General features: G+C 40.1%; 3 protein-coding genes across 5 annotated transcripts in view; all 3 read right to left on the bottom strand.

The window, feature by feature from the left end:
- The window catches only part of ASB11 (ankyrin repeat and SOCS box containing 11), a 15,872-nt gene extending 6,100 nt beyond the window's left edge, over window positions 1-9,772 (bottom strand). The window contains exons 1-4 of one of the 3 annotated variants that reach the window (XM_010221226.2): window positions 9,523-9,772; window positions 5,842-5,921; window positions 2,504-2,611; window positions 118-268 (exon numbers count right to left, since the gene is read on the bottom strand). In XM_010221226.2, coding sequence (XP_010219528.2) covers window positions 118-268; window positions 2,504-2,611; window positions 5,842-5,921; window positions 9,523-9,772 — 589 coding nt within the window. The remainder of the gene's footprint in view (window positions 1-117; window positions 269-2,503; window positions 2,612-5,841; window positions 5,922-9,522) is intronic. The other 2 variants (XM_088520212.1, XM_010221227.2) reach the window with 2 other exon arrangements.
- A 6,900-nt stretch (window positions 9,773-16,672) lies between these two features.
- PIGA (phosphatidylinositol glycan anchor biosynthesis class A) lies at window positions 16,673-23,070 on the bottom strand. The gene is made up of 5 exons (XM_088520211.1): window positions 22,449-23,070; window positions 21,826-21,958; window positions 20,121-20,253; window positions 18,575-18,781; window positions 16,673-16,956 (listed from the first exon to the last, which is right to left on the bottom strand). Exons 1-5 carry the CDS (start codon window positions 23,056-23,058, stop codon window positions 16,693-16,695), a joined length of 1,347 nt encoding a protein of 448 aa, XP_088376337.1. The 5' UTR covers window positions 23,059-23,070; the 3' UTR covers window positions 16,673-16,692.
- An 11,836-nt stretch (window positions 23,071-34,906) lies between these two features.
- On the bottom strand, window positions 34,907-62,681 carry VEGFD (vascular endothelial growth factor D). Its single transcript, XM_010221810.2, has 7 exons — window positions 62,432-62,681; window positions 46,566-46,776; window positions 42,837-43,027; window positions 40,204-40,352; window positions 38,844-38,941; window positions 36,450-36,645; window positions 34,907-35,572 (listed from the first exon to the last, which is right to left on the bottom strand). The coding sequence occupies exons 1-7, from the start codon at window positions 62,519-62,521 to the stop codon at window positions 35,446-35,448; spliced, it is 1,062 nt and encodes a 353-aa protein (XP_010220112.1). The 5' UTR covers window positions 62,522-62,681; the 3' UTR covers window positions 34,907-35,445.
- Between the last annotated feature and the right edge of the window lie 9,408 nt (window positions 62,682-72,089).

Below are 72,089 nucleotides of genomic sequence, written 5' to 3'. Positions count from 1 at the left end.
TCCCCACTGTACAAGTGAAAAAAAAAGGCAAAAAACAAACAAGCAAACTGCCATAACATATTAAAAGCCAAAAAATATACACCCAAAGTAGTCATCTTTAGCCTCACTCAACGTTACCTCTCTTTACTGCTTCGTGAATGGGTGAAGCAAGGTGATTCCCCAGCTGTGGGTTGGCCCCGAACTCGAGCAGCATGTTGACACAGGCCACACTGCCACTGCAGCAGGCGTTGAACAGAGGGGTGAGCCCGTCCACGGTGACCGCGTTGACCTGGAACAGCAACACATCCTTACAAAAATATAAAAACAGGATGTAAACAGCCTGCATCTCAAGTTTAGCAGAAATGCCCTGAAAGGGACATTTGTCTTGCTTAATTTCAGAACTGATTTTATTCACAGCTTTAATATTTTGTTGAAGAACAACATATATAACATTCTGCTCCAAAGTCTGCCCATTTTTCAGCTATTTCTATAAGGCGGTGACAGTAACTACTATAAGTGCTCCTCCTGGAGTTGTTCGGAAAATGTAAACTCTTTTTTTCCATGGAGAACTTTGGCATGTACATGATTGTTTACTATGGGCAAAAACAAAGCCACAATTTATTCCTGTTTTCAGACAAAAATGGCTCTGCTTTTAAATTAAAACATATACTTCATGTTTAATACTTTTACCTGAAAACATATTTCCAATAACGACAACAACATCATGACAGAAGCAGCCTTAATCACAAGCAGAAATGGAGCTGGCAAGGGCTTGTCTTCATATGCATGTGCGTGTCAGGGAGCAAGAATGTCCTTTCTTGACCTCTGATACAAAGATCTAACAAAATCCACCGTTCCCTGTTCCTTTCTGGGATAGCACAATGTCCAGGCTGGGCTCTACACACCACTAGCTACTAAGTTTGACGATGTAGCAAGCCCTCAGAGGCAATTTATGTAGCAAATCCCTATTTCTTTAATTCTAAAGCAGACTTAAAAAAAAAAAAAAAAAGAGTAGTGACAGATCATGAAACCATGGGGCAACCTGTGAGATTTCTAAATCAAGGAGAGCAGGAAAGAGACCAGAAAGGGCCAGAGGAGCCTTGGGCCGCTGGGGAAATCCACTGCTGCTGGAGCTTGCTGCCATCCATGCACAGTCCCGCATAGGGCTGGGAGCACCAGGACAGAAATACATTAGCTGGCAAGTTTTAATTAGCAAGGTATTTTGCCTTTGATGTGCAGAAAGGCAGCGGTGTTTAAAATCTAATTAATTTATTCTAGCTAATTCAGCAAGAGACCAAAAGCAGTTGGTATCTTTCTAAATATAATTTGCCTTTATTTACTTCAACTGTATCTGATGCTGTGCTAGTTAACTCTTTAAGTGCTTCTTCCATAATTATAAGTCAGTCCTTGCCATTTGCAGCGCAGGGCAATGCAGCTGGCTCCAACGGGTTGTACAAAACACTTTTACCAGGACGAGCAAATGTCCCTACACATGAAGTAGCAGCTCCATATTTCAGTAGTCATCCTGGGTCGGTTTGGCCCTGCCTCCTGGGTGCTTGCTCTACTCGCTCAGCTTCACAGAAAAACAGTTCGGGGAACAGATCTAGCTGGAAAATAAACACGGCAGGGTCAGGAGCTAGAAAAACTAGCATTGTACAGAGAGCTACCAGTGGCCACAGTGTGTGGGAGGTCTGTCTGCTTGGGTGTGGGGGGTATCTGTATCTCAGAGAGGCTTCGTGATGCAATCCAGCAGCCACTGGTGCCACCCGCGCAGGCACAAGGGGCAAATGTGGCTGGGGGCACTGGGGATCTATCAATCAGCATCGTTTCACAGCAGAGCCAACAATTCAGTCAGAGGGTAAGCAAGGGGGTAAGTGAAGAAGAAAAATGACCTCTTTGCTTTTCTCTCTCCACTGGGTATTGTCTTAACCAGTAAAAAGAGGGAAAAAATGGTAAGACAGCTGCTCTTCAGTAAATGGTTTGGTAAAAAAAAAAAAAAAAGAAAAAAGAAAAAAAGAAAAAAAGAAAAGAAAATGAAATAAAGAAGAAATAAACATTCATAGCAATAAAGCAGGGCAGCAAAATGCCCTGCTTTCCCGTATTTCTAAGGAATTTAAATTTGACATACAGCATAGGAAGCTAATAAATGTATTTTCTTCTGCAAAGTGTATCTTGATTGTCTGTTCAGGTGTTGTTCAGCTTCTTGCCATGCAAATTGTACTTCAATATCCTGCAATTCAGCTGAATGAAATATATTCTCATATGTTTCATCCTATTCTTGTATCTCCAATTTAACCACATATTTTACCTTAGGTCCAACGGGGGGAAATGCTGCTATTTTATTAAAAGATAAAATGTTTCATTGCTTTAAGCACATCCATTTTCGCTCATGTGAGACTCCCAAACTATTCCATGGAAAAACAAGGGCAATTCCAAGGGTAATTCTATTTTTTTTCCCAATAAATAAGTAAATAAATAAATAAAGGGTGGCCCAGAACTGCTTGCGTCGGGTCCCAGGACTCACCTGAGCGCCGTTCTCCAGCAGCACCTTCGCACAGGCCACATGGCCACCCAGGCAAGCCTCGTGGAGAGCTGACACACGATCCGTGGTCACGAGGTTCACGTTGAATCCCTGGAATCCAGAGCAAAGCCGTGAAGGAGAAGCCCTCCCCAGACCAAGCGATTCCCCCTGCACCTGCCCAGATGTGCAGGACAGTCACATCCTGCCTGGATCTGGCCACACCGCTGAGTAAGCATCAAGGGAACCTGCACTGATTGGACTGTTGCTTTTCAGTGCTTCAGCATTTGTCTCCAAATATTTTCACTGGAGATGGAATGAGAGAAGGAGCGAAGAACTGTATCTGTTATTTCTATTTCTTCATAATGCACAGTTAATCACAGGAAAACATTACATATCACTAGCGTGTAAGGGTGACTAACTCAGTTTTGTTACTTAATGCGAAAAAGAGGCTGTAATTTTGTCCAAATTACATACTACGTGCATACTGAGCACTGTGGTCAGGAGTGGTACTGGTTTCCTGCGTGGTGGGGTTCACCTTACCTACCAGTACCTGGATATCTCCAGTGCAGATACCAGCTACCGAGCTGGACTCCTAAGGTCCTTCAATGGAGAGAAATAGACACTTACAGGATATGACTCATCTCATGCTAAGGAATGTATCTCAGGTAGGGCAGATGAATTCTCTCCTAAAAATACTTGCCCTGACTAAATGGGACACCTACTGTCTTCACTCAGATGTAATAAGTACCTGTTAGATCTGTAGAGCAGATGAGAGAAATCCCACCCACAAAGATGTTTCTTTTTCATGACCACCTACAAAACGTTTTACACTGCAAGAAAAGAACTGTCACTTACAAACGTCTTATCGTAGGCATTTACCCAAATAACTGTTCCTATTTGCAAACTTATTTGCAAAGGAGAAAGAAGTCATCATACATGCTGTGTCCAGAAGACAGCTAAATCTTCTGGTAAATAAGATTTTTACATCTTCTGGGAGAATGAGTTTGGGACTGGCTCTATTTTTCATCTAAAGACGTAAATTTTATCCTACAGTTCCCTTCTATTTCATATGTTATAAACTAAGCAGCTCACAAGATGGCAGCAATGCACTTCTTGGTACGCAGTAGCAAATACTATCCATGAGCAATGTAGCACTGTAAAATCCTGATGCAAAGAGCATTAAATTACTCTAATCATTTTAAGCTAGAAATTTTAAGTTATAAAAATCAGATTTTTCAGTAATGTTCAGTCATTCCCAGCAACTATCCTGCACTTTATTTCAATGTCAGGGGAATAGATAAAATCTCAATAAAAGATGAGAGAATATTCCAGTTTGTAATTTTATGCATGTTTTACACTTACGGATCAGTGTATTTCTTCAAGAAAAATGTCTTCTAGAGAATTCTGCTTAGAATGAGGAGGCTATACTTAACCATTATTCAGATATGCATTTAACATATGACAAATGAAAGTACTGATATTTTGGAGAAAACCTCAATTTTTCATCCATTAGTTGGTGGAGATGGATTTATTATAACCAGTTGCCAAAATCTGCTCATTTTAAGCCTTGTTTTCAACGATTATAAATTCTTGCCAACCTACCAGAAGAATCAAACTCTTCTTCTGGTGCTGGAGCAGGCACTGTTGAATTCTTGAGCTCTTTTTTTAAGAGCTCAGTCTCCTACTTGCACAAAGAGTCCTCCCACTTCAAGGCATCCCTTTTGCAGCAGAAACCTTGCTGGCTTTCTTTGAAAGCTGTGGTCCTAAGGCAGGGACGTCTGAAAGTCCCATATACACCCTAAAGTATAGCTCCATATTTAATTTTAGGCTAATAGCATAAATATCTTAGAAACAGTGAGCAAAGATTACACTGCTCCATGAACAGCTTCATGCCTACATTTATCAAACTGTCAGAGATTGTCTTCAATTCACTCTCTACAGATATTTGCTGCCTTGATCTACTTTCCTTAGCAGAGACCCCCATCCCTCACTCCTAAAATTAATGTCTTTGAGAGAATGAGAAAGACTAGATTAACTAAATAGTGTGTAACTCCAACACTGATTGTTTTTGCTTCTCCTTATTCGCAGCTACCCTCCAAGTCAGACTGTACATTTCTGGAAAAATATGTAGCACCATGTGCACAAATGCACCATGTGCAACCACTACAGGGAGGTGCCAGGCTCAGGCAAAGGTGACATGGTCCTTTCCCGTTTTAATGCCTCCCTGCTCCTGGGGGTATCGAGGCAGCTCTGCCATGTACCAGCACTCATTGAGTGTTCAAGGAAACCCAGAAGTGATGGCTCTAGGGGAACGTCCCGCCACGCTCGCTCCCAAGCTGCCCCTTGCTGATCAGGCGGTGTAAAGTCATGGGTGTAACTGGAGATGGGGGGGTGAGGAAGCCAGTAAAGCCCTGAGCAAATGACCCCTCTTCATCAGTATCTCTACCCGTCACTTCCTTTTCCATAAAAATTGTTTGATGTCAGCGGGTGAGGGAAAGGACAACGAGGAAATGGGAGGGGGGAAAGTGGTTGTAAACAGCAACCTATTTTAGCAGTGACCATGGCTCGACAAGCGGCTGCACTGGAAGACTTTACAATGGCAGCTCCACTTTTCCAGGATGCTGTCCATTTAAGAAGCCAGCTTTGCTTGTGCAAGCCAACCATCACTTGTAAATATATATAAAAAGTCCATCTGCCAAGTGACAGAACTTGCACTCAGGGAATTAATTTTATGTCATTTATTCTCCTTTTTAAGGGAGAGAGGAGGGTGTATTCGCTTGTGCCACAGTAGAGCATTGAGTTTAAGGAAAGGAGACGAGAAGAATGGTTGGTGAAGCCAGAACTTGTCCCTTTGCAGATACACACTTCCACATCCAACTTCTAGAAAACCCCCAATCTATCCTTTCCTCCTCCCTATTTTCTGAATGCTTAGCTTCATTTGGAGTAGAGAGTTTCAGGCTCTTTAGGAAGGCCATGCTTAACATTTGATAAAGCAACACATACTTTTACAGTTTTATACTGATTTTCAGTAATAGCTGATATACACATTGGCTTTTTTTTTTTTTCCTCAAGCCCAGTTTGCACTCCTTGAAAGGAGCACTTTCAAGGATAACTACTTCATACACAGAAACCTGTAAGCTACAGCCTCTGTCCTGGGCTTGTCCCCAGCACCTTACCTGAGCAAACAGGTAACATTCCCAAAGATATGCAGGTGAATATATTATATATTTACCTGTCTCTCTTAAGCCCATGTGCAGCCTATTATCGACTCACCTCCTCACAGGTCCAATCTGACTGAAACTAGCTGCTACGCAGTCTTTTCTTTCCCCGGGGGCTTTTACCTGTGCAATCAGGGTTTTCAAAGACAGGAGGCGTCCTTGGAAGGCGGCATCGTGCAGCGGCGACCTGTCTGCCCAGCTGCCTAGAAGAGCACATTAACACAAGTCAACGTGGGTGCACGATGCAGGCGAGACCCCGCGGAACACATCGGGCTGGCCCTGCAACCAAATTCACCATCAGTGAGGAAACTATCTGATAAATTGATTTCCACAGAGCAGCCAGAGGTTCAGCACTTCTGAGAAAAAGGGGCGCTAGTCAAGGGGGCTAAGCAAAATCTCGTGGGCAGAACTCTCAAGGCAGCTAAAACCGCGCTCCAGCAAAGGCCATGAGTTTAACGCCGCTGAGCAGGCACTTCAGACCCCTGCAAACCTCAGTTCCAAATATCTTGGCCTCCATCGTTTCCAGGGAGCTTTTGTCACAAACCATTTTCCAGCTTCCCTTGCATTTAATTAAGAGGCTCACAGCCGGTAGACGCTGGGATGACTTTTCCATCAAGTGAATTCCAGCATGTCCTCGGCAGCTTTATTTCCTGAACTGACAATTTCATAAATAATATATTCCAAGCCAGACTAGCAGGTTACAGGTTTCATCCTCCGACTCACTAGAAGATTTTAGGGAAAAAAAATCATGAAAGAAACAAATTCTGCCCAAGGTTTCACTGCTTTTTCCTTAATCGCTTGAGGTCTAGACCTATGCAGACTCTTTAGGGCAGGGTAGATTCACCCTTTTCCCTCCTTAATCTATTCATACGGAAAGTTTTTCTTTAACATGGTTACTGCCTACTTTTACAGTCAATGAGCCAACTTTAAGTCACTGCAACTCCACTGGAGAGCAAATTTACTTGTTGTATATTAACAGTTAAAACCTTACTGCTGCACAGCACATAGTAAATATTTCTCCAAGGGCTGGCTGTATTTTCTGTGCAATAGGGCAGAAGCAATCCCAGTTTTGTATTCATGTCATGTTATATAGGAACCCCATGAGCAGCGCATTTGAGCTCTGTGTCCTCTTCAGTATTTTTCGGCTGCACAACACACCAGAGCGAATGCAAAGCGTGATTCATCCCCATCCCACACGTTTGCACGCATGGAGAAATGGGTGAGAGGTGCCGAAACATCTCAGGTGACTTCAAGCCGAGGACATGGGAGGCCTGGAGGCCTCACTTAGGTCTTCACTTAGCAGAGCTTCGGAAGCCCCATCACGGAGCTCACCGCATCTGGGGACCGCAGTGCAGGAAGGGCAGAGCAAGGAGCCGTCGCGTTCAGATTTAAGTGATTCTTAAGGAGTTGTAGGGGACAGACGCAGCCCATGGCCCGGGGTTCAAGCAGGGAGGTGGGTCCCCGGGGTAGGTGTCACTGGGGGGTTAAGGCAGGCAGTGTCCCTGCCCGCACTGCTTGTACCGGCTGGTCTGGAGCATGTCCGCGAGGGATTTTTACCCTCCTCCTACCCCTTCCCTCCTAAATATGCCCCTACTTGACATATTTCCTAGATGCAAACACCGGGACACACAGAGAAATAAAATAAAAGCTGGAACGAGCTTGCTACCGCTTCCCTGCTGCCCCTCAGCATGCCTCCCGCCAGAGGATTACAGAAGGAAAACCAGAGTTACTAACTCCCAAAGCACTGAGGTGAGGCTGGAGGCAGGGGATCCCTGCAGACAACCCCAGCAGTGCCTTCCCAGGGCTGCGTTTTCCCGGGCACAACGCCCTGCAAAAGTTGTGGGAGCTTCTCGGAGTCATTCGGCACCCCAGCTCGACAGCCTGCGACTTCTCACTGCGCTACCTGCCTCTCACTAGCCGCAAACTGGGATTTGCTTGCACGCAGGGGGTTGCAGCTTTAAATATAGCTTTTGCTTTTATTTATAGTTATTCGAGGAGCCATTTCTTGGCCTCCTAAGGCCAAGCTGGCAGGGAAAGACTCAGTAAGTGACGCAGCCAGTGACCTGGCTCCTCTGGGATGAAGTAGAACTCACCAGACAAAAGGAACCAGGGAAGGATCGAGAGGGCTTCTTTTATGAGCCAAAAACTACAAGACAGGGTGTGGAAGGAAAAATTAAAAAAGAGAGAATCTTTTGCCTGAAAATATCCAAAAACCTCTACATCCCTCCTGTTGCTGGCAACCGAAATAGCCAAACTCAGTTCAAAAAGATGAATGGTTGATGACTTTTAAAGCTGCTTAATAAAGTGTCTTATTTGCACTCTTATGCATAATATATATAGTATGCACAAACTCATTTCACATGCATTTACGGTGCATGTGTATTCACACGCATGCCTCACCATGAAAATACATGCTGGTGTCATGCTAGCCACAGCAACCTACCTCCCTGAAACATATGGCAAATGTAGATCCCATATGGGGTGCATCTTCTTTTCACAGCTACATGTGACATGCCTGAAATGACTGTCTCTTTTCTAAATTTCTACACAGAAATTAAGCAGTCTGGCTGCTGCTGCACTGAGTCACTGCAAAGAGAAAAGGCTGTGAAACTGCCTCTGAAATCCAGTGCAGTGCATGGGCAGCAGCATCACATGACCTTGTGTTTTGAAAGATTAGCCTTGATAGCTGCTTGCAAATGGCAACCGGCAGATAAAAATACATTGTAGTCTGCTAAACCTGCAGCCACTTAGATAAGAATCTGCACGTTTGTCAGGTGTCTGACTACAGCTTCCAAAGGCACTTAGGGAAAAAAAACAAATCCACTAGAAGATCATTGGGATTATATCCCGTAGAGCAGCATACACATTTACAACCCAGAGACAGGCACTGCTGTATATAAGTGAGATCTTTTTCACTTTCCACTCACACGGGCATTTCTGTTGGGCAGATTTTAACTGTTTTGTTTCTAGTGGCCATCTCACGTCAAGAATAGCCCCACGCACTTTCAGGAGCCTGTTCATGGCGGCACAACTCATCACGAAGCAGGAGTCCAACAAATGAGTCACGTTTGCACAGCAGCGATGTTGCAAGATTGATGCAAATCTTCCAGTAGGAAAATATGTTCTCATTAGTACTAGGTATAAAACACGATGTCATTTTTAATTAGCGGAATTACTGGACGTGCTAATGCCTGTTTATTCATTATTATGACAGTGAAGCGTCACAGGTAAAACTACTCAGAAAGAAAATGCAGTGGCATCTCTTGTGACCTATTAAATACAGTATAATACTGTGCCTTTTACTTTCCAGAATAATTTTAGCTGTTTTCATTTTTATGGTCTGGTTAACAAAACAAGGATTCCTGGCTTGGATTCATAAAGTCATTAATCACTTCCTCTAGTATCTCCTTTCAGAAAATCCACATACTAAAACTTTTCCCTAGCTACCCTCTGGTAGTAAACCTAGCTATTTAGAAAAAGCCTCTGTAACCCACACCATCAACACCACAGGATGCCTCGCTTCCTAGAACAATCTTTCTTCTTTACTGCCCACTTGAGCAAACGCTGTCCTCATTCTAGCTGAGTAATTGTTGGAGTCTCATATTTTGCACACCTAAAACAAGCCAACACATACTGACACCGCAAAGACCTCAGAAACGGAAGGCGCCTCAGGATAAGACATCTACCCTATGCCTTTAGCAACAGACTCCTCGGTTTATGGCAACTCAGCAATTACATGCCTCAAATTACCAAAATGAAGCAACTACACATCTGGATGTTAGAGTGACCAAATTTTTACTTTACCTGGGACTATTCCATAGATCTCTTCTGCTATCCTGGCAGCCTCTTTTCTGTTGCCTTTAACAATATAGAAATGGGTCAGCAGAGCCAAGGAAATCTTAATTAAAAGCTTGAAGCAAAATAAAGCAAAAATTGCAAAATAAATGTTAGTGAAACCATGGAGTATAGAACTGCCCTCCATTTTGGTTTGCTCTTTGAATAGTTTCTCAGGTCTGCTAAGTTGCACTGAGATACTACTGATATCATATGACATCTATTTTAAACCCTTCAGAACTTGCTGTTCCTCAGTTTCCAAAAATATATTCGGCTTTTATTTGGGATGGGCTATTTGATATTAAATAACAATACCAAGTATTAAGCTGGTTTTAACATCTTGTGCCATGTAGGAAACAAACAAAAATACTCTCCAAATACTCATCAAGATGAGTGTTTGAGTACCTTTTCAGATGAAAGCTCCCCATATCACCTTAAAAGCACCCACAATGTATTTCTTCTCAGATGTGGCAGTTCATTTCACACAGGCAGCATTGGTAAAGTGGCAGAAATTGTTCAAGGGCACTGAAAGAAGAGTATTTCATTGTCTTTCCAGCCCGAGTAACAGTTTTGCTTGTATCCAGATACACAACAAAGGCGAGCGTATGAAGGGTAAGTAGTTTCATAAAAGAAGTAAATAAAAACAGGGCTAAGAGGTCAAACTTATTCTGTGAGGGGTAAAAAAAAATCTTTAAAAGGTGTGCAACAAGAAACAAATGCTAACCTACTGGCATTTTTTGTCTCTTAGAGAGAAACAGTGATGTCCCTGAAAATTCCTTGCAAACAGCGTCTTATTGTTTTGAAGAAATGGAAATATGTTTGCATTGTCCATCATTAATTTGCAGGTGCAATATTTGAAACTGAAGAACATGCATCCTTTCTTTAACTTTCTTTCCTTTTTCCTTCTGAAAGCGTATGGCTTCCATAGGAAGCAGAGTATCTTTTCTTCATATAATTGATACAACATTTTTTCATTTAAACTTTCCTTTACCCTTGCTTTCCTGTTAGTAGAGGCAAGAGGGAGATTCCTTTATTTGACTGAATCCTCTCCCTGCACAGGTGCACTTGCCCTTCAACATACGTTAAACGATGGAGAACAACTTTCCTCCCATTCCCTCCTAAAGATACCAAACGTTAGGTGGACGTGCAGAATGAAGTTTTACAGCAAGTTGTTTCTGTGGATATGTTAATATTTTCCCCCCCCCCCCCTTTTTTTTTTTTTTATTTTTGGTAAAGCTGACTTTGTATTGTGTATCTTCAGTCTCTACCCTCTCAGGTGCACCAAAAACCTACAGAAAGTAAAAATTACTCCAAGGTATAATTTTTCAGATTAACCCATTTCTCTAAAATTTTGATTTAATCGAGATATCAAATCAATAACTTAATACCTTGGTATAAATATTATGCAAACCTTTCCTTCCACAATGATACAACCTACCTGCAGAAATTGTAGCATGTATGATTCTAAGGAAAAAAAAATGTGTATTTTTTGCCACTTTAGTACTGTTTGCCTCGGGACAAGACAGATGAAGATACTGCTTACACTAGGAGACAAGTTCAACTAGGGAATTAGAGAAAAAAAGAGTTAAGTTTGCTGAACTGGGAAACAAAAAGGAAAAATTAGCAGACAAAGGCACACCAAAAAAGGGATGATCAATTATCCCTAGGAAAAGACAAAATAATGAAACCTGTCCTGATGAAGCAAGAGAAATAGCAAAGGTTGTAAAACACAGAATATAGGTTAGAAAGAAAAACAAAGAATTTGAAGAAGTTAAGATCATTACAAAGAAAAGAGCAGGCTAAATGATGGAGAAATCCTTCTCATATAGGAATCAACACAGCTGGTGATAGGAAGTAAGCAAGCAAGAGAGAAGAGCACTCAGGAAAGAAAAATACTCAAAAAACTGAGGATCGGGAAACTTCCAGTGAAATTCTCTTAGTGACCAAAGTAGGATGAAACTCCAAGGGTGCACAATGTAATAATAAAAAACTCTGCAGCTGGTCTAAAACAAACACAATGAAGTCCAACCACTTAAAAGCTATCACAGAAAAATAACTATTCCAGAAGGACAAAATCCTTGTTGTGGCTTCAGACCAGGATAACTACCAATTTTTAGGTGCATGATAGAGTAATTTTAAAAAGGCTTATGTAATCTCTTATCTTGTTTTAGTGGATAAGAAAATTGGGGAAAAGGCTACAAAGAATTAAAAAGATTGTCTGTGGGAAGATGGCTGATGGTGGAAGTACTAATACTGATGAAGGAGGTAGCCAGATGAGCGACAGCAAGATTGTGTGTGAAAACATGGAACAAGTGACATTTCTAAAACTAAAAGAAGCCGAGCCAAGTAACACAGGCATGAGAACAGGCAAAGCAGGATGGAAGAGCAAGAGTGAAGGCAGTAATCCCTTCTCTCCTCCCTCACTCTACAGCCAAATGAAACTTCTTCAAATTCTTCAACATGAATAAAAACAATGAAAATATGTCTTTTAAACATCAGTAGGAAATAGCTCTGCTCACTGGATAATAAACAACAAAAGTTTTAAAAAAATGTTTTATCCAGACGGAAAACTCATCCCCTCGTGTAGGAACTAGGTGCTGTTTTATACGGAATGGATTACGGAACTGATTTATAGGCTACAGAGATGGAGAGCACATATTAACACAAGGTAGTTAAAAAAAAAAAAAGAAAGAAAGAAAAAAAAAGATGTGTTACTGAGAATTTCTGCAGGATACCTAAACCACTTCATGGATTGCTTTTGCTGGATTGTAGATTGGCTACTTTTTTTTTTTTTTTTGGTCAAATCAAAAGTATCACGAAGAAATGTTAATCCTCCAATAAAGCTGTCAAGAGATGGTGAACGAATTTAACTAGGTCCACCAAACAAAGAGGAAGTTAATCCTTAAATAGCCTTAATTTACAAACATTTAAGGAATTACCACAGGGAAAAAGGCAGACTAGCTCAGAGGGTGACACATTTTCATTAAGGATCACCTCAATTTTAATCAAGCATGACATACAAATCAGATATGACCTGAAGAATTTGATAAGGAAATAAAGATTAACAGAAATTTATTCTCAAATAGATTTGAAGAGGTATTAGTCAATTTTTATGTTTGATGGTCCCTAAAATACAGAAGTCTATTTCCTATGCATTTAGCTAAGACAGTTACAGTATCAAATATATTAAATCCAAGTAAGGTAACTGGAAAATTAAGAGATTCTGGACACAGAAACTCCTCATAATCTCTGAGGGAAGAGACCAGAACAGAGATGACTGCTACAGAACCTATTTTTTTTTTTCAAATCGTATCAGTTTGATCTAATGAATGATACTACTTTCCACACAAGTCTTACTTAGTTTGCATCCTTAGACCAGCGAAGTTACAACACTCCTGCCTTTAAAAAGCCATGTGTGTAAGTGATTCATGCGTTGCTCTCAGTTGCGCAGATGCAGATTTCATCTTGTCTGACACATAACCCACCTCACCCGTAACTCTGTGTAAGGTCTAGTTATACAAACTCCTTCTGCTGTCCAGGCATGAAGACAGGATATTCCAGCATGCCATTTGCCACTACCTTGTGTTCAACACCTCTGCCAGCATGGGATGACTCATACTCTTGATGTGTTTTATCAGTCACTCCTGATTAAACCATGAACTTACATAATTAACTTCTACAATGTGACTAGCTTATACTTGGTTAAGGTTCGGTGAATTCCACACAAGTATCATCTTGCCTTAGGCCAGACTTGTTGAAGCAAGTCAAAATACAATCCGTTAAATTTAACAGAAAAAAATAGAGCATAATTTTAGTACAATGTCAAGGCATGGTTGTATGTCCGAATACTTTAGTTTTGTTCCCTACGCATCCATGTATAGGGCCCGCCCCGCCCCGCTGCTCGGCAGGGTTGCTCAGGCTGCTCCTGCGCTGCAGGCCCCAGGCCTGGACCCTGCAGAACTGCTCTCCGGCCCCTCAGGCCCTGTCTGGACCCTGCAGAGCTGCTCTCCGGCCCCTCAGGCCCTGCCTTATCCCGGCGTGAGGGCCGAGGGATAAGCACGAGCAGCCCCTCCACCAGCCTCTCCTCGCACGTCCGCAGGGAGCTGCCGTCAGCCCCAAACTGACCAGATCACTGCCCGAGTGACTGGGAAAGTTGTACGATTCCAGGCACTGGCAAGTGCCCAAAAGAAGAAGGAAGGGGTGGAGAAGGAGGTTAAACAAACAAACGAACACACACACACACCTTACTCTCTTTAGAGTAAGTCTATCTTTTACTGGATCATCACAAAGATGCGACATTATAATTACTTGTTTATAAGCCTAAGCATATATGAAAAGGACCAGAGAAATTAGTATCAAAAGCGGAAAGTAAGTTTATTTTAAAAAGACAGAAAAACTTCAGCACAAAAATAAGTACGTTACAGAGTAGTCACCTTGTTACAGACGTATCCACATCCCCTCATAAACCATGTGGAAGATGAATCTTTTATTTACACTTTACATGACACTTGCTCTGGCTTAACATCAAATTTGCCATCACCAACATGCTATCTCCACATCAATTCACAGTGTATATATATAATGTACTGGAACCATCAACTTGTCCCTTGTGCCTGCAGAACAGACTTTCCCTGCAGATCCCTTTGCGAATCCCATCACTGAAATAAAGTTGGTAAAAAACACTTCCAGATGTGGTCTATGTGTCCCTTCTATGGGTCCCCCAGATGTGGTCCCTTCTACGAAGGGGAGCAATGTGGCTTCTAAATAGAAGGTTTTGGTAATCCCCACTCCTCCTCCATACATGAGGCTTTGCTCCATGCAAGACATCACTCCATATCATTCTGTCTGCCATAAATTTTCTTAGTATTTCACAATGATCAAGAGTTGTGCACAAGCACAACTGTAATATTTTATTCAATTCCTGAATATATATTCCTAAAATATATTAATCCTGCCCACTTGTTTAATTACCATTTTTTATTTAAACTTTTTCATTTCACCCATTGCTCCTCTTTGCTTTTGACAGCTCATGAATGACTCAGTTGCATCATCCTTTACTTCACTGCATTAGGGAGGCAAGTGAATCAGTCCTGCTATGGGCAATATGCATTGCATGCTTGAGAAACGGTATAGCTGTAGCCAAATCAGTGACATTTTTTTTTTCTCCTGACATCTTGTGCAAAAATTATTTTAGGTCAGTCATATTTATTTTAAGAGGACCAAAGAACAGAGATGGGAAGCAGCAATATTTCAGTATATTTCTGTATTTTTTAATATGTGGGAACATACAGTTAATGAAATATCGATGCTTTAATCACAGGGTAAGTAAACTTTTAGATAATATGTAAATTAGACAAGACTATAACAAGGTTATGGTATATGTTATTATGTTATACCTAAAAACACAATGATCTGCACAAGAAAAAGAAACTAAATATTTTTATAGAGTCTCATTTTCCTGTCTGCACTTAAATTTGTGTTTGTAGAGTGAAATGAAAAAAGAATTTAAACACAATAAAAAAAATATAAAAAGTACATATAAAATACATCCCTGGAATGATTATCAGTGTTTTTAAAAAGTTGTATCTTTACAAAAAGAAAAAAAAAAAAAGGGGGGGTGAGGGATTGCTGGGACGTGGGGAAGGCTTTTAGAAGTAAAATATTACCTTACTTCCATCTAGTTATCTAATCTCTGTGGCACCATTTTAGCTGATCTCTACTTTTAATGTAGAGTTTAAACAATTCAAGTTGTAAGACAATACATACTGTATGTTAAGTATCAAAGACTAAAAAACTCCAATAAAAGAAAATAGACTTTGTATATGGCATATATTTCACTTTACCTTTCATTGTTTCATGAAAATATGTTTGATTAAATTATAAAACAGCAGAAATTAGGCAACTTACATTTCATCAGAAACAAGATGATACTGACAGAGGTTGTTTTAAATACTACCCTTCAAGGGCCTGGAAACAATATTCCTATTGCACAGTTTCATACTAACACAGCGTCCAAAATCACACTATGCGCACGGTCATAAAACCATAAAGATTTTCAGGCTTCAATTACGCTTGAAAGAAGTTAATTCAGTGCATCAGGGAGAATAGTGAGAGCAGTTTGATACCAAGGGGAGAGAAGTCCTCTTTGCCGCCTCTCACCCACTCACACATTCTGTTGTCACAGAATATCTGCACCTCACCTGTGGCTTCTTGCAACCGTTAGCAGCCCCATGTTTCGCATGACAAGTATACCTATTTACTATTTTCATTTAAGGGATACTTTCCCCAGGAAGATTCAACTTACAGAACCGGCCTGACAGTGCCTTTGATGAGGTCTGGGAGAGATCACACACACCCAATAAAACCCCTCCCAGGGACCGCCTGAAATGCCATTTACATCACAAGTGGAAGGAAGAACACGATGGTGCTTGTCTAGCCCTTTAGAGACCCTCCATCGCCCACGTGTGTCACTCCACACCTTGGCAGAGTCTCCTGGAGGGAGCTTAAAGGCCTGAGCTCATTCTGAAGGCTGTATCATTACTATGCTCATCTCTGAACAACATCATTCCTTCACCTATGTATTTAAGAAATAAAAGAGAGAGAGCCATATGCTTCACGTCACTTTCATATGCATACACGAATGGGACAAATTTAGCACTTCTTAAAATACCAGAAATCCATAATGAATTTGTGCCATAGCAACAAGTTGATCTAATTCAGTCACAGGACATAAGAACTGCAAAATAATAAAATAATAGAGCTGTGCAGGCAGAAGACTGTCACGCTAATAATTTTTGTGTTTTGATTTTCCAAATATCACAAAAGTTTATGTTCACTCTTTACACAATATTCCAGTTGTGGAGAAAAAAAATAGCACTTCTGTATCAGTGACTTTTGACACCAAGCTGTGAAAATCCATGTTCTCTCCCAGCTTTAAGTGCAAAATAGAGGTGCATAAATTTCCATGAGGTCAAAACTAAATTAAACTTAATCCTAAATTGAGGTAGCACTTTTAACCAAGTTGCTTTCCAAGAACTTCAGAAAGAAACCAAGGAATTTCTGAAATAATGTCTCTATTAGCAAACTTTAAACATTTAGTGAACGATGCTTTTTTTCCTCCCTCTTTCCACTTGGAGCATTTTAGGAATTCAAGACTTCTTCTTTAACTTTTTCTTTTTTACCAGGAAAATACTGTTTAGTCCATGCACCTTTAGGACCTGTGGCATCTATTGCAACATCAATGGAAGAATCTGGAGTCATCCACTTCAGAAACAGCAAGAAAAGGAAGTTCAAAACAGCAAAAAAAGCAAAAATATAACCAGTCACCGGGCCACAATGAGATATCAGTCTATTGAGTCGCTCACTCATCGATAAAACCACTTCATCTGCAACCTTCTCATACACCTAAAACAAACAAACAAACAAAACAGTACTTTGTTGTCAGTATGGGTGCAAAATGCATTACCTACTCCTAACTATTAGATTGGACAATACTGCCCTTTTTAGATTTCAAATGCTGTTTTATGAATACTGTTCTAGATGCTTCATGAATTTACACAATTGTTGAGGAGAAAAAGGAAAATGGCAGAACTCAAGTGTTTTATTAAATAGGAAGGCAGTAAATTTAGCTTTCATCTAGTGCTGCAAAGAGTTTTTCTTCAGAATTATTTCAATCCACTTCTAATCTCATATTCACGCCAGCCAGAAGAAAACAGTCCCAACAGACAATTACTCCATTTTCAGCCCAAAGAAAGAACTCACGGTTGACTGGGAAATCTGATCTCTGCATCTAAACAACCAAATGAATCAGAACAAGACACTGACCTTTTATTTAAAGAAACACTAGTAATTTTTACTATAGCAAAATTAAATTAATATGCCAATCGAACACATCCTACAAGTGACTTCATGATATATGTACTAACTACAACCACTAAAAAAGTAGTCCTGTAATTCACAGAATAGAAACAAATACATAATTCAAGAACTCTTAAAGGAAACAACTCTTTGTATACTTAGAACATTACAGACTTCATCCTACAGAAATATTGATAAGCTAACCAACACCTTCCTTCACATTTAATAAGTTCTATGCATTCCTCTCCTAATTACACCAACGTTTTCTTAACAGAGTTGGTTTTCACTTTCTTAAACAAAAGTGAAAGAGTAAAGAGAGTCCTCAGTGGCAACAAAAACAAACCCACTGCAGCTGAAACGTTCACTGCAGCTACAAAAACAAATACGAATTGTAGCGAGGGCACTTAAAAAAAAAAAAAAAAAAAAAAAAAAAAAAAAAAAACAGATACTGGTTGTACATGATACCTCTTCATGCAGGCTTATAACAGGGATATATATTTGAGCAACACCTCAGAGTAGGTTAAGTTGCATGCGATTCAGCTACTTGCTTGCCTAAAACATAGCAGCTTAAGCCAGAAGTGGTATCAGCTCCTATGGAGATGTAACAGCATTACAGTTAATATCCATCATTCGCTGCAGAGTTTTCACACCAAAGTGCAATTCAAATTCTGAGATGTGAGTTCAGAAATTTGGTAAATTATTTTCACTACAATCACAGCTAATGTATATTCAGTTACATTTACAGGTATTGAGAATATAGCTATCTCTTATTTTTCTAAAACAGTTATTGTGTTACGCACAAAACTGTGTCAAGAACTCCTTTTCCTTTTCCTACATCTTATAAAGCATGTTTTCCAGTTATGCCAGGAGAGTTATTTACCGTGAAGATTCAATTTAAAAAAAAAAAGAGAGAGAGAGAATAGAAATGCAACTAATGTAACTAAGGGCACTATCTGTTCTTCAGTATGTTTACCAACAGTTATGGCATAAAAGGAATACAAATAGGAAAAAAAAAGTCTAGCTGGGGCAGGTATATTTGGGAACAAAGGTAGGTGTACTTGACCGAAGGCTCACCAAGAAATTACAGAAAATTGTACACCGTAATGTTTCAAAGAAGTCACTTTTCAGAACTGCATGTTAAGAAGCAAAAGTGAGTTGCACTTACTTTCTCAGTTCTCTCTGCTACATTCCTCCATGTGTAAAATGTCTTTACTTTATTATGAATAGCTTCTGGAGATGGCAATGTTCCTGATCTGAGCTGGGCAATAGCTTTTTCCAATCCATCACACAGAGATTTCACTGAGGGTTCACACAAAAGAATAAGATCTTCTGGAAGCACCTCAGGAATCCCACCAACTCGTGTACTCACCACCTTTGAAAGAAACAACAACAAAATAGCACAGGCTGCATAAAAATAGCAAACATGCAACATAAAGTGCAGAGATATTGTTATTAAACTGTTTTGATGAAGTACTTGAGAGGAGACAGGAGAGAAAAAAAAAAAAAAAAGCATCAGTCACTCAATGCCATGAAAGCAGAGATTGATACTATATTCCAGGAATTAATGAGAACTGAAGGTCTAGATCCAGGATTCATGAGATCTGAAGGTCTTTTCTTAGAGAAAAGGCAGCATAACAGGTTACCTGCAACTACATTCATAATCATTCTTTGGTAGCACTGTAAAATGGAAGACTATCCAGTGAATAGTTTATGAGACTGTTACCCTTCTTAAGTGTGTCTGTCACAGCATGCATCTAAATCTGTTTAATTTGATTTTCAACTTTTGCTCCCTAGTGCTTCACAGAAACTACAATGTCTGCTTGGAAAAGACAGTTTTACCTCATTCACCGGGTTTCTAACCTGTTTCTAGGCTACTGAACATTTGCAATATGTACATATAAAACACGCATATATTTCTCTAAAAGTTCGGTAACTCTTAAGTTGAATTATTATTTTTAAAAGGGAAGGAAGATGCTGGTAAGATTTATGTTATAATCCGTAAACGGTAGGCAACAGTAAGAGCATTGCAGAACTTTCCCAACTCTAGAGAGGAAAATGGATGGCTGGGGAGCAACCAGATAATAACTAATATCAAAGAATATTATATAAAAAAGTCTCTTGCATTTCTGTATTTCTTGTACACCAGATACTCCCAGCAATCTCATTTCTTTAAAGCCTCCCCCCTCCTTTTTGTTGTTGTTTTTATGTTTAAATCTGAGCTATTGATTAGCCAACAAGGTTATTGTTGCAAATGCTTCAGTGTTACCTCTCTCTTTCCCTCTTTTCTATCTGGAATCCCTATATGGTAAGGCAAATATACCAGCCATGCTCATGAACCATTTTTCTCCAAATTCTCATTAAATAGTCTCAAAGTAAGACTTTAGGCAAAACAACTACACCAAAACTCTGTAAAGCAGTACATACAGAAGAGCATCTTGGTGAGGCACTCTGGTTAGTTCAGAGGATATGAGAGTTAGTAGATCTACATGTTATTCACAGTTCTGCACAAGTTTCTTCTGGGAGCTTGAGCAGTTTTGGTTAACCCTTCTGACTCGGTTTCCAGGTGATCTGCAAATGGGGAGAGCACTTGCTCACCTTTGTAAAGACAGGGCCTCAGACGAAATGCAATGTCACAACAACATATTACTAAGTCATGAACTTTGTTTAAAATGCGCTCACACATGCTCTGTAGAGTCAGCATCTTCTCTTACCTGCAAGCCACAGCTTGCTGCTTCCACAATTGCCATACAGAAGGCTTCAGTGAGAGAAGTGTTGAGAAAAATGTGCCCCTGAACAAGGACATTTCTAACATCCTGGTGTTCCAAGGCTCCCAGAAGACGGACCCTGTAGGTAAGAAAGGGTGCAGGATAACCACTATATTTTCAGTCTAAACATGCTATGTAATATATACTGAATAAGTTATGAATATATACTGAAAAAGTTATGTTTTCCATGTTACAGAAGTACACAGAGAAGTAACACGCTTTTATTCTGGTAACTTTACTTTCTTACTTAAAGTTTTTACTTTACTTTCTCCGCTTTTTATTTTCATACGTAAAAAGCTTGCCAAAAAAAAAGTTGGGAGGAAGGTTGTTTTGTTTTGATGGCGGCTGCCTTCCAAACACTGCTACTATGCCATGACAACATTGCTTTATGCAGTTAATAACTAAGATTTGTCATCACTTCTTTGACTGGATGCAGTACATGAATTTGCAAGGCGAGGTCTGCTCAGTTTCAAAGCCCAAAGAGGTGGGGGGCAGGGAGAGTTTAGGATATCAGTGTTTAGGACCTATATTATTATGAAGGTAACACTAGGAAACCAGAAGATAGAGAAGAGTAATACTAACAGATAATTTTATCTTCCATGCCATGGGGAAGCAGAGGAAGCAATCCTTAGAGTGAAGCACAGAACAAGCAACAGAAGATAGAGGCCTCACAGTAAGGAATTGGGAACCTGGACACAAGAGAAAACTGGAGAGCAAAAATCTCTGCATTTGTGAGGATGGTCACAAAGTTTCTTAACAGAAGGCTGCCCAGAACCTCTACTCTGCAATAAAGCAGGAAAATGGGCAATAGGCAATTTTGGATGACATTTACCTAGTCATTATGCATTACATATTTACTTCAAAAGAACAGAAGTTGTTTCTGTTTGTCCATAAATTTCCTAAGTTGCACACTGGGAACATAGTATTCTAGAATATACATGAATAACTATATACAGTTAAGGCTATCCTAATTCTGATGAAGGTTACGTTTCCAACTTTTGGTAGGAGGGAGTAAGGAAAAGTGGTTTTGTTTTTAGAAGAAAAAAGAAAAAAAAGCATAAGGGAAAATTAAGAAACTTATATTTGCTATAAAAATGGTGTTGAACAAGAACAAATCAAAAGTCTCACAAAAATATAAAACATATGTCATAGGAACAGTTTGGTAACACAGTAGCATCTACATGTGCGTATACACACACACACAAAGTCATATGAGATAGGCACTACCCTAAAGAGCTTGATTTAAAAGGACAAGAACGAAACAAAGCAGAAACGACATCCTCATGAGCAATTAGCCAACTAATCCTTAATACCATACATCATTATATGGCAATATAACAAAAGTAACCCGAACACCACAATTGCAGAGAGGAACATGAATAAATTTAGATTTTCCCTGAATCATCTGAAGGTTACCACAGGGTCTATTCGTATAACAGTGACTGTCGTATCTGCTTTGCCCTTAATGACTCTCCTCCTTCTCCAGGGTAAGTTTTTGGGATTTCTTTTTTTTTTTTTTTTTTTTTTTTTTTTTTTTTGGGGGGGGGGGGGGGTGTGGAGAAGAAGAGGGGAAAGAGAAACAAGAGAGAGTTGCTGTTTTCTTCCCTGTCCCAGAGTACACTGAAGGACTGCAAACACACACAGAACAAACCTGTCATGTAGCTGGTATCTTTCCCGGACTTCTTCAAGAACAATTCGCTTTGGTCCTTCTCCTCCAACCAAGAAATGCAAATCTGGGTATTTCTGACAGAGCTCAGGAATTATACCACTTAGCAAATCTATACCTAAGAGTACAAAATTTAAAGCAAACTGTTAATGTATTTCATTTTAGAACTTATCACGATGTAGCCTACTGCTATAACTCTACTGGAGGGGGAGGAAGAAGGTAAAGTCATGGTGTCAGAAGGACTGTTATGTTGCTAGACATAGAAGTTGGATAAAAGACATCATGTGACTTATTACAAGACAAATATGAAAAAGAAAAAAAAAACTTGCTGCTTGATTAAAAACAGTAGTAGAAACGTTCTTAACACAATGTGTAGCTTGGGGTCTAAACCCTGTTCCTGAAATAATGCAAACTTTCCATTTTACAAGTGTCAAAAGATACAAGACCTCAAACCCCCAAGCGAGCAGACCGAAACGTACATTTCTTCTTCTTGAACGCACAGGCAGCAGCTCACAAAGTGGCCAAAGTCCCCTTTCCCATTTAATCCACGCTGCGGATACGGCTATCAAACAAAACCCGAAGCGCGCTCACGCCGCGGCCCCCGTTACCTTTTCTGTAAACGAGCCTGCTGACCACGACCACGGTCACGGTGCTCTCATCCCTTCTCGACGGGTCCGGCGTGAAGTCGGTGGGGTCGACGGCGTTGGGGATGACGGAGACGATGCGCGGGTCGAGCGCCGCGCGCAGCACCGTGTTCTCCTTGCTCGTGTAGGAGACGCAGATGATGTGGTTGGTGTCGCAGAGCGACACGGTGAGCAGCTTGTTGGTGAGCACCGAGCTGACGTCGGCGAAGCCGAAGAGCGAGTGGTCCGTGAAGACGGTGCGCAGCCCCATGGTCTTGGCGTGGAAGAGCGCGTCGTGCGCCATGGCCGAGAAGGAGCTGTGCGCGTGCACCACGCTGACGCGCTCGCGCACGAAGATGTGCCGCAGCAGCGGCAGGCTGTGGAAGAGCGTCGTCGCCGTCGACTCGTTGTACATGACGCGCAGCGGCAGGTAGTAGACCTTGAGGCCGCGCGTCAGGTAGCGCACGCCGCGGCGGGCGCCGTACGCGTGCGTCACCACCACGACCTTGTGGCCCCGCGCCACGAGGCACTGCGACAGCTGGTACACGTGGCTCTCCACGCCGCCCATGTTGGGGTAGAAGAAGTCCGACACCATGCACACTGTGTGCCACCGCCGGCCCGCCATGCCGCCCCGCGACGCCATGCAGCCTACACTCACGCACACAAGGCGTCGCCACACAGGCCCGGCCGCCCGCCGGGCGCCGCCATGTTTCGGGGCGGCCCCTTTAAGACGGCGAGCGCCCCCCGGGCCGCCGGGGAGCCGGGCGGCAGCGCGCGGCCGCGCGTGCGCGCACGTACCCGCCCGCTTCCGGGCACGGCCGCCGGTCACCGCGGCAGCCGCGCGGCTCGCCCCGCCCCTTCCCCGGCCGCGCGGCGCGCGGGAAAAGGCGCGGCCAATCGGAGCGGCCGCAGCGACGTGTGCGTGTGACGTCAGGGAGCGCGCCCCGCCCCACGCCCTTGGCAGCCGTTGGCTGGGCGGGGCGGGCGGCCGTTGGGGGTGGCGGCTCTCGCCTCGCGCTCCTCCTGCTCGGCATTTTCCTAATAAATCCCGCGGGCCGAGCCTCAGCGTTTGCCTTGTTTTAGCTTGTTTGGTGGTTTCGTTTAAGCAGCTGCTGTGCCCCGGGCAGTGTGGGATGGTGTCTCCGTTCTCCTGAAACAGCATGGATGCAAGTGCAGTGAAAAATCTGTGTTGGTAGCTTGCTGTTAAAAAATCTTGTACATGCCCAGCCCTTTTAATCTAAGGCCTATGAAAAAGTGAGCTGCACACTGCAAAGTAACAGATTTGTTTTGACACTTCTAAGAAGTCCTTTTTTTTTCTTTATTAACCCCCTTACTGGTGGGGATGTTTTTCAGGCTTACGCTTTGGCTTCAGCAGTAACAGCAGGAACTCCACAGTTTCTCAGTCTTTGCAGCAAGTGCTTAAAACTTTCCCTTTGCAGATGGAAATTTGAAGTATCCTGGTTCATAAGAGCTGCCAAGCAATTTGAGCTTTGAGAAACAAAAGCTCATAACGTAAGATTTGCTATAAAACCTCAGTCGGCCTCGCTTGGCTGTGTATTCCAGGTCTCCTCAAAAAGGTTTGGACTCAGCCCTCACCAACTCTAGCTCCACTGCTACTCGCTGGCAAGAAAGGATGTTTCCGCAGCAATCTAGAGCTGCTTATGCCTATCCTATGTGCTCCCAAATATATGTTTTGTAGCTGCTTCCCTAGCAGCTAGATTTCTTCTGGGTAAGATTTCTGGTATGAATTCTGCCCTATTTGGTCTTACGCAGTAAACTCCTATGTGGTTATCTGTGGCATTAGTAACAATGCTTATTGACATAGACCAAAGCACTGGTTGGATTAAGCCTTGGGCAGGTCAGGCCTGGAGGTGGTGTATGGAGAAAGGCAGAGGAAGAAATCAAGCACTTCGTTTTGAGGAAAGGGGTTGGTGCGCTAAGAAAACCACCCCTTCGATTTTCGGCCGTGTTTGGAGGCAGTAACCGGTATTGCTCCATCCGACTCTGTCATCAAGTGCTGCTTGTAGGTGGAGCTCCTGGCAAGGACCTGAATTTCAGGAGGAGAAGCTGGGCGTGAGGCCGGAAGGGCTGAGGTGTCCTGCTGTGGAGCGGAGGGTCAGGGGACCAATGGGTCGTTTGGGTCCTACTTCACTGCAGAAGCGGGAGTCTGGATGTAAAGCAGCTGCCTTGGATTAAATGTAGGAGAGAACCAACTAGTGTCAACACAACGAGGATCTTTGGTCCTCTCAGCTCCACCACGTGGTCTCTGGTAACTCACATTAGTAGGTTGCTTCAGGGTCAGGCTGCCCTGAAGAGTTACACTGTATGCAGTAGTAACTGCATTTTTGACTGTCAGAAAAAAAAAAAGTTTTAGAAAGTAATTCCTTTTCCTTTTAGACTGGCTACTATTGCTAACAAACTTCTTTGTAGCTGAGCTTTGCAAAAACCACAGAAGATGCTGACTGCCACAGAGCACTGCAGCTCTTCTCTTCAGCAAGAGAAGTGGAATCTGACGTGGTCCCTAACCCCTGACCACGGTGCAAATTCAAGACGCCAACGCTGGTTCACAAAACCTTTCACAGGACAGAACTGGATCGTCCCAGAAATCTTTCTTCTGCCACATGATTTTGAGGCCCTCTCGACGTTTGTCTACACGTTGGACAGGATACAGAGCTTTCTCAGCAGTTGGCCATAAACCCTGGAATGTCTTTCTAAAGGTCAAGAGAAAATATGGCTAAAGTTTTCTGCCTTTGACCCCTACGTGCTAACTGTGATGTCCTGACATCGCTGTTCCGCATGAAACATGGCTAGTTGTGTTTTATGTCATATCACCAGCTCCACACAATCCCACATATACCAGCAGCCTCCTTCTACTGTCATCTCCAGTGATCCTGAAAAATTTATGTCTCCCAAGAAGCTTAGGAAAAAGCCTTAAAGAAAGGGAAGGGATATATGCAGATTTGGCAAATATATTTGATAAATTTTCCATTCACAATTGTTTCACAAGGACAGGATAACTCACATTTTCCAGCTTATGTTATTATGTTGTTTATTCATAAAGCCTCATGTCTGTCTTGCCCTGATAAAAGGTGAAACCGTTGGTGTAGGGACCAAGTGCTGAAGAGAGAATCAAATTTGTTTCCTTTCTAAACATCAAGCTTGATCCGTTCATTCCCTCATTTAAAGTACATACAAGGTCAAAGTAAGACTGTGGAATATGTAAAGCAGAGAGTGAAGATGTTAAACCAGTGACAGCAGAAAAATTATTGCTCCTAAGCCTGGCTGTAGAATGCTCCCTAAAGCACTGTCATAAATTGAGTTAATGGAGAGGGAAGACAGAGGAGACTTAAAGAGACTCCTGTGGCTTTGTGCCGCAAGCAGATGTCATCTTGCCTCAAGGAGAGCAGTTCAGTATTCTTGAAAGCAAAGGAAAACTTTATGCCAGGTGCTGTATTACGTTCCTCTCAGCCTCCCCTCAAAAATACCAGCTTGGTGGAGTAGTTTTTCTTGGTGGAGTAGCTTTTCTAGGTGGATAAGCTGAGGTATTACAACAACTGCAGAATTCATGAAATGTGCACCACCCATTTTAAAAGAAATGCTAGGTGAAGTCTGTGTATTTAACAAAATTTAGATATCCAATTCTGTGAGTCTCAAAAAGGAAAATCACAAATGTGGATTTCGATTTAACACATTTTTTTTTATAACTGATATATCTAAAGCACATGGTTTTATTGCTTCAAAACATGAGTAGCTCATAAAAAGGTGATCAGCTATTCACAAAGCAATTCACAAACAAGCAGCCAAGCAGTATCATTCCGGAGCCTAATATCATGGTGAGATAGCAGTGGTGCTGCTGGAAAAAAATAGTTCCTTACAGCCTAGATCCCGTATTGATGAAATCCTGCAAAAGCTGGATGGGATATTAATACGCTTTTTTAAAATAAAGCTTTCAAGGTGAACAGGTTAATAAACTGCAGTGCAGTTCATGAAGGAAATTACTATTAAATGCAAACGGTAAAAACTGTCTTGTCTTTCAGCCAGATTTCTTTCTTAGGTTCCAGGAAATGTTTCTCCATTTTGCCAGCACATCTCCCTTCCAAGCAAGATGTCCAAGGCAGGTGAATTTACTGAGGGATGTGAGAAGTTGCTCAGCAGTTCCGTCTGTCTGTTTGGTCTCACATCAGTATCTACATTGTGCCCTTCATGCACGTCCCAAGGTTGCGATCCCTCAGACGTCCTTTGCGTACCTTTGTATACTACAGCGCCACGGTGCCAGGTTTCCTTCTCTCATCTCAGGACAGTGAAGAAGAGGAAGAGCCTGTGCCCGTGTCAGACATCATCTGTGTCTCACCGTAATGTGGGCTGGGCAGCAACCAGGATGTGTCCCCAGGAGCGGCTTCCATGCCCCTGAGCTTTCTGCACAGAGTGCACTCCGGTCCTTCCCAGTGCTTGGCAGTTGCTTACAGGGTAGTGGAAGTTGTTGTAGATGGCCCTCTCTTACATGACCCAGACATCAGTCTTTCACTTCTTTTCAGGGAACATTTCAGTGCCTAAACAGACGATCTCATGATCCTTCTCTGTCCCCAGCAGAAGTTGGAGTCAAGAGCAGGTCCTGGTTGCTGTCTTTTTTCCCTTCATTTTCATCTGAGTCAATGATGCCTCCATGTATGGGGTATAAAAATCTTGGACACACAATGCTACAATGCTCTGTGATGACAGGGCTTCTTCTAACATTTCGAACTTGCCAGAAATATCTAACGTTGCTCTGTCAGGCCTCACAGATATCTGCCCTATGGTCAGTGCACAGCCAGCATCAGCTCTATAACATGTGACCCAATTAATCTGAGAAATACAATCACATGCCCGTGTCTGATCTGGATCAGAAATGATCCAGTAATGCACGGATCTGATAACCATGATGATGAACCTATAGCCTGATGCCCCCACTGGACTTTGCTTTGATTTTTTTTAACTCAAATTTACTAAACTTTAATGAGAATTGAACTGCAGATCTCAATTCCCATTTATTTAATGCTCTCATTTATGTAGCCTTGGAGCCACAATTAAGTGCTTTAGGATTTGTGCATCATTTCTATTAAAAGAGAAAGCCATTCTTACAGGTCCTCTATTTATCTTCTATTTATACAGGCTTTCTATTTGTAAAGACAAACATTGACAAACTCTTCAAAAAAATTATTCTTATAGAGTCAATACAAACTGAAAAGCCAAAAGTCCCCGATATATCTATTATTAAAATGTGAATAGAATGAGTTTAACTGAAAGTTAAGGCAGTATAAAAAAAAACCAGTAAAAACAGAAAGTGTAGCGACGACAGCAGATGGAGCTATTGGAAACTTAAAAAGTATTGGGTCTGGTGGGGATGCAAAATATTCTCTGTACAAGGCTGAAAAATCTGCAGCTGGTAAAAAAGAGTCAGCATGACAAAATGGTATGTTTAATTTCTTATAGCTAATTGTCCTACCACAGATATGCTCCAGAACATTATCAGCACTATTCTCAGTGCCCATGATACCCTTTATTGCAGAACTTGGCTGCTTTTGGTGTGGTTTGAATTAAAAGAAAACTGCAAGTCTTATACAAACTAAGTATGAATTATCCAGTATTTAGAGAGTTTATATTTGGCCTTGAATAAATTGAACAAAGCAAGATTATACATTATACTTAAAAATCAGTATGAATAAAACAAGGTTTTCTTTAAATTGATAGCTTTATTGTAGCTGTTCCTGTCTAAAGATGGAAACAAGGGAAGGGCTGTGGAGGAAGCAGTCTTTTTTCTTTTACTGTTAGAATTGGCAAAGCTCAAGGAGTTTTCAGCTTCATAAGTCTTTCTGGTCATTTGAAATGGAAGCCACAGATTTCGAGCTTTGAGCAGATTGAAAATAATTGCTCTGAGTATAATTAAATTAAAATGGAGTAAAGCAAGGTGATAAGGCGATTACCCTCTAGGGGACAGTTAGAGAGGGAGAGGCAATTATTAGCTATGAAATTTTCAGGAGTGAGCTGTGGGTGGTTTTAAAATGGTATGTACAGGAAAATGCCAGATTAGAGAGAGGCCAGCTGACTTTATAGGGTTTTTCATGATATGCTTTTGTAATTTGAAGAATATATTGTGATTATCACAAAAACACTATTGGTAAGAAAAATAAAGTTTTCCCAAAAAGACAGAAGAATAGAAACCCACCAAGGAGAAGGAGGAATAAGAGTTTGCTTAGATAGCAAGATTAGGAGAAGGGAGGAAAATGTCTTGGATAGATACTTGGGCATATAGTCACCTAAGAGAAACTGATGGGTTGGTCTGGTTTTCTTGCATCACAGTTTCATTTGGATGTGTGAAATTAAACCACATGCCTGAAGTTCAATTTTCCTCAATTAAACATACCACTTTGTAAAATAAGGTGAATTAGCACCTGTTTTGTTACCTTCCTGTCACTTAATTTGGAATCATACTCGGTAGATGCATATTTTTCATATAACAATTGTTTTTAAAATATATAAAATACATTGCATATGTCTATATATAGAATATTTATATTAGAATTAGAAGCATTGCTTAGAAAATAAGCATTAGAGCTAGAATTAGAATTAGAAAACTAGAATTATAAAATTAGAATTACAGCATTAGAATTAGAGCATTGCTTGTCCAGCTATAAATGTAGCTTTTGATGCTTCAGTAACCAAACACCTTATCCGAGCTTGTGGATCCCCAGTGATGTTCTTAACCTGGGAGGGTCTTTCATGTTGAACAATATTGTGAAGTAGGATAAAAGTGAAGACAAAGAAGGGTGTCAGTGGCATAGAAGTCAGAACATAGACCAGGCCTGGACAGTATCCTTTTACGCAGTCATTTTGTTCATGGGCTAAGGAGTAGTTTCCTTTTAATTTAAAACATGTTTCCCCCCCACTGGAGTTAAAAGCTTTTGTTAAAGTTTTGAACAACTGTTGATGTAGGAGCCTGACAGAAATAAAATGAATGGCAGTATGTCATTTGTACACCCTGACTTGTTTGTATTTTTTTTATTTGTTTGTTTCTTTTTTGTTGTTGTTTGTTTCTTTTTTTAATATAGCCTATAATCAATAAGAACATAGATTCACTTTTCTTGGTAACTACCTTGTACTTCCACAGAGGTTCATTCACTCCAGGTGTCCACATTTAGAAACTGTAGCCTTTTTCTTATTTAAAATTGCAAAGCATTCATCCACTATTTAGCAAATGCATGTGAAACAGGGAGCTTGAGGGACTTCCCTAGTTTTATTTTGGATTTTCTAGGTTTCCTTTTCCTAGATTTTGAGGTTTTTCTATTCCTCAATTTCCTTTTCCTTTGTTCACACTACTGTAAAGCAAAGTAACTTGATTTAAATTCCATAACTTCTGGCTTTCTTTAATACAATAAGGCAAAAATCAGATCCACGGGTTTTTATTTTTCTGGTCCAAAAATGATGAATAGACCAGGGTGATAATCTGATGTCTAAGTGTCATTTCTTTTCAGATCTGATTAAGAAAACAAGTTGTCTTTTGATGCAAATAGTAGCTTGGAAACATCCAACTAGCTTCAGAATTTCCTGAGTCCAGACCACAAGTTCCCCAACACGTTCATGTGTGGGTACTGGGGGAGGAGGTCTCGCTGTTGTAGAATTTGAGATACTGGCATGGACAGTTTAGAGGTGGCAAAATACAGCCAGTGTATGTATCTTTTCCCCAAAAGTATGGCCTACTGACTAATCTCCAGCTGTGCACACTGTGCAGAGGGGGAATGGGACCCGCGGGTTTGGGAAGAACAGATGCAGGAGAGGAAGGGACCTTAAGAGTTAGCTGGACTTGATGCCCAAAGGATATATAGAGATTTGTAGGTTTGCAATATAGACGCTTGTGTTTATGACATGACTTATATATGCTCTGTCAGCCTCCCTGTGAGTAATGTTTCCTATAAGCAAACAGTATGTGGCATATGAATTGGTTCTGGAGTAATGGTGTCTATGCTTACAAGATGTGCTTGAGTTTTTTCACTGCCACATGAGATTTTGTTAGATCACATATACCTCTATCTTTCCAGAAAACACAGTTTTAAGAAGTGGGTAATGATTTCTTGAATCTTTGAAATGCACTGTTTTTATGTGTGTGTGTTTTTGTTTTGTGTATTGCTACAGTTCTCATTCAATCCGCTGCCTTCTCCCCTTTAAAAAGCAATTGGAAACTTGAAAGCTAACTATTAGTTAAAAATGATGTTTTTGGAGGCTTCAGACTTGCTTTATTCACAATTAACATTATTTAAACATTCTGATTCTTTTTATGCACAAGAATGTTTAAGAAGTATAATCCAAATGTAGCATTAAAGACTCCTCTCATTATATAAAAACTAAGACACATAAAAACAGGAAATTTTAGCATTATTATTCTGGCTATGAAATCTGTAAATCACATCCATATGTTTAAAAAGCAAGTCATGCTGAACGCAGTAATAAAAGGCGTTTCAAACTTCAAACAGAATGTTCCTCTGTTCAATAACCTTCCTTCTGAGAAGGTCATTTACTCATAGGTTAAGAGCTAATGACACCAGTCAAAAACAGATCTGCCATAAATTTTGCATACCTCATTTAAATCTTTTGAATTGTTTTATTGAATCTGTGTTATTAAATTCTTATCTATTGATATGAAAGATAACTTGAATCAATTCTGTTTTAAAGTTTATTGAATATTTGAAAATGGATCAACTCCAGAATTTCTCAAATAAAATAACAACTGTGAGCTTTTATAAATCCTCATCAAATTGTAGCTATTTGCTTGTGTTTCCTTCTCCACACAGAGCTCCTGACAGTATTTTTCTTTTAGTCATGATTTTCCATGTAAAGGATTTATGGCCTGTGCCATGATATTAGCAACATCCAGATCTCCTTTGGGCTGTGATAATCAAGACCATCACATAGTACTGGCATCCAGAGCGTTATGTCTAAACTCTTGAGTTTATTGCTTTGGGGAATGTTATAAATACCCAGGAGATATTCTAGCTTTTTCTCATACAAGAGAACAGGATGGAAAAGGGCAGCTCCCAGCAATGCAGACTGGCACAGGGCCTTGGGAGCAGATGATCTGCTAGGATAGGAATTTATTGTAGAAGAAATGAGCTTATGAGCTGTAAGCTCCCTGTTCTGCATGCACAGCCGTGAGCTAGAGCAGCCCCTGAAGCGTATGGGTCAGGGCTTCCGAAGGCAGGGGTGCCTTTCCCTGCCCTTCCACAGGAACCAAGGCGAGGATGAAGGATGGGCAGTGCCCATACTCCCAGTGTTTAGCTTGCAGGGTTAAGCATTGATATTTTCATGCCCCTGCACCAGTGCTTGTGAATCTGGCCTGTTCGGCTCACTTAGACATCTCTGCTTTGCTGTGGAGGATACTGCTCGCATTAGGTGATGTGCGGGAGGAGGCCTGGGCACGCTGAATTGACAGGGAGGGCTGCAGGCCTGCAGTGAAGCCTCCATGTGTGGAGTGGCCTTGAGTACAGGGCCCTGCAGAGAGGTGTCCCCGTCCCTGGCAGCCCTGGCACAGTGCGTGTGCGGGCCTCGCCGTGGCAAGCTGGCCTCACCAGCCACTGTGGAGACTCAACAGGCCAGAGATGGCTCGCTGACAGATTAGTGAGTTAACAGAGTGAGGAAAAGCGTGTGAAGCCTAATAAGTCTAATGCTGCACGCAGTGGGAAGGAGTTAACGTGACGACTAGTGCATCATTGGTGTGCGCTTACACACACACACACACATCTGTTATCCTGCACAGGCTTGAGCGTGGGTGTTAACTTTGTGTACTGAAGCTGACTATCCGACCTCACCAAAGAATCATTTTCATAGGTCTTTTACAAATTAGGCCCATGGATCCATAAAGAGCGTGAAAATTAAAATAAACTAGGCAAATATTAAAGTGTACAGGCTGCTTAGGCCACTTTTGTAAATGAATGCTATCATAAGCACTTCATCTTTCCATTTTCAAGAAAAAGCCCAAGACCTGTTCTAACTTCACAAGCTTTCTGCTTGTGCAAAATGGAAAATTGCGCTGTAAAATGGAAATTCCTCACAGATAAAAGAGCCATCAGGATTAAATATGAAAATAACACTGAATTTTACTTTGACCTTCAGATGTATTTTTGATGACCACAGATTTTCTTGTTTGAGTTGAGCATATTTATACCAAAAATATTTACTTATGCCTGTCACAAGGTGATCCACAAGAGTAAAGGGTAAAATTTGGCGTTAGAGGTTAAATTCACCTAGAGGCTTAAGGTGAAGCCTGTGGACGTAGCAACATTTCACTTGTCCCCATTGGGATCTTCAGTTCTAAATTAGACCTCAGGCTTTAGAGCTCCATTTTACAGTGGGTTGAGAAGCCACAAGAACTTCAGAGCAGGGTCACGGGGAAAGATAGTGGTGGCCAGGGATGGCACATTTCTAGTCTCCATATACTAATGGATGTTGTACTCTGGGCAGTTAGATAGCTCATCTTCAATTCCTCTCTGCCTCATTGACAGAAGCTTTTGAATTCAATTTTCTGCTTCCCAGTGACTACCATACCTAAGAGCCTTCTGGAGCTGGAGCAGCTCTGTTTTGTGAAAAATATTTAATACGCCCCCGGCAGGGCAGAAAACGGACAAAGACTCTATAGCTCAGCATTGACGATACTAAGACATTTCAGTCACTATATTTCAATTTTAAAAGAACTGGGCAATGCAAAAGCTTGAATTCTTGCCACACGTAGCTCAAAGTCAGACCACTGTGCACCCAGAGGGTGTGATCTCGTCTACACTTGCTTTATGTCAGTATGACTCTTCTGACTTCAGTAATTATTCATGAGCTAGCAGGCCGCCACTCAGATTCAACCTGTAAACTGTTTTCCAGTTTTTCTGTTGTTAAAGCACACTATGAACTACTGTGCACAGGCAATGTGGCTATGTACCTTAGCTTTTTTAATGCTTGGAAAAAAAAAGATTTTATCTGAACAAATATTGTTGTAGAGTCTCACACTAATGTGAATACCTTCTTACCTTATTATCCTGTAGGCTGCTAGTGCCAGTTAGCTTCTGTTCAGTATGAGTTGCCTGGGCTTGCACAGCATGGGGCCTCTGCAGCTCCTGGACTCCCTGAGGAATGTGCTAATGGTGTACCTTGTCAGCAGTCCAACCACAAGTGGGAGTACCCCCAACGAGGACGTCAGGAGACGTTCCTTCCTTGTGAGGACGTTCGTGTTATTCAGGACTTTACCCATCATCAGTCTGTGTCTGAATGTAGAGCTTCTCGGAGGAATGAGAGAAACGCAAAGGTGTGTTTCTACTGCCAAGCTGACTCACCTCTGGTTTGCACAGGGCTCATGTTCCCCTTTTCATCTGTGCATTGTGCAGGCCTTGCCCGTTGCACGTGCCCTGAGCTCTGAGGAGAGCTCTCAGCAGGAGACCCCAGTGCAGACCGGTGCATAAGGTTGCACCGGTCTGCAGGAGCTCCACCCAGTACGGTCACCAGTCAGACCACATTCTTTTCTCAGAGGCTCCTAGGTCGCTTCTCAGCACTGATAAGAAAAACATCCTGCTGGTATGTTTGCGTAGACCCAGATCAGAGACAGCTTAGTGGTCGCTCAGTCTGAGTAACCATCCAAGGTTAAATCTGCCATGCCTTATTCTGACAGAAGACACATTATATTGGTGCTTTGCCCATCAGCTGAATCCATTTTTACAGGATTTGGCTGTAAATTTGTTTTAAAGAAATCCTTTTTTTTTCCTATATAAATCTCAGATGTTCATCAACAAGCCATTTTCTCTTCTCTGTTGTGTCAACCTTTCCATCTCTGTAGCAACTGTTTTGTTTCCTCTATTCCATCTGTTCACAATGCAATATGGAGCTGGAGAGTTCAGTGATGGGAAAAAATGACTTAGCCGTCAAGACTATCACTTCCAATTCAGAATTGTTGCTTACAATGTTTTCTCTAGTCTGGCCAGTCCAGACTCCAGTGGCTCAGCAAATAAAGCTGTCTTGTACTTGATTTGGTTAAAACACTGTTATGCAGGCCTCAAAATGGTGAAAGGAATTTCAATGCAAAGGAGGTATTTCATAGCATGGTCAGCTAAAAAAAAAAAAAAACGTCTTTCAGTGGACCAAGCCTTTCCAAAAATCACTGAAGACTTGGTACTAGCGTGGCTGTCCACACTCTAGACAGATCCACACACCACACCAGGGACAAATAAATAAATCACATTTGGCTTTTGGGTAGATATGGGAAAAGCAATTCTTTACTGAAACTGTTGTAGAAAGTGACCTTGTTCCAACCCGGGTTCGGGAAGGGGCCAGTCCCAGTGGGACAAACATTAAGAATGCTGTACTTGAGATGGCTTTGCATTTTTGCTTATTTTCTTTTTCTTTGGCAGAGTTTTAAAGTAACAGAAGAAAATCAAGATCACTTGAATAACTGATGTATTTATTTTCTTATATACATTTAAATATGGCACATCTGACAGTAGTTGTACAATAAACTTAAAATGATAATTGAAGCTGGACAGTAGATCAAATAACTCAGTGCTGAAGATATGAGAAGCCAGATCCTGTACACTGAATTTCTGAGGAATGTTTCACCCAAGAGTTGCACTAGCTAAAAATTCGGAGGCTAACATTATTTAGTCTTAAATTCTGAAAGATTGGATGGTGACTGTGACTCTATCACCAATAAACCAGCTTCACCTTTCATAATCCACCATGGAACTGTCTCTTTCCACTCATCCTTCCAGACAGCCAACAATTCATCAGTTGTTGGTACCTCTTAGAGAATAGTAATCAATGTCCTAGAGGACCCAATTGCAGTTAGTGATTAATAAATAAGTGCAGCCTGGATCCATTCTTCTGCTATTAATGTGGAAGATGTCCATGTTTACTATTTATCGAAAGTCAGTGACAGCTACTTTGCGAAGCAGTGGATTGCTGGAGAAGAAGGTAAGTTTGGTCAAGGATTTTCTTTGCTTTGGGACCCATGAGAACCTCTCTTCTCCTTTGGACAACGACAATGCCTGGAACATACTGGTTTTGCAGTTGGGCATGTTCGGGGTTGGGATGGACATTTGTCCTCACAGCTGTTCAATAAAGGAGAAAACAGCAAAGAGGTAAGCATTATAAAATGTTCTTTCTTTTCCATCACATTCCTCATCTTTTTTAACACTGAACACTGTGATGCTCTCCTGTAGGAGATACTCAGGAAATTTCTGACACGCTACAGTGCAGTGTGAGAAGACTTCACAGCCTGACGGCTTGTCTGTATCAACATGTCTTATTGTTGGCCACAATTTGTCCACAGCTGCAACCTAAGTAATGCTTTAATTTCTTGTGAGCACTGAAATGTGGAGTGTCGGCCCTCAAATTCTGTAAAATGCATTATATTCAAACAGAGACCTCCCAAGCTCACCTGATACTTTCAGTTTCCTGAAATACTGGGCATAGAAGCCTGGCATACAAATCGTGTGCCCAGATTGTAGTCAGTTCTATAAGACAAACTCAGCCAAAGCTGAATCTAAAAATGCAAAGGCTACTTCCACATACTCCTTGCCATGAACTTACAAAGTCTATAGCTCCTCTGTGTCACACAGTACTTTCAGGTAAAACACAGCTTTAATAGTCATCTTCTTAAGATTAGGATGAAAAAAAAAAAAAGGTAATAAATATATTTACTTGAGTAGCATCCTTGTCTCTTTAAGATTAGGGTGGGAAAAAAAAAGTAATAAATGTGTTCACTGGAGTAGCATCCTTGTCCAGACTTCTCAAAGCATGTTAATTAAATAAAGCTTAGACTCTTTCTATGAGGTAAGTATTGTAAATATTCTCTCTATTATTATTATCTCCATAGTTGCAGCAAGCTATTCCACCCTTAGCTAACTGAGCACTTGCACCTCCAGTGTCTGAGCAATCTGATTCAGATTTTGCAGTATAGACACACACTGAACAAGGAACACTCACCTGCAGGTTTCGGCATGAAATATCTTGTGTTTCTGAGCACAACTCTCCTGGCTCTCCCTACACAAATAGCAGCTGCAGTTCTCCTTGCTTTGAAAGAAGTCCGTGGGACATTTCTGTCTACAGATACATTCACAGTTATCTTCATCAAATTCCATATGTTGTCCACACATAGCCAGCTCAGCAAGAGGAGGGAGTCCTACAACAGCATATGTGTTTTTTAGTAATAAACTTTACACAGCTAAGTGCTGCTCTTGAGGATACCTGTAGCTCTTTATTTGCAAACATTAGGACTTAAACATATACTCTCCAATAGATTCTACTCTTTAGAGCTTCTGTCACAACTTAGAGTGCAGAGAAGGACTCCTGGAGTTTTTTCAGGAGAAGAATGGACTGATTATTTCCCTTACTCTAACACTTATTTCCTGTGGCCCTGCATTATTTGGGGTTATATCTTAAAAGAGCCAAATGCCATTGCAACACTGCATGTCACTGCACATCCACACAAAATATCACGCTTGTCCATGTACTACACTATCTGCCAGGAAAAGCAATAATGTATTTAGCAGGGTGCAACCTGGTCTAACACTCATCAATAAACAGCATATGTACACTTGACAGTTACTGAAAGGAGAAAACACTTTGTTTCAAAAACAAAATCCCAGCCAAATGAAAGCACTGTCTAAATACCTCATCCATCTTCCTTCAAAATACACATCTGGAGTACAATATAAGGCTAATCCTAGCAAAAAGGGAACACATTTTGTGAAAGCCATATTAATATTCTGGCAGCACATCCCTGGTTAAAGGTCATGGTGTATAATGTGTCATCGGAAAGGTAATTTCCTGTAGTTTTGCAATTAGCTCTTGGATTTAACCTATGGAATGTGGAATGTAACCTATGTTCATGACCTCTACAATCTTAAGTTCTCAACTCAGAGGCCAAAAAAGGCACAGTCGTTACTTGAAAGAAACCTTCATTATTATTTACTTAATGCTGGAGAACCAATATCCAAACAAAATAAAAAACATATCCTATTTGAAGGGAAAAAGGAATCTGCAGCAAATTCTTGGAAAAGAAAACCCTTCCTTGGAGTGATAAAGCTTGGCATGTACAAATTGATGTAGAGTGTTTAGGTCTCCCTTTGTTTTAGCCTCAAAGACAGATATTAAGTTGATATTTTGTTCAAGCCACTGCCAAACACATTGTACTTCAGAGAATGATTTTTATTTGATGAAATATTTAGCTTATGTCAACAAAACCTATAATTCAACAAGTCAATATAATGTTGAAAGCTGACTTTACAAAAGTCTAAGAGCCAAAGGGACTCCGGATATTCTCAGTCATTTAGATTTTAAAATAAGAGTACTAATCCTTTTGAGCCAAGAACCTAACTTAAGCCCAAATGCCTAACTTACTTGATGGATAAACAATCTGATTAGAAGGCAACAGATCCTATAAAAACCACTACAATTGATCTCTTGCTTTTTAGAAGACTGTAACCAACAGAGTAGTTTATTAAGTTATTTGACTTTAGCTTGCTAATCTGGGATTTGTTTGCCATATTGCTTTTATTGTTGTCTTGGATGGTTTATTCTTGTACTTTCTGAATGAAAGTTAACCCAAAAGAGCAGAACTTCCATCTGCATCCATCTACTCTAGTGCAATGACAGTTTTGCTTAACCGGTGCAATTTCCTGAGAAAAAAATAATTTGTTTAAATACTTCTATAGGATGTGGGGAAACTTCTCGAAATGTTTACTGCCAGTAAGTATCTTTAAACTTACAGTTTCACCAGAGAGTATTTCCTGCAAATATACTTGTCAGGTTAAACTCTTTTCTAGGAAAAGTAGAAAGAGGGGGAAAAACACTTTTACCATGTTCCATTTCTTTCCACAGATCTGAAAAGGTTCACTTGAATTCTCCTGAATACATACGGCATACTTGTGGAAACTTCCTAAGTAACTTACTAAGTAACATAATAACAACAACAAAAAAAAGGCAAATAACTTTGAAAGGTCATATAATCTACTGCATTGCCTACCACCAATTGGGAGAGTTGATTTTACCCATCTTCTTTCTGATAGCCTGTTTTTAAATGTTTCCCACATGAAGACTCAGCCCTATGTAAAATTTAGCAAGGATGCTTATTTCTTCTTCCTTATTCAGGTTGCTGGTATTGATAGAAAAAAAAATGCTCAAGCAGATAACATGAGTTGGGGATAAACACATAGCTGTGTTTATTTTCAGGTGTGTTTCCACTCCATTAACAGAGGCGTTCTAGGGGGTGAAATCTAAGCTTAACTCTCTCAGTAACAAAAGGGAGGAAAACCAGTATGAGACATAGCCAGCCTAAAGATAGTACATCGAAGGTGTCATCTGTAATTTCAGCTTTACCTTCCCGTCTGTTGGGGTGCTGTGCATCTACAACGCATTCACATTTGTCACTATCCCATACCCATCCATTATGGCAAAGTTTGTTGGCAAAGGGACATCTAGGAAAGAAAAAAAAAAAAGATTGTGAAAAAAATCAGTATATTCACTTGGCAAGAAGAGCCTGCTAGCATTGTAGATCTTTCATAATGTTACACAAGCTTATTGGATCTGTTTGTATAACTACTGCAAACAGAAAACCTTAGGGATCGATGAATTTACTGATAGGGCTCAGTTGTCTGGTTCCCAAAAACTAGCACTAGCAGATACAGCATATATTTCGGATTGCACATCTAGCAAACAGGTACAGTTTTGCAGCTCCACTGATTCATACCACAGTTCTACCCAGTCCAGAGTAGCTTATTGCCAACTCTATTCATGCTCCAATTTTGTCATGCTGCAAAGTGCACTTACAATTTTTCCTGTGCTTAAGGATGTACAGTGGACTATTTTCAGGGTCAGAGAGGTCAGTTTGACATACTATTCTATGCTCTAATTGTTGCAGATGGCCTATGAGGGTCCAGATTGGCTTTGGGGGAATTCACAAACTGGAATGAGGCTGAAGTTCTTCAATATTTGCATAGGAAGGAGACAGCAGCTTGATGAAGAGCTGTGGTGGCTTCACTCAAATCTTCTCTTTTCCGGTCCTAACTTAAGGGCAGTTATGGGGATAGGTCTACATGCAAAGCTAGACAGAGACCTGAGCTAGCTTTAACTCACTTAATGTAGCCTTGTTTCTAGACTTTTTGCTAAATTAATGTAACCTGTTCTCATCAGGACTGAAGGTATGTTTGCATCATATACATCATCAGTAGATGTGAAAACCACTTTTCTCTAGGCTCTGAACTGAAAGACAGAAGCCAGATCTGGAGAGGAAAGTGCATGGCCACAGTTTGCGCCTGTCTCAATCCAGCAGGTCCTGAGACGTGGCAGAGCATTGCTAAAATGCAGTATTCTGTTTGCCCTGGCCAAAATATGTATGAACATAGCTGCTTGTGCCAGATCAAAAAAAGCCAGTGCACACATAACTAAATAGTGGAACATTGTGCTAATATGTGCAAGTCCTCCCCTCAAACACCTAAGTGTATTAATAACTCCCAACCCTGCTGAACTAGCCTGCTATTTTTTGGATTCTGGTGTCCATTTACTTATAGTTTACTAGGTTTAATTCAGATTTTTTAACACTGAGTGATAACTAAGTCATTTGGAAAAAATACATTGGGAAACAGTAAAAGGACTATTTTAATGACCAATTCAAAATAAAATACTTTTCATACTCAGAATTGCACACCTTGTGTAGCATTTTGTAAGTGAGGGAACTTACCCATCTTCTTCAGGGTACTGGACAGATCTTCGTATGATGGCATACTGATGACGTTGGGTATTCGATATACACTTACAGCCTGTATGATTGGCAATTTTGATTGGAACGGGCTCTGGAACACTTGTCAAGGGAACTGAGATCTCAAAGAGCTAGGTGGATGAAATAAACATTTTTTGTTTGTTTGTTTTTCATGATACATTAATATGTATTCTAAATCAAAACTTCTTAACCTTTGCTACCATTTGTCTGACCATTACTCTTTTCTTGAGATAGTTACCACAAACATAAACGAGCAGGTGATCACTGAGGTTCTCCAAGAGAAGAATAAGCAATACCTACCAAGGTACAAACTTGCCAAAATGTTGGTTTCAGTGCTACCAGCTCCTAAATACCCAACATCTTCAAAAATGCTTTGCAAACACATTCAAAGCATCTTCTGCATTCCTAAGGTGAACTGAAGAAGATATATAAGTGCTGGGAACTTTGTTCTCACTTGTATCATTGAATCTTGTATCACTTGTATTATCACGAATTACAGCCATTTACAGTGATAGTTATTTAGCCATCCCAGCGTACAGTCACACCATCCACCTGTAGGGATCTACCATAGCTCTCAGAACTTCCCTAGAGACGGAAAAAACAGGAACATGCAGAGGATAGCATAGTTCAGTTTGGTTTCTGAAGGGAATCATCCTGAGGAGGGTCTGAACAAACACATACCAGAAACTAATTCTTCTTTAATGTAATGTTACTAGGATCTGGGACCTTCTGAGAGCATTGGCTCATGGAAATCATAGAATCATAGAATGCTTAAGGTTGGAAGGGACCTCTAGAGGTCATCTAGTCCAACCCCCCTGCATACGCAGGGTCACCTAGAGCACGTGGCACAGGACTGCGTCCAAGCGGGTTTTGAAGATCTCCAGAGAAGGAGATCCTCCACGCTAAAGGATTAAGAGACAAATTGGGAAAATCTGTCAAATGAGGCCGAACATTTGAGATCTGCAACTTTAAAATTGCTGTCAGTGCCAAATAAGCAGACCAATAATTTTTCATGCACAGCTTTGTAAGCCTAAAAATGAAGTCATTTTTGGCAGGAAAAAAAAGTTGTAATTTGAATGTCTCAGGACATGAACGCTCCAAATCGTAAGTCACTTTGGAAAAGAAAGGCTTAAGGCAGTAGCTAATTTCTGCTCAGGTGCAACAGGCAACAAAATTTAGTGAACAGTGCCAAGAAGTAAGCACTAAAGAGAGTATTCAGACAGCTTCTCACTGTTGTCTCCCTCCAGCATCTATGTAGAGAGATATCTTGCGCCAGTGAGAGACTCTGAGCAGAATACCAGCTTTAGTTCTTTGAATTGACTCTATGGATAGAATCATCTATGTCCACAGTCTACAGAAGGAGCACAGTAGACTGGTCTTCCTAGTTTAATCTTCATCTTGTGCCTCCTTTCTTATAGTTCATAAAACCTTTTGTGTTTGGAGTAACATATTAAATTCTAATTGTCAAAAAGGGGTTTCTTAAACGAAAACAAAAATCACAGAAAGTTATTTTAAAATTAAAATTGAAGTCTTGATGGGAAGGCATTTTAAGGGGAGCAAGCTTGATTCACCTCTCTATTGTTTCAGGTTTTGAAATGTAATTCTATCATGTCGAAGACAGTTGTACTGAAATACATTTTAAGCGAAATAAACTAGTGCGCGTTATTCCTGCATCGATGTTCATTAATTGTTTCCATTCCACACCAGAAGGAGAAATCTCTTATGAGCTGTTGGCTATATCAGAGAGATATCTGATCAGCTCAGGATGCTAGATAAGGCTAAAAAGTATTTATTTATTTATGTATTTTGGGAACAGCAGTTCATAAGTTTGTTGAAAAAGTACATTTCAGCAGACTGTAACATTCCTTTAGCTTTCTTCAAAATAACATTCCCTCAAAAGCCCCCCCAACTACATTCCATTCCTGGATACAACCACAGCAATCCATATACACTCCTCTAAAATCAATGGAATGACTCCCATGCTACTGAGAACATATTTTTTCCTGATGTGAAATATTCAGTGAAGGATATTCATATCAACTGAAGCTGGACTCTGCCACACCTTCCTTTAGATGTCTAAACTGTAACTTCAGTGTGACGTTTCTCAGCCCTCGAGTATAGGTGCAGCACGAAGCCAAGACAAGTCGGCATGCTGACACGTACCCCAAGCCTTGGTTTCCAGGGGAAAGGAGATGGGCTGTGTAGGTCACTTCAAAAGCTCCCACACATAACTGATCAAGGATCCAGGGCTTCCACAAAGCTGCTCAGAGATCAGTTTAGATAATCTGGGTGCACTGAAGTTAGACTGCTTGGCTTCTTAGACTCCTCAACATCACAAGGGCCTGCATTCATTTTCTCGGGGCCTTATTTTCTACCTCTATGCATACATAGCCATTTTTAACTAATCAGCATGAATGTAAAATGCTCTTGCACACACCTGCATTCACTCCACATGGATGAAACATTAATTCTCATGTTTGTTATGACAGTGCAGACAGATCTGACATAACAGGATTTCAGAAACCAAACATCCTCTTTCCCCTCCCTTCTCTAAGAGCCAAAGTAAAAGAAGGCAGATAAATGCTCTCATTTACCGTTTTTGACACGTAAGTTGTACTTGTGTTCATGCAGCTCAGACTCTCCTCATTGCAGCAGCCTCCACATCTGAACACGTTCACACAGGGAGGCTTGAAGAATTTGTTGGTTGTTGTACCCAGCTCTTTGGCAACTTCCACACAGGTTTCCCGTGGCACACATTGAGTCTTCTGCCATTCTTCATCTATCACTGGAGAAAACACCATTTTGATAAGCAATGACAGCAATGTAAACCTCTGATTAGTAAGTAAAAACTTTATATAAATAAAAATGAATTGCTGGGAGACCATTTGCACTATCTGCTGATACCTGCATCAGTTTAAAAGCCAGAGAAAGTCTGAGGACAATATTATGCCAGGGATTTACACCAGCTGCACTGGCAAAGAGTTGTTACATTTATGTGCCTGAAGTTTTCACAACATGGATGACAAAAATCTCAGTTAATTAGAGTGGGTTAAGTAGAACTATATTGATTTTACTAGCCACAGTCTCTATCTGAGAAAACTGATCCAAACCTTGTTCGCACCTTCTCCAGGGCAAACCTCCTTATTGTCATTCTATCATCTCCTCACTTTTACCCCGCTGTTTATCAAACCAGAACCTGACTGGAAAAGCACATTAATGATTAACAGATTCTGGTCAGAGGGTATTAATACTCCTCCTGGATGTCAGCCAGGGAACAAGGTTTCCAAAATGTCTAATGAAATCCAACACAAACACTCTCACACCTAAGTACCCTCAGGGGTTTCAAGTTTGAATAACAGGAATATGAAATCAAGCATGATTTATCTTTTCAAAACAATGTGACATCTTTTGAACACTGAATAGTTACAGACTAGCAATTTATATTAGACCGATCTGTCAAATTCTGACTGCACATTAATTGACTAAACCAAGACAGAAAACAGTAACATTTACACAGTATTATCTCAAATCTTGTTAGAGGTGGCTGTGCTTATTTTGGCTTTTGCTTAACTCATTCATGTTATGGAATTACACAAGAGTCATCAATGCTTATCCTTTAAGTCCTTCCTAAAACTATGAAAAACATTTTTCCTGTCTGCCCTTCTCCAGCCGCCTTAGGAGAGATCAACACCAACTTCTATACTATTAGGAAAGTTGCTATCTCTTCCTAAGTATTCCACCTCCCTGCTGTTATGCAAACAATGCACTTGGCTATAGGAAACTTCTGAAAAAAAAAAAAAACTTTTCATGGAAGATGTTTAATTTATGCTCTAGCTTGTCTCCTGGAAAGCATTTACTTCTCTCTTTCCTACTTGACTTCCACTTTTGTAATTTGTTCTTTATTTGTCTGCGTATACTCAAACTAGTTGTTTATTCCCGCAGAGTTCTTCCTCAGGGTTGATTCTCTCTATTTGTCAGTCATGCAAAAAATACAACAAATAAGTGTTTGGGGGCTGGATTCTGACTTTATGTCCTGCAGAATAACTTAGGAGTAGAATCACTAAATCAACAGAAAATTCTGGAGTTATATGAGTCTCTCCAAACAGCAATCTAATCCTAGGCTTTAAAATAGAAAATAAAGTCTTTGACAACTTATTAAGGTATGTGGATTAAATCACTTCAGATGTAATTTCCATGAGTGTCAGCAGTAATTACTTTTTCAACTGCGCATATCCTCTCTTTTTTCATCTCTTTCTCTAATGGTGGGGATGTTATAAGTAAGGCTAGAGAAAGAAGTGTTTCAGGTTTTTGTTCTGAAGCATCATGGTCACTCTGATCTTTTTCATGAATGAGCATAGGCCATTTGCCAAGAAATTTGGCTCTGATGCATACTCAGGCTTGAAAGTTCTGCTTGATCTAGGTGAGCTGAGATGCTCTGGGGAGGCTGTGGTTACACAGGGTGACATGAGCTCTCTGTGAATTTGGTGTCAGCTCTGAAAAGGAGGGAAAAAGACCTGAATTTACTGATGTATGGGTGCTACGGAAGAGCGTCTAGCAGCAAAATATTCCGTAGCCCTGACTCCCTTGAACCTTCTCATCATAACACTTTGTTAAAACAAAACAGATTGCCCTGGCAAAAAGATCAGTGCTTACTGACTGCAAAGAGTGTAGGAAATAAATTAATGTTTGTAGTTGTTTGTTTGTTTTCTTTTTTAATAGGGGCTTTAGTACCTTGAACATATCAAAATATTAGAAAAAAATAGTTTCCATGTGGAAATGGAGGAATGGGAATATGATCCAGTAGGCTTTTTTTTACTTAAATTTCAGTGAATGACAGTCTGACATCACTGAGTCTAGGGCCAGACATTTAAAGGATGAGTAGGACGAAACCTTATAGCTGTTACAGACTGTTAATGATGGTAATGAGATATCTATAAGACTATAGAGTCATCTGACCTTATTTCCTGAGCAACTGTATTATTCTCTCATTGAGAAAAGCCTATTGCAATCTAAACTACCAGTATCACTTATTAAAATCATCTATTGTCTCACCGAGTTGACAAAATAAATACATTTTTACATTACTGCTAATGCTCCCTGAATGAGCTGAGCAATATTGAATAGAAAAATCCAGCATTTGATACTGGATAGTACTTCAGAACAGTAACAGCTCTGTGTTACCAATATTTCTGTATAGACTTGTAAATGTGTGCGGAGCAAATGCATACTGTTAATTAAAGGCCTCTTAACTGTTTTTGTTTTCTAAAAAAAAAAAATCTATGAGAGGTTTAAAGCCATGTCTATCCTATGAAAACATTTTTTAAATTGGCATTCAGGTGTGTATTTCTGTATTCTGGCTCAAAGAAGCAGATTAAGGCCTCCGTTCAGTCACAATTTAGCTGAAATATAAAAGACATGAAAGTGACCATAACATTGTGCAAATGTGTCTGCGGTTATTCTAAAAATGGCAGTGGAACAGGATCAGCAATATCTGATTTCTCAAAAGGAAAGTAATCTAATCATATCACTTCAGAGTCAAGACTGAACACACAAAAAAAAACCTCAAACCACACCAAAACAAAAAGCTCATTCTGTGTTATGTCAAATCTGCAGTTTGGTTTAGCTATAGGATGTTTGCTTTCTTGAACAAACTATCTGATACTTGATTTTACATCAATGAACTCTTGGGCTCTTTAACAATGGGCTCTTGAGTCTTTCACCTGCAGGGAATACTATTTTTTTTTGCTCTAGGTGGGAGATTGTGATTCCCAGCCTTCAGGTGTTGACTGGTAGTTTCAAGATCTACATCTTCTCTCCGTAGAGATTTCATCAAACAGATCAAGATTAGGGGAATACTTTCCTCCTCAGCAATTCCCACCCAGGCACTACTGATGGTGCATATGGTGCCTTATATCAGAGCACACATAATAAAAAAAGGGAATTTCTATGTCTGCTGTAAAACTCATTTGTTTCTGCCTGCAGGCAAATTCCGAGATTTAGGATAATGCTGCTGGCATGCCCCTCAGCCAGTCATTCCAACCTATTCTTGCTTGTTTACTTTCTCTCTTCTTTGTGGACTGACAAATCCATACTTAATATATCTTTCCTTTGGATAGTATACCGAGAACAATAAGCCTGATTTGGCCTAAAATGGGGAGACATACTTACGCTGTTGCCTAACGTTCTTTTGTACAATGTCATTTTCCACGAATGCCTTGTTGTTACTGATGTATTCTAGGAATCCCCTGCTATTAAACTCTTTATTGCACAAGCAGCAGTGGTCCTGAAGTTGACACCAGACTCAGCTGCCAATCTGCACCTACCTTTTAGTGTATCAATATCATAGAAAGCAGCAGCAAATCTGGTGGAGCGATGTGACGCAGAGCGGGAGTCTAAATTGGCCAGGTTTTTGAGTTTTAGCCTGCATTTCCACAGCTTCCAGTCCTCAGAATGAGTGATTCGAAGCAGCTCTTCCAGGCTGGATGCTCTCCTGATCTGCTGTTCTGACCGCTCTAATGCTGACAGAGACGTCCTCTGGAAGGAAAGGGCCATGTCAGAAAGGCAGTACCTTGCAGCATAACCTCCATAACACAGCACAGAGAGCACTCATGCAGAAGGCAGCATGTAACTGAGGATGACAGACAAAGCCTGGGAAAACAGGAACATACAGGAATGTCCTCATTCTTTGACAGTGCCTAGAGTCAGACCAGTCTGCAGGATTTGTGCCCTCATGAACTGGGGAGAGGAAATAGTCACTTCCTCACCCACCACAGGTCATCGAAGATGACTGACAAATGCAGGTGATACTCCTTGTATCACTGCTTCTTGGAGAACCTGGCAGACACTGCACACATCTCCACTGTGCCTGACCTGGCCTGTCCCATCAGCATGAATCCTAGGCCACTGCTGCAGACCACGTGAATGACATCAGCTGGCAAGCACAACCCGTGTGCCTGTGCATGACCCACCTAATGCCCTCCCAGAAAAACGTTGGTGCCAATCATATCAAATCACTGAAAGGGCAAATGATAGCTGGAAGCTGCCCAAGTATATGGACACATCCACGTGGTGGGTAAACCCCATCTTCAATGTGCTATAAACTCACAGATTTCCTATCCCAGCTACCACTTGGACAACCCCTAAGTCAGCTAGAATGGCCTCAAGCCATGCCTGAGCTCTGTTGCTGTACAGCAGTGGCTGTGCAATCATCTCATTCTCCTGAGAGACAGATACCCCCAAATGTTTCCATAAGAGACCCGTCTCCATGCCCAAAGTAGGATGTTCTCTGCAAAGATCTATCCCACCAATTTGAATTTATTTATCCGTTTAAAAAATACCCATTTAACAGAAAGACCATTGTAGGGCACCACACAGCAATACTCATTTCTTCAGCTGCTGCTTTCCAACATCTGAGTTTGTGCATTTATCAAGGCATTGAGTATTTATTTCCACTGACTCACCAGATCTGGTGGAAATTATTACTTCCAACCCAAGTAAAAGGTTATCTTTCTCAATGGGTGTATTGCTCTGGGCTGGTGCTCTCAGATGTATTCTTTGGTAGTGCATCTGACTGTACTTGTAAATAAAAGGCTGCATGGCCAGCTCTTAGAAATAAAACACCAGTCCTTAAAGGCAAAGCTGCAAGATAGGAAGCCGGTGATTCAGTAGATAGTAGTCTGAAGTCTGAAGTAGCAGCAATATAATGTATAATGTTGAGGAAGAGGTTGGGGGAATGATCCCCAATTAAAGGAGGTCTTTTAGATGAGATACACAACCCAGACACTGACTACATCTGTTATTCATTATTAGAACATCTGTAGCATTTATTTTGCAATGATATAAATGTCAGCTTGTACATTCTGGCCAAGTTCATTTCTGGGTAATTACCTTTCACTGACCTAAAATTCCCTATGTAGTTAACTCAGAATTATTTGCTCTTCTTTTAAACCCTTACAGAACATTATATCTAGCACATTGTCATGATGCTTCCACTCTAGGGGTGGTCACTCTTTACTGGTGAGTGATTTCTCATAAATTTCATATGTAGTGAAAACTGGAAAGTTCATCTCAATACTTACAAAAAAAAAAAAAAAAGATGTCAGAAGGAATGTGAATAATTAGCACCAATAACTGAACTGTAAGACTTTTACAAACTTGAAATAAAATGTACCTCCGATGTTGATGCATTAGAGTAGCATTGACAAGGCCTGCCTCTATATGTAGGTTGTTCCTTGTCTTGTACTGTTTTTCATTTACTGGAAACCAGAGAAGTACAAAGGAAGCAGAATGAGCAGTGTTCCCTTTGCAGTCATCAGAAATTGTTTATCATTAACTGAGCCATGATTATCCAAAACTCATATAGAGCCCTTAGAACTCAGTTATTGCTTCCCTGTAAACTCTAATACTGCTAAGTGAATCTATTGTCTGTTCTCTTTTCATCTTGTTTTGATGTTTCCTAATACCTACCCAAGCTCTTTGGTTTGATAGGGCAGCCAGGTGCCTACCTCTACAATCCCGTATATAATTATTAGACAAGATAGACACCTACTTTGTGAGCTAGTTATACTCATCTCCCTCTACAGCCAAGACAAAAAACTACAGACACTTTTAGAGTGTGATTTGTTTAGCCTGCATTGGATGAAATCACATCCAAAGCCTTTCTGCTGCCTGCCCTAGTAGGATCCACAGTTCACTGGCTTCCATGAGGCGGCTGTGTGTATTGTGAATCTTTGGTCAAATGATTCCTGCTGCCATATCTGGAGTATAAAATGTCTGAAGAGAACCCCCTAGTTTTATTCCAATCTATCTAAGTGTCAAAATGTAAACTGTGAATATTTTTTATGCATCTATTTTGGCTTCACAGGGCCTATTCAGATACTCTTATATAAAACGTTCATTTAAACACTTTCTAGAGTATTGACAGAATGGAATGATATTCCCCATCTTTATACACTTTGACTGTACAGGGTATTATCCAGAAATTAAAAAACATTCAAAAATAAAACCTTATAAAAGGAAAATTATGTGGAAGACACAACAACCCCCACAATAGGGTGTAGCACTAAGGCCTCTGATACCAGAGACTAAACTTCAGTCAACTTGTTTTGGAAAGGACAGCATGAAGTGAAAACACACTAGTGGTCTCAGATAATACCATATATGAAGGACCACATAACTGTGTGTTTCTTTTATGTATTAATCTAAATTTAAGCCCTTTTTAAGGCTGACAGGAAAGCTCCACTTTTAAGTCGAGCACAGATTTGCACAGAAATACAAAAAGATTGAAATGTGAAACTGGATGAAGGTGAAATGTGAAAAAATGTGAAATTGGATGAAGGTGTTAGGATTGATAGCACCTCAAACCTACGCCTCGTGTGATGATCAAGTACCTTATTCCCCCTCACAGTGATATCAGGTGGACAGCAGTCAAAATCAGTATTCAAACCTGAGAGGAGTTCCCTACTCAGCTGCAAAGCAGGGGAAGCATGCAAAGAGCCCAACAAACTCCAGACATCTTTGGGAGATCCTGCTCCCCAGAACAAGCAAGAGGAACAGAACTGCTTTCTTACTGCAGCAGCTGCACCTTGTATTTCCCACTCTTCAGATACTCCTACTGGCCTTTTTAGACTTTCACTGACAACTACGGTCCTTCTTTCCAGATTCACTCCCCTATCACAGTGTCAAATGCCCCTTCTCTGCCTTGTTCAGTTTAATCCACCTGTAACATCCTTCACTCTGTCTTGTCATCTTTTAGTGCATGAATTCCTCTGTGTTTTTACATCATTTATGTTTACTCCTTTCCCCGTATTCTATGTGATGAGCTAAATGGAAGTCTACTTAGACCTAATTCATATAGAATGGTATGAAGAAACAGGTGATTTTTTGACGTGCCCTCACTAGCCTTCCCGTAGGTCTGTCCATATTTCAGGAGTTATCTGGAATGAGTGCAGTCACCACTGCAGCACTTGTGGTCTCTGATGGTTGCAACCTAGCTGGGAAACAGGATCTCTCTGCACTTGATGTTCACATAGATAGCAAAATGATGAACCTGACACCCAAAATCTTAAAATCTATATTAAAGCTTGGGAAAGAGACAGAGAAGGAGACAATGGCAAAGGGCAAGGCAGCATCCCTCTCAGATCCCAAAATACACAAATCACCTTTGGTGCTTTTTCATTGGAAAGCTCCAAATGTCATAAACTTTATATGTCCACAAATTTACATCCTGCACTGGATTAAATACATATGCTGCAATAAAGGTTTGCAATAAGGGTTTCCTAGGAATCTGTCAATACCAATATCAAAGCAAAATAAAAGTAACAGATTTAAGCAGTTCATCCTTACCCCTTCAGCTCACTGCTTTTTTAATATTATGTTTTTAACATAAGAAATAATCCTATATCAGGACATAAAGATCAGGTTTGTACTTAAATGGAGCTGTAGGTTTTTTGTAAAACTGGCCTTCCATATTTTCCAAAACCATTCTTCAACCCAAAGAGCAAAATTTATTTTCCTGCACTTGAGCAACATCACTGACATCAGGAAATGATAACGTGGGTTAACATTGTGATTTTTGGATAATTATAACTTCTGTCTTTCCAAAAGAAACCATAAAGGACTATCTTTCTTCTTCCTAGCAGTCTCAAATGCCAGAAAAACCCTACAAGTATTTAGCACTGGAAAGAAATGAGAAAAAAACAGTGGTACATTCAGTGGCCTTTCCCACCTTGGAAGCTGGTTTAAATCAGACACTGAGTTCATTACCCCATTGATTTATGCAAGCCAAGGATTTGGCTTATGCATTGTGTGACAGAGATGCACGGTCCCACTCACAGTCTGGAGAATTATTATCGATGACCTCCAGTCAGATGTTGCAGTTCAGCAGTTTGTAACTTCCCCAATCCTTGACAAACTCCCAAGTTTCTTGCCTAAGAAAAAATGTCCTAACTTTTTCAAACCAATGTCTGAGTGAGTCAGCATAGCCCAGTGTGTAATAAAAGTTCAGTAGTTCCACTCTTTCTAGTCTGTCACAGAAGGTCTTTACAAGCACTCTCCTGAAAAGGAATGCTTTCCTGAGCCAGGGTCACAGGTACTATTGTGATAAGCAGTGCATAAATACCATTGGAAAGTTTCAACATTATCACTATGTCTGGGGCCAAGAGAAGTGGTTAAGAAACCTCTCAGTGACCTTGCACTGTTTTATGACCCAGCAATAAAAAGAGCCAACAGCCTTATCTAGCCAAGGAAAGCAGATTGTAGCTGCATAACCTGCATATCCTAGATGATGGTTCTTTGAATTACACTGATTCACAAAAAAGGCAAAATAGTTTTGAGTTAAGTTATCCTTCAAAATTAACCAATTTAGTGGGGGAGGGTGCATCACACAGTAAAGGCTTTTAAACATTGGGAGACAGTACTGGCAGTGCATAACATTTTGAAGCTTTAATGTGAGTGTCATGTTCTTGATGCTGCAGTACTATCTACATTCAGTTCAAGAGAAATCATGTAGAAGACAGATGACACAACAAAAAGATTTCCTTTTTTATCAAGAACAGCCTCTCCCCCCATTCCAGTACTGCCTGAAGGCTATTCAAAAATTAACCAGATTAAACCAAATCCAGTTTAAATAGTAGTTATATACTTCATGATATCAAAATGTTATGGAACTTTGCTGCTGTGTGCTATTCCTGAGAATAACATCTTATTTTCTTCCCTGATGTGCTTCCCCTTGAAGTGATTTTGAGACAGTATATGATCATTGTTATGAGCTCAAATTGCATGGCTACAGAGAGCCTGTAGTTCTCTGCAACACTACTGTCATAAAAAATCTGATCCTATGAGTATCATTCACCCAACTGAATATATGAACTAGCTTTTTGAGACTCCCATTATAGTTAATGCAGAAAAACAGCTCTATTGGATGCATATTTGTCTTGTTCTTGTCTGTCCATTGGAAGAAATGTGCCTCCAAACTTTTTCTTTCTCTCCTCCTTTGCAAGAAGAGTCTACAGGTCTCTGGCTCAGATGTAATTAGGTGATATAAATCATACTCAACTGAATGTGGTCAAATGAGGTAAAATTCCCTTTCCTTATCCAAAGTCCAGGCAATGTATGAAGGATAGAGTCAACTTTTCTCAGGGACACAAGTATAAATAATCAGGAAGCACAATTACACCAACAGATGAATACCCTGGGACTGGCTGGAGGAAAGTACTCATGTGACCTGGCAGAGGAAACCACTTCATTCCCTGCCTCAGGGCCATGGGTTAACTGGCCCGCTGTGTTGTGGCTTGTAGCATAGACTGTGAGCAGATTTGGCCAGGGAATTTAATGGTCATTATTACTATTCTTAACATTACTGTGGCTCCTAGGTGGTAATGCTATGGGATCATATACAGATATAGAATACAGATATGATCTCTGCTCTGGTGTCTACAGCCTATGTAGAAGACAACAGCGGGAGGCATTCATCTAATGGGTACCCAGAAAACATAGCATTGCTCAGAGTAATAGCTAATGATTTTGATATAGCAATGGTCTCAAGCAGTCTCAAGTTTTATCATAAGAAGTATTCAGTATCTTGTATTCTTGGGGTGGTACACAAGCAATAATTAAATCATGAGAGAATTTTGTACAGTTTGAAAGCATCAGACTGGCAAAAGTGTCTTACAGCTGTATCAACAACCAGCAGCATCACCCTATAAACATCCAGCATAAGAAGCCTAACTTAAGATACAAGATAGCTTGTGGCAACTTTATCACCATTGTATTTCATTTCTGAGGACGCAGAAATCATCTGCTTTTCAACAGCTCCACTACGATCATATTTTGATTCTTTGCCAGTTATAAACTTTTAATACATTAAGCTTTATCCTCAACTCTATCCCTTCTGGGTGTACTACTGTCTAACATCATTAGTATTATTAAGCTGTTTTTATTTATAATGAATGTCATCATAAAGATAAAGCAATGAGATATTTTGGCTTCCAAGTAACATTATTCGCTGAAACAGAGAGGCTTCTTATGGGATTTTTCAGTGACAACTGTGGATTCCCCCATCACTAATAGAAGCATAAACTAAGTTTTATGACCTTGCAGTACTTTATTCTACCTTCAAATGGTCATTGTTTAAGCAATTAAAACCTTTTAAACCTCAAACCATTTTCAATGCCTTATAAAAATAGATCAAACACTACCACTGCTCTGTCTTATCCAGACAACTGGGCGTTCATCTGGTCTGTCATCACAGTTACAGCACTAATCATTTGCAGGGACATGCTGTCTGTGACAGAGTCAAGTCTGGGTGAAGGAGACTTCCAGCTTTCATTCTTTAACAGAGTGCTTTCTCCAGCAAAGACTATCTTGAAAGAGTACAGTTATTTTGCCCAAGAACCTTGTCGGGGGGGAAGCATCAGCTGAATTTTTTCTTGAAAAGGCTGGAAATGGCGTAAACAATATTTCACTGAATATAAAATGAGTTAAGGACTGCATTGCAGTTGAGAAACCCTTACATGGCATCAGGCATAGTTTTATGATAGTCAAAGACGATGGTCTCTTTGGGCCTGGAGGCAAACTAATTTCCAAAGCCTTTTCAAAAATTGTAAAGCCTTGATTTGCCTGATAATGTTTTGCATTTTTGGAACATGCCTACTACTACAGTCTTTTCTGCAACTTCGACAAGGGCCAATTCTATTTATCTTCTATCAGCAAACATCCACATGTGTCAGAAACACATCATCCACATGTGTCAGAAACACATCATGTGCCTGTAAAGCTCAGTCAGCTAATCCAGCAGCAGCAGCAGCTCCAACCTTCAGAGGAGGAAATGGTACTCTGAGCAGAAGGCCTATGAGTCAGCTGCCTCTTCATCAGGGCCTGCTTGCTCAGTCATGACTAAAGGTTTGAAGAGCCAGTACTAGAAGAAGCTTTTCTTTTCTCCGTCCAGAGCCTCAGAGAGATCTACCACCTGCCTGTCTCAGGAGTTACAGAGTATCTGCCTTGGCCATTCATACTGTCTGAAAAGAGTTGATTGTGTGATCAAGCCACCCACCCTACAGCGCAGTGTGTCACTACTGCTGGAGGAGAAATTGCGGAATGGCCCGTCCTGTAGGAAGCGCAATGGAGACTGTCCAGAGCACAGAAATGGAAGACCCACGGATATCCTGCATGTGTAGGGAGTAACACAAAATGGTAAAAATAATAGGTCTGCAGACATTTTTTGAGGGAGCAGGGGACTAATAAGAGAATGTTTATTTGAGAATGTTGCATTTCTCGATGATGAGGGAGGATGTTTGAGAGCCTCTTGTGCTAAAACCTTGTCAGCATATCATCTGACCAGCAGCCTAAACTTTGGAGAAAGGAATCAACTTCTAGACTGTTGAGCATGGTAGAAAGTTCACGTCAATTTCCCTTGCTCTAGGCTCACTCCCAGTGAATACAGAAGACATAATTACCTGTTTCCTAAGTGTAGTGGTCAAGGACAAAATGGCCTGTAGTTCACCTGAAGATGATATATTTTCACCAATAAATCATATTAACTACCCTTTGATTTCAAGAGAACAGCTGTTTTATATTTTGATTGGCCTTTCTAACCAAAACCTGATCTCTTGTGGTCTACAGCAAACAGAGATCAGACTTCTTGCACTTTAGTATCGTGCTTACACTATCAAAATACTCAGTTGTTTTAAATGAAACTAAATAATCAAAGTAAAGGACTAAAACAGCAGGAAGTTGCTTTTTTTTGAGTGAAAGCATAAATCTGCTTGGATTATTTTCAGTTTCATTTTCATACCCAGAGCATTCAGAGACTGACTTTGAGATAGCACACAGTTGTGAGAGCCAAAAGACCTTTCACAGCAACATACTTGTAGTCATCTAGATCCTTACACCAAAAGCAGGGAGACAGGCAAATACTTTCATCAAGCAAAGATTTTGAAAATCAACTTGCTTTCTCATTAAGCAAACTTCTGTCCTCGCAACCAAGACTTTTGGCTCTCATGGACAACACTCCTCTTAGACACGAAATACGATTTTGAGAGTAACATCTTCACTGTGTATCATTTTGTTGGCAGTGATGGAAAAAAACAAGATGGAAAAAGAGCGTGTCTGCTATGATGCAGGTTTTCCGGCATGTCTACTCATCTACACCAAGAGATTACCTTTATGCTTCTCTTGTGCATATTTCTTGGACCTTTATTTCTATGCTTGTTTGTATTGCCTTGCACTGCCATAATCTTTTCAGGCATACATCATGCTCATTATAGAATAAAGCTAGCAAAATTATACAGAACTGCCTCACAATATACAATGTTGGGTGCTAGTCTAAGACTATCACAGGTTACACATCAAAAACTACTTGTTTTATGTGTTTATGAAGAACATATCCAGATTGTAGTCACTTTCTTTGGATGATTGCCTGTTCTTCAGAAGGCATTGGGGTTTGGACGGTGATTTTGGAATGTCTCAGCAATGAGGAATCAAATTAAATTAGATGACTATTTAATGATTCTTTTACTATTTAAAAATATTTTTTTAATGTGATGAAGGTTCCTTCAGTCAGTGCTTTCATCGGTTTCTGGTCTTGATCCAAGACACTTTAATAAATGTTCTGGAAGTGTGACTAGCCAATTGGACGATAGGATTTCAAAATGTCACTTCACAAACCAGAGCAACTGCCAGTACTCTCTGAACTTATGTTACCCCAATCACATGCACACATTTTCCTGGAATTGTGATTTTTCTTAACTAATCTTTTCTAGCGTTCAGGAAAGTATCCTAAGTAACATGGGTTCTGAGTCATATTGCTAATTAAAGTGAAAGATTTTGCCTGTTTGTATGGCATGTTCTCTACATGCAATGTGACATATTATAGAGTAACAAGATACATCCTTTTTGCAATTTAACAAAGCTCAGATATCATTCCTTCTCCAACTGCATGCAAATGGTGACTGCACTGCAAGCAGTGACAGTGAATTCTTAAAACTAACCCGGTGTTCTTCTGATCAGAAAGTGTGGTTCAGACAAAGCAACTCTCATAACAAGAATGGCGCTCACCCCTTCCTAAGCCCATGTATTGCCCACACTGGATGGCCAAATCCCAATCGCTCCCTCTGGTTGTCCCTCTGTTCACTCAGTACCATTCCGCTGACGGGTAAGGACTCCAGGTGGCGTTGCACCACTAGTAGCATGGTCAGAAACTAGAAGTCACATTTTGGGAAGGAAATTGAATAAATAAACAGATGTCTGTCAGGAAGATGAATTATCGTAATGTGAGCAAGCTAAAACAGCCTGCTCAGTTACTCACAGAAATTTATGTATAGCTATTTCACAGGGACATGAAAAAAGGACAAATTCTGCTTAGTCTTCGCATTAGCAAATGGGGTCTCTGCAGCCCAAAAGAATTATAAGATTTGCAAAGCAGCTGAGGGGGTATGTAGAGAAGGGGAGCAGGCAGAGAGGTAGATCCAAATCCAAAGTAAATTATCGTCTGGAACCACCCTATCGTATCTATTTTTCTCAAATGCATACCAATACAGAGTCCAGAGTCCAATACAGAGTCCAGAGAATAATATGATGGCACAATTAAATATTACTTAGTGCAAAGTGGGGACAGTAGTCATCAGAACAAAACTTGTGGACAATAGGTTTTCTCTCAAGTCAGAGTTTGCAGAAGTTTTGTCCATTTTCAAACAGACTATTTCCCTTCTGGTTCCGTTCGCTTCTTGTGAGAGCCTACATCGGTGGCTAGAAAGAAGGTAAATCCCTGTAGAGGGGAAGCACAAGCAGGCTGTGGAAAAGAGCCATCAAACAAGCAACACAAGCTGATTGCTTGTTTTGATTGCCTTGTGATCACAGATCAACTGAAAGTTGCTCCACTGCCCACTAAATCTGCCTTCCGGCCTCCCCTTGATTTTACAGAGCTCCAGATGTGATGTCAAATTTTAATTAGTGCTGTCTTCATTTCAAGCAGCTGACTGACACAGAGGACTTCTCAAATGCTGTGTCTGATTAATCTAAATGGTTTGATGTATTATTCAGACATTAGACTCCTCACTGAGATGGACTGGATGGGGATGGCAGCTGGGAGGGATATTTTGCTATTACTCACAAGTGAGAGCTGCTCTCACTAACACATCTATTTATTAGTAGTTGCCTTTCCAAACTGATAAGAGACAAGAAGAGATGCCATATGGCATGGCAACAATAAAAAATTATTCCCTTATCCTTCACTGTAGCTTCTCAAGTCAGTAGCAGACAAAAGCCAGAACAAATTGGCTTTCTTCACAGCCTTCCTAATAGCTTCCCACCCCTGGAGGAAAAGCACAGTCATTTCTGCAGGAATGTTGTAAGTATATTTTCACACGTTTTTGGCTCATCATACCGATCAGAGATTGTAATCACAAAGACTCAACAGCAGCAGTCACAAAGCTGAGATAATAAAGCACTTTTGAAAACCACAATTCCATAATATTTATTTCAAAGAGTTTGGTAACTTTGAAAGGAAGTTGGACCTAAGGATGGAAAGTCTAGTTTAAAGAGAGAAATTGTTTCCTACAATCTTCAAAGTTGCTTTGTCTAGTTGTGCAGGTGACTACTACTCAGAGTTGTCTTTGATTAAGATAACTAGGAGATAGAAGATTTGTTAGCATCTCTTTTCTAGAAAGGGAGCAAAGTTTACAACTATTGGGTGGATTTGACTATCTGAACAGCAGTATCAGTGGCAATTGAAGAAAAAACAAAAAACTCTTCTAAAACTAGCTCAAGTTCCTTCCCAGATGCCTATTTTTTGTACAGATGGACTGTAAATGTCTTTAGGATGGAAAGAAACAAAGAGTTTTACGATTCCTTGTGCTCACAACATGATGGTACTCCAGTATTTCCATTCTGTCACAAGGCCAGGGCATTCCACACTTCCATGCTCCAAGAATTGAAGATCATGGGAAAGTGCTATTTCACATGAATCATCAGCAAAGCAGGGCAGTGGACAGGTATTACATACCAGTTGAGCTGGTAAAGCATCTTCCATCTCTATCAAATTTTCAGTAGCAACAGAAGAAGTAAGAAAATGTAAGAAAACCTGGTTGAGCAAAAATGGCCACTCAAGGCTGCATCAATGCATGATGCAGAGGTAAAAAATTGGTTTAGCTCTGAAAAGGAAGTTTATAAAACAGAGAGCATATTCCCCTTTCCTATCTCTAGGAAAGGGGAATATATTACCCTCCATCTTCTTGAGAGAAAGTACTTTTCTAGTTCAATGATACTCTTCAGACCGATCAGCCATAAACCTCTCTCTAATGAATGAAGGGAGAATTCATCACAGGGAGAGAGAGATCTTTGCAAAAAAACTCTGAAAGCTGTGCATCTGTTATAAATTAAGCATTACCAATTGTCCCTTTCTCCTACCTTCCCCCTAACATTTTATTACCAATATAACAGACTGGATAAGTGCAGAGAGGGTGTAGACTCAAATTCTCAAAGATCAGGATCTTGCAGCCTCATTAGAGAGGTGATTGTGTTGTTGGAAGACAGAAGTTACTCTGACAGCTTTTCTTGGCAAAATTGCCTCGGCTCTGATGAATATAGGACATAGTTCTTTGCATCTAATTTTAAAATTATGGAAAAAGTAGCCTATGTCTGTCATTTCTTTAGGAGAGGAAAAATGTGTGGGGGAGAGACAGGAAAAGAGACAGTGAAGTTTGTGGTTCTGTAGCTGAAGGATTCCAAAACATGAAAGACTGCTAGGGAACAATTTCAACAGGGATTTTTTAAAGCATTTCCTGATAAAAAAAATATTCAGTATTCAGAAAACTCATGTGGAAATCTAATTTTTCTCTGAAGAATCAGTATGTCAGACTGGTACTGTGAGTCAAATAACGAGAATGTGATAAAGAAGGATTATTGCCAATATTGACATAATTTCAGTTAGAGAGTCATGTCTTACACCTGCCTGACTGCTGGTCCCAAACTAAGGCTGCCTACCACTTCCCATCACAAGACTCTGGTTTCAGTCGCTTAGAACATTGCCACACTCTAGATGTTCAGGCTAAAACTTTCCATGAAGCATCTGCCTTATGATGATTTTAATAATTTTTTTTCCAGACAAAACAGCTTGACCATAGTTGAGGATAAAGCTCTTTATTTCTCCATGTAAAGCTTTCCTGACAATCTCTTCTTTGTAAGTGTCTAGCGTTCTCTTGTTGGGGATCACAAATGTGAAGTTTTGATATTTGAAGAGGCTTTGTTGGCAAAGATATCCCTACTGCTGTACCTGTAAAAACCTACCCTAATGTAGTAATGTAATAACTTCTGAGAACAACAGCGACTCAGAGATGCTCCGTAGAGGCTTTCTAGAGTTTACTAGCTAAACTCTTTGCAAATTGTACTGACCACACTCCAGCCTGGAGCTGAACAGTGTGTGGCTACAGGTCAGCATAGGCCCAGCCCACAGAACTGAAGGCCCTCAGGCTGCCGGGCTTGGGCAATGTGGGAAAAGAAGTCATCAGGTTTGAGTATGGAAGGGGAAGAAGATAAACCCTGATGGAAAAGGTAAGACCTAAAAGTATTGGAGGAGACTAAAATTAGAAACTGGGGTTAGGGAAAAGGAAAGGCAAGAAGGCCTGAACCCCAAGAAAAAAACAGGGAGCTGGGAGTACGGAAGCAGAGGAAGCTAAGTAGGAATAAGCAGACCAGAGCTGGAAAGCAATAAGGACTGGTAGGGGGACCAAAACTGATACTGAGAATCTTCTGGGAGAGACTGACTTCCTGCGGGCTTGAGGGGAAGAAGGTATATCTCAAACTCCTCCTTGGGAAGGAGGAAGACACAAAGACCACCCAAGGAACCCAAGCAGAAAAACTAACTGCAAGCTAATGGTGGGTCAGGTCACACAGGAGCTAATGAAGTTGAAGTGAGGAATGGGAAGACATCACTTAGGGAGACAAGAAAGAAGTGGGGACTGGTGGACAGGGAATAACTGGCATTGGTGCAGACCTGGGGAAAAAAAGGAAAAAAAAGGTAAAAGAAAAAAGAAAAAGGGATGACTACCCACAATAGGAGGATATTTCTTTGGGTTAGGGAAAGTTAGCTTTTTTGGAAGAGTAAGCTCTTTGCCTTCACCATATTATTTAGGATATTTGTGGAAGGAGCCCTAAAGGAGTATTTAATTCCTGCTGAAACCCAAACGTTATGACGCTGACACCACCTGAGTCATTAACAGCTTCAAAACTTCAGATCTACTGTGTAGAACTCAACTATTTGAACTAATATAACTGATAGAGACAGTAAGTTGCTTCTGTGCAACTTCTGTACTTCTTCTCATTAACTGTTTTACCTTCTTCCTGACTTTGTGGCTTTTATTCTGGCATTATTGACACAGATCGTAAAAAGCTTTAAAGGAAGGTGCATACATTGCATATTTTCTGTGTTCTGTAACTAAAACTGAGGCAGATCAGTAAAAATGGGTGTAGCCCTGTTTATCATTAAACACTGTAAAATGAAGGATTTTTTTGTGGGGTGTATGTGTGCACACACAAAAACCCATTGGTCATAAATGCCAAAATAATCCAGAAATCTAACATACTAAATAAAACATCAAAACAAAAGTAATGAGCAAGTCAACCAAGAATCCATGTCCATATAGAAAGAACCTGAACAAGCAGAGAAAATGGCTTTTTGTTTTGGTAATCACCAGCTAATGCATGTGAAACACAGCCCTTTATATTGTGAACTACACTATTTCTTCATTATAGCCTTGGAAATAAATGGTTGCAAATAGATGGTTTTATATTGCAAGAATACCCTATGGCTAGACTATGGTTGCTTGACATCAGTAGCTGGTTTAATATTAAAGCAATTAAAGCTCTGCATCTGCTGGACGCATAATGCTATCATGGTAAATAAGCTGTAAACTATGCGTAACAACCAGGCACAGTAGCAAAAAGAGCTCTTGCATTCATTCTAGGCAAAGTGAATATAGTTTCAAAAATCAGTTAAGGCCTTTAAGTAGTGGTTTACTAATATGCTGAATAAACTTGTGTCTTATGCAAAAAAATAGAATTATCATCATATCCAATTACACAATGGTTAGTCTCCTCCATTAGAAATTGCTTTCTGATTTAAATGAAATGATTCCTTCATGTAAGAAACCAGTGATTCGTAATGCTGTTTGTGAAGGTAAAATATGTACAGATTGATTGCACTAGTCTTAATGCCCTCAAAGAAGTGATTGCTGCAGTTAAAAGCTTTTGAATGGTGAGCAGGCAAAAGAGTCATCAGTCACTCTGCAGCACACATTGCTCACCACTAACTTCTTTTGCTGGCAATGGGAATCTGCAATTAAGCATGTAACTTAACATTGCTTTTCTAAAATAGAGGTCATTAAAGACAAGTGTGTGATCATCCCTTGCAAGCAGGAAGTCTTCTGAAGTGAAAACAAAAGATTTAAGTTGTTTTGCTCTATTGACGAAAAACGGATAATTTGTTCTGCGCCACACACAGAATTAATCATGTTTTGGGTACACTCACATTTGCATGCTGAGGCTCTTGTTTCACTTTTTTTGTTCTGATATTCAGAAATGATAGTCCTGGACGTTCTTACATTGTCTCAGAAAGTCAGATCTGAAAAATCTTACCTTCAAGGTGAGACTTCACCCCGTTTTTTTTTTTTCTGCGAGTTAACCATTCAGAAGAAAGGTTAATTCACAGGCAATGATGTGCTTTATTATTACTATGACATGCTTAATTTAGAGTCTTGAGTAATATTTCCTAACAAAACAAAAGAAGACATAATTCTGATTTCTAGAAACAAGTGAACAAGTGATGAACAAGAATTTTTAGATAACTAGCATTTTAATTTTAAAAATCATTATTAGAATACTAATTTCTGAAACCATACATTCTTGAAATAAAGGAGTTAATTTAACAAGTTTTTTTGGTTGGTTGGTTGGTTTTGGGACAACCGATATTTAGGAAGAGAGTATGCACTAATTAATTAATAAGTAGCAAAAGAAAATCTTAAACCCTGAGTACGGATTAAGCTTCATTAAAGTTTCTTCTTCCTCTATGGCAGCTAAACATCTGTGAAACTAAACCACCACAAAGAAAACACAGTAGAAAGACCACCACCTAGCACATTAGTTTTGTATACTTCTGGCATACACACAATACAATAATAATGAAAAATAGATCACCCACCTTCACAGATCCATTCTCATAATCAGATCCTTGCAGCAGATGCAGAAAAGACACCATAAAAATATTCAGAGTCACCCACGGTTTGTGCATTCTGATGTTTAAGATCCACAGGTTACTACGCAGTTGTTGTGATACAGCTGGAGGCGTCTGTTTTGAAATGCATTTCGCTATCACCCTTTCAAAAAAAAGAAAGCTTCCAGATTTTCTGCTATAAAGTCACAAAGAATTCCAGCGTATGAGAGTAAGTTATCTAACTCTTTACTGTTCAAAACAATTACAAATTTATATAGAGAATGTCATTTCTTGGAGAAGCTTTTAGATACACTTGGAAGAAACTCATGATAAGAGTTTAAATAGATATATATTTGCATGTATACAGATACAATCTCACAAGTAGTCAGGCATGGATTCCAGTTAATAAAGTTGAGATATCTTCCATCAGGACAGAAATAGGCGTTCAAAATCCATCTGTGGTCCAGAAGATTTAAAAAATCTGCTCTATTTTGTGCTCCATGCTACAGCAGCCTTTTAAGATAGTAGTGTAATGGCCAATGTTTTGAGCTAGAGAGCTGTAATCCAACTCTGTATAAAAACTTTTTTCACAGCCTTCGTGGAAGCTTGCAGAAGCATGTGTCTTAAATCTGATACAGACTCTGGCAGTAACACAGTCAAATTCTGGCTCTAATCCCATTTTCTCCCTACCAATAGCATAGCAGTTTTTAAACTAACTGATGCAATCTGTACTCCCATTATTTTAAAGACGATTACCTGAAACATGAAACTTGAGCACACGTCTTACACAGCACACACATTCTAAATTATTTCTAGAAAAAAATAAAAAGAGAGAAAGAAAAAAAAAGAAAAGAGAAAGAAGGAGAAAGATCATTTTCTTTACTTTCTTCTTTCAGCTGTGGCATGAGTTTTTCAGGATATATTTTACAAAGGAAAGTTAAAAACTATCTTTAATCCTGAAAAGGGTTTTGTTTTTAATGAAAACTCCTGAAGCTACAGATATAAAAAGAGCATATTTGTTTTTGCCACAGCAAAATAGAACTATTTCTGCAGCAAAATAGAAAGATCTGGAGGCTTTTTTTTGTGCATTTCCACAGTTTAAAACCAAAATGGAACTCCGACATTACAATCATAACATAGACAAAGACTTTGCTAATTATGCATGTTTATATATATTGTTGTCCATATATATGTGCATGTCTATATATATATATATATAGTGTGTTTATATATATATGATCGACACTCACGTGACAGGTTTTCAGAATCAGAAACTATAGTTTTTAACATAAAAGTCGGCCACGTACCTAATAAGATCACTGTTTTTCTACCTTCAGCTTCCAAGCAGTAGCTCTCTGTTAGTTACATTTCTGTAAGTATTATAAGCTTGCATAATTCCTTCTGCAGTATTCATTGCAATGGACATCAGAGAGAAAATTATTTGAATCTAGTCCTTCCAGCTGTTGTTATAAATGTGAGCCATTATGTTTTAAAGGCATATGATGTATAGAACTATAACATTTGCTAGCGTAGTCCTTTGCCACCTGCTTTCTGGAAGCAATCTATTTCCCCTTTATTTTTTTTTCTAGCTGGTGGCTTTCTTCCCCACCCACCCTGCTCTAATTTATACAAGGACAGCAGGAATTTCACCTCTCTGAACTGGGTGAGAAATAGCTCTTTTCTGTGTGCTTGCTTGTCTCAGTCACACCTTTCCCATAGCCATGTTGCCAGTGGTATTCATGGGGTTTCACAGGCCCCACAGCTACAAAGGGCTTTCTGTGGCAGTTTCTGTAGTTTCTCATTAAATTATACGAACTACTTATATAACCATTTTAAATGAACATATGATCTAATGCTTATGCACGGTCACCTTAATTTCATTTAATTTCTCCACTTTTCTTCTGATTCAGATACCCATGACCTTCCAGGAAGTAGAACCCTAAATGAATACTTCCTTATTCTTGCAGGTACTACTTCAGCATAAAAATAGCCATTTTTACAATGGCCCCAGGACTGCATGAAAATAGAAATTTTCTGCTGACTTGAAAGCAGCTTGGGGAGTATCCAGCCCATAAATGAGATAAAAATCTCTCATTTATGAGGATCATCAGTTAAAACACAGATTTTCAAAACAGTCAGGGAGTGATGTCCTCATGACCTGCAGCCCAGTGACTTGGATGCTCCCCTTTAGAGGTCATCCGCTATTCAGCACTACTCGGGGTTGAACCGCCCGGCTCCCCTGCAAGAGTTGCAGGGAGTCTGCCTTTTCCCCAGCCAGAGCATGCACCGGGAGGAAGGGTGTCCTGCAGCTATTGGCCAATCTGCTTCTGTCCTTCTCGGGAGCGTCACCGTTCCACTGCACAAGCTGGGAGAAGCAAGGGAAGAAACAGCTACATCACAGAGCTTTTAAAACAGCAGCTATGGAATTTCTGCCTTCAACCCAGTAAGTGTCTAACTATACTAAGCAAAACAGCTTCAGGAGGAGAGTGGAAAGCACCTGTGGTGGCACACTCTGCAGATCAGTAACAAAAGCACGTTGCTGAGAATAGGAATATAGCTCAGGTCTTTGCTCTACACAAAGAAGGAAAGCAATTTGAACGCAAAGGCCATCACATGCTCAGTATTGAGATGTGACAATGGACTTTTTGCCCCCAAGGGTCTACAAAACGTACGTAAGTCACTCTTGGCGATCTACCACTAGAAAAGCAAGGCTGTTTGTTTTGGAAATGTTGGGAATAAGATCGTCATCAATGCTTTGTTTGTTTTTTAGTTCATCACTGCTATTTACTAAATTCAACCCTGAATTATGAATAGATTTGAAAGGGCTAAACCTACAACTTTCTGGAAGCAAACTAGTCATCAGAAAAATCCACCCACCTCTGCTTCAGTGGGCTTTTTGGCAGGAATACTGAACTGAGCCTCTGGCACCGAATCAAATCCAGTTACAAAAGCAAGTTAAATGCTGTAGACAAAAGAGAGAAAAAAAAAGTCTTTCCCTTAGGGCTCAAAAACAAAGACTATCAAAGAAGAAAAAAAGCTCTTGTTGATTGCAGAGCACTTTAAATCTAGCCCAAAAATGTTAATGAAAGCAGACACAAAGCAAGCGGCATCAGCTGACAGGACAGCACAGCAACTCTGATGATGGACTTGTAGGAAAGAGCTGGCTTTCACAATCTGCACCGCTCTCCCCATGCCTTTCCTTACCCTTCCTACCTCTCCCCTCTTATTCAGGGTATGAATAGATGTTCTCTCCAGCACCATCTCAGCCCAGCTCTTCACACAGCTTCTTTACCATTTTTTTCCTGTCTGCTGCTTTACTGAGAACAATTTAAATATTTTAGGGACGAAGCTGAAAACTCAGGAGTGTTTTGAGAGTCTGCTTACAAGAGCAGCAGAACAGACTTGTTACTCAACTGGAGCTCAGCCTTATGCCTTCTAGGAGTACGGCCTATGTTTTCATTCCATATCTGAACACAAATGAACAATATTTGTATTCTAGTTTCTTGTTTTATCTCAGTTTGCTGTTGCAGAACACCTAGTCAGATCTGTGCATGGGTGATTTGTATATTTTTTTTTAATCTAGTGTTATAAGATAAGGCGTATAGAATTTATGCAACTATTTACATGGCTACCACTGGCAGGCCTCCGTGGACATCAGCAAGGCTAAAGCACTGTTAAATTAACCGAGAACTCGTAATTTCATTTCACCTTTTAGTATTGCAGGAACAGATCAATATATTAAAAATATTGATTTAATTAAGTCTATCTCAGATACTGATCAACATACAGTCTGTCTGTGAAGGAAAAGAACATATGGAAGTCCCAAAAGTTGGTAGATACTTTTACAAATAGATTAATCACATTTACCTAATTCTTTCCACTAATTTGTGAGATAGGACAGGAAGACCAAATACTAATGTTTACCAAAATTGCTTACCATGTTGTAATGCAGGTTCCTTAATTGGGCTTCCCAGCAAACAAGAGCAAAAAGGTTTGTACTGTTGGGTGGAATGCAAAAAATAACACCATATTTATCTTCTATGTTTCTTTCATGCACACAAACAGGCAAACAACAGAAGAATTTCTTGATATTAGTGAATAACTCATATTTTTCAAGCTGAAGTTCCTTCAGATAAGACAATCAGTTTCTGCCGTTATCTGAAAAGAGTTTATACCCGAGCATAGTACTATCATAGTGTCACAATTTGCCAGATAAATCTAAAAGAGAAAAACTGCAAACAAGGAAACGAAAATCTTCATTTGGAGACATCTAACAAAGTGAAGACAGATCTTTAACACAAACACAAGCAATAAATCAATAGGGCCACTCAGATCCTGGAAGGTTCGTGAGGATATGCCCTACATTAACTTCAATTAAACTCATTAACCTCAGATTGCAAAAATAAAATTGGACATCAACAGAGGCAATTAATTCTCAATTAATGTATTATTTCCTCACCTAATTTGAGAGCTCTGCACAAATTTAAGCATGATGGAGCAATATTCAGGCCAATAACATTATTCTGAACTAACGTCATTAAGGAAGTAGCTGTAAAATGATTCTATGAGGAGACTTGTACATTTCCTCTAAATAATGCACACATAAAAGAACTTTTGTTTTCTTGAAAATTGCATGGAAAAAAAAGAAAAATGGTATCAATTACTTCAAATATTGCAAACAAGGATCTAATTTATACTTAATAAGTTACTTATGACACAGCAATTACTTCAATTTGAGGTTAATCATTTAGCACACACATAGTTACTAACTTTAAAAATATTTTTGAAGCAGAGCAATGTTTAGTATAGCTATTGGAACCAGATATTTCTGTCAAATGGCAGAATGTCTGAAACCCCTTTAAGTGCTGAGCTGGAATGATTATTAGTAAAATTAACTTATAAAATTAGGCCAGATCTAACAGCTTCTGCTGAGTCTGTGCTAGCAAAGTCACAGGAGCTCTGGGGAACTAGGAACTAGCCAGCTACAAATCAGTACTCAGCCAGACTGCCACTTCACCTCATAAGGGTACACTTAAGCTTCCCTTAAATTAGATAGGCAGCTATGCTGCCTGCTTGCAGCAGCAACTTTAGAGCTCAGAGCAGGCTGAAAAAACCTGTCTGAGAACTGGGCTAAAGCACTGGGAGTTGTGTCTCTGCTGTGCTCCAGGCTGTGGTGGCTAAACTGCTGTCGATATCTAGCTAAATCTAGCTAAATTAAAGCTTGCTGGGGAATGTCTACGCAAACTGCAAACACACCCTTGGCTGAAGGGCAGACATACTCTTAGCTTTAAAAAATCTGAACCACATTAGACATCAGTTCTCAGTCACGCCACACTGAGGCAGAGCTCAGAGGAGGGACGTGGTGGGTAATTGTACACAACAGGAGGAGAGCTGTCAACAAAAGGCAGATAAAAATCAGAAGCATTTTTGGTTGAACTTTTGAGTGATGAACACACCTTTGAACTGCTCTGTCTTTGAAAGACTCTCCTCCAAACTCTTGGAGAACATAGCTGCTTTATTACTTTTTTTCTAGTTCATATTTGTAATTCCTATTGCCAGGAGAAATGGAAATCTATTGAGGAGATGGTTGTTGTGCTGAAGGACAGCTTTGGCATCCCAGAGCTAGGCTGAACGTGAAGAAATAGGTGTTTCATAACAGGGCTTCCTGTGTTCCTGTGCGCATAGCTCAACTTTTAAGGGACCTAATCCCCTAATCAAGGGAGCAAGACCTACCTCTAGATTCCTGCTAACCAACAAATCTACAACAATGGGAGCTCTGTATCTGCTTGTCTTCACATCCATCTGTGTTTACATCATTGTTAATGAGGCCACAACTGGAAAGATAATCAAACATTAATTACAGAGGCATGTGATGGCTTTCACAACCTTTATTTCGCCTGTCACTTTTATAAGTAAGTCCTCAGTTTCTTCTTACAAAGAAACGAGGCAAGCTAAACAGCAAATGACAAAAGACTGCAAGTTTTCAGAGAGGAAAGATAGACAAAAAAAGGGGGGAGAAAAAAAAAGAGAGAAAGACAAGTAAGCAGAAAAGAAAGGAAGGAAAAGAAAGGAATGGAGGGAGGAAAGACAAAGACAGACAGAGAAAGCAAGGAATAAATGCGGTCCTATACTTGACACGTGTTGTAACAAGGGCTTTGCCTCCAGCTTAACTCCAAAATACTGGCCCTCTTAGAGAGCTAAGGATGATTCTGGATCGCTACCTGTCCAAGTGGGATGTCTGAAACAGCTCACATACATAGCCAGGAAGCAGATACCAGGAGCATGGTTTCAAAGTCAATAGATCAATGCCTACCTTTAATCTGGGGTTTATAACCCATTTCCATATAATAAGCAAGAGAAGCATAGCTGCTTCTCTTGTATCATATCTGTACTGCTGCATTCTGAATGGATTGACATAAAACAGATGAACATTTGGGTGCTTATCAAGGACGAAATGATAACAATAGGTTCACATTTGCTTAAGTATACACAGCACTGTTGCGAAATCACCTTGGGATTAAGAGTATCTGCTTCTTGCACCAACTTGTGTGCCTGAATAGACACTTACTATATCACATCAAATTTATGATTTCTTGAGGGAGAAAGTGTGGCTGCAGATGACATCAATATCCTTAACCTTGCAATCTGTGGCTAAAGTCTTGAGCAAGTTAAAGAACCTTGTTTGTCCTTACTGTACACCAGGAGCACTTCTGCACTCTTGCTGCTAAGGACAAGATAAGGCCAGTTGGCAATTACTCTTCAGTCAGAACAAAATGTTAGGTATTTCTGCAGTGAATAGCAACAACACAGCTTGGACTCTGACATGCATTTAACGTTTCCATTTGCTTATTCAGGGTTGTACAGCCCTATAGCAATATAACTCAAGTGTCTGTGAGACAGACAGTGGCAGCAGAGCAGCTACAGGACATTAAGGAGAAAGGACGTGTCATTTCTGCAACTGCAGTATCCTCAGAAAACAGCCATTAGAGACGATACTCATGTAATCTATGGACTGTTGCATTTTCAGAGATCAAAATGAAAAAAAAAGAGGGGGGGGAATTGTTATAAGCCTTGTCACTGAAAACTAAATTAATGCAGGGATATTTTCTGTGGTCCTAACCACAAGAATAGCCTCAAACGCTCCTGGAGAGTCTCACCCAAATCATCAAAACCAACTAGATAGATAGGATTTGAAATAGAAGTGGAAGATGTAAGATTCAACATTTCATCTTTGCAATTTAGGCATCAGCTTAGATCTCACCAGCATAAGCAAGCAGTCAGTAGGATTGTAAGTATGACTTCATCCACCCAGAGTAGGACCACAGAGAAACCCCATTCTCTCAACTGACTATATTTACCTAAAATATAAACTTGCCTTTTGGGCTTTTTTTTTTTTCATTTTAATCAGAACCAGCCTATTCAAAAATATTTTTAGCCAAAAGTAATAAAGAATACCTCAAATTCATCTTGCGGGACAAGTCCCAGGACTCACATGTTTCTTGCTATTTCTAATGTCCATCTCGGAGATGAGTCCTTGGACAAACAAACAGCTACCTAGGAACACCTTGTATGGCCCAGTCCGGAACTCCTCGTACGGTGCATATGGGCAAAGCATGCTGTGACAATATCCTGCTTCCCAAGGCCATCGAGGAACTTCTTCAGGAGTATTAATAGGGACCAAGCTAGAGGCACAAGATAGCTGGAAGCTGCCTGTGTTCACCTTCCTGTCACTTCCTGTCATCACTGAAAGCACCAAAGCTTTTTCTCCAGGAAAAAAAAAAAAAAAAGAAAAGAAAAAGGCAAAGAAGCAAAGGAATTCAGAGAGAACAAATTTTGCTTCCAAACAACTGAAACCACGTTGTGGTAGGTATGAGAGCAAGAGGTTGGCAATAGAAAGGTGCATTTATACACCTTTAAAAGTGAATTTTAAAAGTGAATTCCTCACTGCTCCTTCTGTAGCACTTTCTGAAGAAACATCTGTGGAGCAATATATGCATATATAAAAATTGGCAGCAGACCAAGTACAAGGAGCATCATAATTGACCTTGCAGAGAATTGACCCTGAGAGAATGAGCAGAGAGGTTTGCAATGACAGGAAGGTCCTGAGAGTTAACTTCAGGCCTTACATTCATTTGAGGACAATTTACAGAAACAATTTAGTAATCTGAAAAGAAAACCCATATGGTGCAAACTAAAAATTGGGGATGTAATGTTTATTAATTACGTTTAGTTTTACTGCCTTAACATTCACAAACCCTAAGCCAATAAAAGCGTAAATCAGCTCCCTGACGTCAGCGGGAGAGAATTAATGATCTCTCTCTTGTGGATGTTTAGAGAAGTAAATGTATACCGTAAAGTGTGTATATTACAAAGTTCATCTCTGGCTCTAATAGGATGATTTTTTTTCACACTTAAATCACAAAAGTACTTGTGTGCTTTTCCAAGAAATCCATGCCTCCGGTCTTTATTACATCCTATCGCCATCAATAATGCAGCCTTACATAAACAAAATTTGTCACTCTCACTCTGCATTTTCTATTAAAAACACAATAAAATATGGGCTGCCTAGCAGGATTTTGTACAGAGCTTTCATGCCTAGAGTGATAGCTCAACGTCAGCTCTGTGTGCCTGCGCACTAGGACCCAAAGGATAGCATCATCTGGTTGGTGATTTAGATGAAACAAGCGACTTGTCTTAAATGCAAAACCCTAGCAGACATTAGCGTTCATAGCGCCAGGTGCCACCAATGCCTCTGAATGGCCAGGAGATCAGATCGCTGCCCTTGCCCACACTGGGTGCCAGGTCTTGCACCTGTATTCAGTTAATGCAGAAAGCCTGGTGTATCACCCACCACGCATGGTGCTGAGGGATTTAACAGTCAGCTGGCCATCTGCACCGTAAGGTTTTACACAGAGTATTTTATAATGTCAGGAGAATCCTGAATTAACCTCAGACCTCATTATCCAGCTGAGAACTACTTTGTTGGTGCTATTTCATAAGTGTACGAATAACTTCAGCCTCTATCACTGGCCAATTTATTGATAACAAAATCCTCTAGGCTTAGGAGGCTTTTCAGGGAACAGCAAGAAAATCTCTCCTATTCAAGGAAAAAAAAAGTTAGTGGGGGAGAGGTAAAGACATGTACCAAGTAAAATGCTGACAGATTCTTAAATTCATATCAAATGCTATGGTAAATCTCACAAACACTGGAGATTTATGGCAAAATAATTTATAATATAAATAATGACCACTATTTAGTTTTTTAAAAATGTTAATTTACAAAAGCCCACAAAAACAAAAATCCAAAGAAAAGAGGCAGGCATGAGTCCTATGGAAATTAAAACTTAATTATCTAAAAAACTTCTTGGAACCTATCATTGCTGTAACAGGTTATAAAAACATAATTGGTTTAATATCAAATCTTGAATGCATTACAAAATACTGCAGAAAATAACTGATCCCTTTAATATACCTAGATCTTCAGCTCTTATTCCTTTACTTTGTAATGTCTTCAGTTTGACAGCACACTCTTCAGGACAAAGCCAAGACTTATCTGAGAGATGTCAAATCTTGGATGTCTGAAAACCATGTAAATATTATTTCTCCAGCATGCATTTCACCCAAGCCATTATTGTTCTCCATATGA

This window comes from Tinamus guttatus, unplaced genomic scaffold, assembly GCF_059628265.1.
Source record: "Tinamus guttatus ecotype Peru unplaced genomic scaffold, ASM5962826v1 Tinamus_guttatus_pri_ptg000083l, whole genome shotgun sequence".
NCBI lineage: Eukaryota > Metazoa > Chordata > Aves > Tinamiformes > Tinamidae > Tinamus > Tinamus guttatus.
The sequence above is the reverse complement of the archived record's forward strand: the minus strand, read 5'-3'. Positions and strand labels throughout refer to the sequence as shown.

Coding starts and splice junctions, on each gene's coding strand:
- PIGA (XM_088520211.1), bottom strand. CDS start 23,058: ATGGTGTCGGACTTCTTCTACCCCAACATGGGCGGCGTGGAGAGCCAC. Junction 21,959..22,448: donor CAGGCTCGTTTACAGAAAAG/GTAACGGGGGCC, acceptor TTGTACTCTTAG/GTATAGATTTGCTAAGTGGT. Junction 16,957..18,574: donor TAGCAGAGAGAACTGAGAAA/GTAAGTGCAACT, acceptor TGTTTGTTTTAG/GTGTATGAGAAGGTTGCAGA.
- VEGFD (XM_010221810.2), bottom strand. CDS start 62,521: ATGCACAAACCGTGGGTGACTCTGAATATTTTTATGGTGTCTTTTCTG. Junction 46,777..62,431: donor ATGAGAATGGATCTGTGAAG/GTGGGTGATCTA, acceptor CTTTCCTTCCAG/AGGACGTCTCTGTCAGCATT. Junction 35,573..36,449: donor TTTCATGCCGAAACCTGCAG/GTGAGTGTTCCT, acceptor TTTATTGAACAG/CTGTGAGGACAAATGTCCAT.